This window comes from Pyrus communis, chromosome 14 (genome assembly GCF_041283825.1).
Source record: "Pyrus communis isolate YQ-2024b chromosome 14, ASM4128382v1, whole genome shotgun sequence".
Classification (NCBI taxonomy): Eukaryota; Viridiplantae; Streptophyta; class Magnoliopsida; order Rosales; family Rosaceae; genus Pyrus; species Pyrus communis.
In genome coordinates, this window is record NC_142578.1 from 19,788,930 (window position 1) to 19,861,018 (window position 72,089).

Genomic DNA, 72,089 nt, shown 5'->3' on the forward strand with positions numbered 1-72,089 from the left:
AATTTTTTTATTTTGTTTACAATTTATTATAAAATACAAACATACCAAATTTATTTACAAAGTAATTCACATATAAAATGGGAATCATTCATACCATTTTTTCCATCACTCTATATAATGCATTAACCATTTCATGTGTTTTACAAAAAAAAGTTACAAATATATTGCCTTAATCTTCATCCGAACTATAATAACTTTCACTTTCATCGTTATCATCATTTTTAGTGTCCCATTCCTCACCATCGATAGGTACGTCACCATCGTTGTTTGGGCGCACTGGACCATCGTATCATGGAATATTACCGAGGTCAATTATGATCGACTAAATCGATATTTCGATTAAAGATACTTCTTCTATCTGAAATGGTTCTTGGATAAGATTAGTATCTCGAAGTGTTTCCATACCACTTTCCATCAAAGATTTAAGACGTTGGTCAACAACATTGTCAATGTCGTCATCAGTATGGTCTTGTTCTGGTGTAGCATACACGTTCCTATGATCTATCTTCTGAACAACTTTCCAACCCCTCCCGGCTTTAGGATCATCTAGATACACAATTTGTTTTGCCATGGTTGCTAAGATGTAAGGGTCGTCATCGTACCAAGTTTTGGTAGTGTTCGCTGATAGTAATCCATGATCTCTTTTCACACTTCCATGCCTATTTGGGTTTGTATCAAACCATCGACACTTCAATAGGATCACTTGGCATCGGTCTTTGTAAAGTAATTGCACAACACTTGTTAGTTTACCATAGAATTCAATGTCTATACTTTCGCCTCCCCTGGGGACATGAACACCGCTATTTTGCATACACAACTTGTCATCTCGTGCACTTGCTAAGAACTTGACACCCTTGACATGGCAACCCGAGTACAATTCAACGTGAATTGGTCCGAACGCCAAGTTATATAACTCTTCAGTGTACGCGGGGGAATTCGATGCTTTCAGTTGATTCACCTAATATTATACAAACATTTAAATTTGTTAGTTTAAGCAACTTAATTGGTACAATGTATATGTCCAATACAAAACAGTTCAAACTTACATATTCAACAAACCACTGCGGAAACAATTTACGGTGTTTCTTGGCATACAAATGTGAAGGATGTGCATGTTTCATCTTATTTTTAGTCTCGTCTAGGTATGACAGTGTCTCGTTACAATTTTTGAGTACGAACCAATGTGCTACCTCCATGTCCTTCTTGGAATACGACTCACCACAAATCGGATCTCCGAATGGTAGAGCAATTTGGGCAAAAAACTGCAAGTTTCTCCTTTCTCATACCCCCATCATTATTGCGAGGAGGACAATTGATAGTTGTCTCAACATCCTTTAAATACATTCCACAAAATGTAAGCGCTTCATATGCCACCCAAGCTTGTATAATAGATCCTTCAGGCTTTGCTTTGTTTCCAACACTTTTCTTCAAGTCTTCAAGAAGCCTGCCAAAAGAAAATGATACAATACACATATTACCAATCGTAATATATTTAATATTGATTAATAAAAAAGATGAGGAATATATACCTTTCTATTGGATACATCCATCGAAAGTTAACTGGTCCAGCAAGCAATGCCTCTTTTGGTAAGTGAACCATCACGTGTATCATGCTTATGAAGAAAGCTGGAGGAAATATCATCTCAAACTTGCATAGAACTTCCACAATGTCATGGCGCACCTGATTAACGTTCGTTTTTCGCAACGTTCTTGACGTCAATTGCGAAAAAAAAACTGGACAACAACATGATTGGTTTCACTACATCGACTGGCAAGAGATGTCGAATATCCACAGGAAGTAGGCGTTGCAAAACCACATGGCAGTCATGATTCTTTAGGCCAACAAATTTACCCCCATCAATGTTCACGCAATGCACGATATTTAAAGCATACCCATCGGGAAACTTTAAAAATTCTTTCTTGTCATTCGGTTTCATTGAAAAAAATGCAAGATCCCTTATGGCTTTATCATTGTCCCTATTCATTAATCCCGTCGTATTCTCATTTGTTCCAAATCAAGACGAGCTTTGATCGTGTCTTTCGTCCTGCCCTAAATATCTAGAATTGTGCCGACCAATGTGTCAAATACATTTTTCTCAACATGCATAACATCGAGGTTGTGTTTCAATTTTAGTTTGGACCAATACAGGAGCTCAAAAAGCATAGACTTGTGCGTCCAGTTTATATGTGTAAAAGGTCTTGTCCTACTGACATTGGTCCCAAAAGAAGCAAAATCCAAATGGTTAAGATGTTCCAAAATCTGCGCACCAGACCATTCTCTGGGTCTGAGGCGATGCTCTTTCTCCCCGTCAAACTCTTTATCATTCTCTCGCCACTCGTGGTCCCAAGGCAACCATCTTTGATGACCAAGGTAACAAACTTTTTCGGCGTACCAACTAGATGTTACGTCTTCCTTACATACAGGGCATGCCATATAACCCCTAGTGCTCCACCCATAAACCATTGCATATGCAGGGAAATCGTTCATAGTCCACATCACTGCAGCCCGCAAAGTGAACATCATGCCAATACATTTATCGAATGTGCGCACAACGTGTGTCCATAAATCTTTTAGCTCATCCACCAACGACCATAAGTATACATCGATTGACTTACCAGGATCCTCAATTATCAATAGAGTCATCATCATGTATTTTTTTTTTCATACATTTCCATGGCGGCAAATTATACGGAAATACGAAAATCGGCCAAGTACTGTGGTGTTGGTTTAAAACCCCAAATGGATTAAATCTGTCAGTGGCAAGTCCCAATCTAACGTTAAGAGAATCAGCAACAAACTCGGGGAACGTTCGATCGAACTCTTTCCATGCCTCCCTATCTGCAGGATGCCGCATCACATCGTCGTTTACCTGTTTTTTCTTATGTCATCTCATGTCTGTGGCAGTATGCGTCGACATATACAATCGCTGCAACCTAAGTTTCAGGGGCAGATAACGCATAACTTTCTGTGGGATCTTAGTCGTTCTATTCTGAAATGTCATTTTGAACCTCGACTCATTGCATACAGGACATTTATCCAATGCTTTATTCTCTTTGTAGAATGAAATACAATTGTTTTTGCAAGTGTGAATTTTTTTATAACCCAATCCAAGACCATTCAACACCTTTTGCGCGTGTCTATGGTCTTTCGGCAAACAATTGTCCTTCAGAATCATTCTCTTGAAAACCCCCAAAAATTAATTGAAACACTAGTTCGACATACAATACTTTATTTTTCCATGCATTAGTTCCACAATGGTCATGAGAACGGAAAAGCTCTCGCGCTCTTGGTTGGCATTTTTTAATAGTTTTTCATATTGTTCAAACTCTGCACTGTCCATTGGTGTAGGCACGTCATCTTCCCCTTCCTGATTGGTATTTGTCGATGCAAATGGAAAAGCATCATTTATAATATCCATGACTTGTTCATTAGGATCCACAAGGTTCAACATTATCCACTCTTGTGGCGTTTGAAGACGAAGCATTGTCTAATTGTTCCCTATGATCGTTCCAAGTATTATCTGTCTCAATCATTCCATTCCTTACTAAATGAAATCGAACATTTTCAATTGCCTCCCTTAACGTGTTGTTACACCTCCTACAAGGACATCTGATTGTAGTTGCACCTGTGTTGTGTGTACGTGCAAAGTCAATAAAATCCTCGATTCCATCCAAGTATTCGTTTGCGCATTTATTCAGATTCTGTATCCACATCCTATCCATAATTCCTGGAACCACAATAACAATACAACAATCACAACAACTTCATACAAAATGATAATGTCACCTTATGCCTCCGGTAAGGGCCCTATCCCATTTGGGAATGCATAATCATGTCACGTAATTTACAGCTACATCAGATTAGATTTCGACGTGGATGAATTTCAACAGCATCTTGATACAGTTCTTCAGGTGTACAACCCGAAGAACATACAGAGATGACACCGAAATCTCCACAATTGAAACCTAATCCTTCAACCATAAACCACGCATCATAACTGTGCGTTCACAAACTGTCCAAATAATGGGACAATTCAAGAATTAATTGGACTGCAGTCATGCTTTCGTATTCATGCGCGAAATCCAACTAATCCTCGAACGGGAAACTAAGTTTTACTAAAAATAAAAAACAAGTACGAAGTTAATTTCAATTAACTCCGTACATCACAACACAATATAAATACAATTTCACAACACAATATAAACAATACAAACTAAGTTCAACATAATTTAATTAGTTTTATATGTTTAAAAAATAAAACGAAGAAAATACCTTCTCAATCGTTCTTCACCATTCACTAATCACACACAACATCCCTATAGACAACGAAATTAATGGTGTTATTATGAATTTACATTAATACTTTTATCGTAACGACAAAAAACACTTACCAAACACACCAAGATAGCTCGATCAACCAAAAGAAGAAAATGGAGAGAGTATTAGATGATGAAATTGAGAGAAAATGAAAATGATGAATTAAGCAAAATCGAAGGGATGAGTGTACAAACACAATCTACAATTTTTTTTCGTAGTTTGCCTCTGCACATGGCTGAATCTAGATTAAAAAGTTCACTTTTGGACGAACAATTTTGCGCGACGAAACAGGTATTCATCGCGCAAACACCATTGTGCGACGAAGATAGTCTTCGTCGCGCAAATGTCATTTGTGCGACAAAAAAAGAAGTATTCGTCACACAAGTTTACCATTTATTTATTTTATGTCCTTTACTTTACAATTTATTTTTTTCAACACATTGAGCGACGAATGAATGTATCGTCGTGCAATGCATATTTTTTAATTTTTTTTTCTATTTTGTCTTATTTCTATATATTGTAAAATTTTATTTTATCATAAATCAAAAACTCAAACCTAATCAAACATTAAATTAATTAACAAAACTAGTTTACTATCCCAAATAGAAATTATAATTAATGCAAATATTAATACTCATCCACATAACATATATTTATTCATTAAATTAAATATAAAGTCCACAAAATCCTATTAAAAAGAAGAAGAAAAAAAAAGTAACCCTCATCAACTTTAATCCTCCCCCCGCAACACATCAAACTTCCACTGCCGAAAACTCTGCTTGAAAAGCTCATCCACATAAATCTGTTGCTTCTCATCGGTTTCAACAACATCCCAATGAACCTACATTAATGCCAGTAACAACAAATTAGTAATTTAAAAAATATTATGTTTTAACAAAAATAATTGTTCATTATTTACCAAAACTACTGATAACTCTTCCAGCATGGACTTCTTCAACTCCTCTGGGATTTTTTTCTAAGACTCCAACTCGGCAGAACAATCCCTCCGCACCAAATTCCCAATGTCATACTTAAATTCGACGTACGCCTCATCCAAATTTTTTCCTTCAAAGTACGGCACTTGCTTCCGTCGATACCTCTCTATTTGCACTACAAGTTTTTTTTTTTTGCCAGAACCTTCTCCAGAATCGGCCATTATTTTTGAAACAAAATGTTTTTGAAAACTAGGGCTCTGAAACTATGTTTATATAGCACTAGGACACCTTTATGTGACGAAAATATTCGTCGCGCAAATTACAAGTTCGTCGAGCAAAATGTGCCATTAATGCGCAATTAATTGGAAGGTTTGAACGCATACTGACCGTGCTTTGCGTGACAAATACATGTGTTCGTCACGCAAAGATTCCTTACGTGACGAAGTTTTTGTCACTCAGAATATTGCGCGACGAATAAAATATTAATTATTTATAGAATAAATATTTTAGGTATTATATTTAATACCTTAAATATTTATTCTAAAAATAATTCATAATTTAAATATTTATTCTATAAATAATTAATACCTGAAATATTATTCTATAAATAATTAATGCCTTAAATATTTAGTCTATATGTAATTAATTACTTAATCCATGCAATTATTTTCAGCATAAATACGATATTCATTGAAGATTGTAAACACATATAAACCGAGAATAGGGTGCTTACATTAGGTTTCAATAAAAAAAACCAACGTGAATTGAAACCTAATTAAGTCCAAATACATAATTGAAACATGATTAAGTCCGAATACATAACATAAAAAAACACCTTGAATTTAAATATTGTCATATAAAATATAAATTTAAAACAACTATTTGGATGATCCCGGTCCATTCCGCAAGACTTCATAACGCCATCAGTTGTAAACTCCCTCCAACGCATTATCCATCAACTTCATCAACTGCTCGTTCGTATCATCATCAAGAGTATACTTACACTGTTTCACATATATGCAAATAATTAATTTCAACATATAACTAAAAATTTCACAAGCTTAATTATTAATCCATCAAAAATAATATACTCACTAATACTTCATCCATCACAGCCTTCTTCACATTCCTAGGTACATCTTCCCAAGAATGTCACTCAGCAGTAGGACAATTATTCCCCATGGCTACAGTGATCGCATGCGCAAACTCAAAATGATCCCTTAAATCATGCGGGTTGGCATCACGTACAGTCTCGCCCTTGTTCTTATCCGCCATCCTAGCACGAACATAATCTTGAAGAATAAGGATAATAGAATTGTGAAGAATTAGGACAGCAGAAACAGATATTTATAGGTGGGTTAGGACCTTTGCGCAACGAATTCTTTTTCGTGCAAACACCTATATTAAATTCGATATTAATTCCTCAGATTCACCTGCAGTAAATGGTCAAAACTAAGAGGAACTTGCGCGACGAATTATTGGTCGCGCAAATTATCCATTTCGTCGAGCAAGTTTTTCGCGCCACCCCGCGTTTTCTTGCTCACTTTACGCGACACCAATGATTATTCGTCGCGTGAAGTGCTCTTGAACGACGAAACTCTTCATTGAGCAATTTTTTGAGATTATTCGTCGCGCGAAGTGTTCTTGGGGGACGAAATTTATTTTTCGTCGCTCAAGTACGTCTTGCACGACGAAATATTGTTCGTTGCACAAGCTAGTTTTTCTACTATTGTGTCATCTTCCAAAAGTCCTCTCGTATTTGATTTGAATTTTCCGAATAAAAACTATCCTTTATCTTTAAAAAAATTCAAGTTTATCTAAAAAGAAGTTTATTTATGTTATCCAAACTCAAACTCAAAGTAAAAGGTACTTCTTGGTATAAATTGACGGATAAGGATTGTCTGCCCTCCCACTTCCAGTGCCCTCCCGTGCCCTCCTGTTTTGTGTGGTCACGGTTAAGCCACGTCAATATTTTATATTGTTTTTTTTTAATTTTTGATACAGATAATAAGACAAAAATGAATAGTAATATAAAATGTTGACGTGACTTAACCGTGATCACACAAACAAAAAGGTACGAGAGGGCATCCAAAGTGGGAGGGCAAACAATCCTTGTCCTAAATTGACAACTATATTTGTCGTTGAATGTCACAAACCAGTCTGCTGTCATGCATGTGTCTTAGGGTACGTCTGATTGTCGGGAGCATCTAGAGCCACCAATCGCATATGGCTAGCCTCTAATTATATACCATTTTCATATCCACCTTCGCTTTAAATTGGTATGGTACAAATACAAAGAAAGCAACCATGCAAACTTTGGCTTTCCCATTCTCTAACACTCTTAACAGCTATACACAACCATGCGGAAAGAATTTGGTGGCTACCATTAAGTAATATATTTAGTCTGCCAGTTTCTAGTGTGCTCATTTCCCCTTATCTAATGACATTATTAATATTTGTTAGTCTTTTCCATGCGTTAAGTGAAGGGTGAAAGCATTATCATCCATTCATCTCAAATCGTATTTTAACGTAGGCTTTTAAATTCGTGTTCAAAGCTTGTAGTTACAGTTGGGTTTAGTCTGTATCAATTTAGATCTATTTCTGTATCAATATGAATGCAGTTTTCTCTATGGACCTCAGGTTTAGAGTACAAAATACAAGTAAATTAGTTTATGAAAAAAATTGTATATATGTAAACTATTTTATCAAGAAAAATTATATATAGGTCAATTAAATTTACATATATGTGCCACTTAGTACTTCGGTTTAATGATATTCCTCTTTACTTATAAAGGAGAGATTTTAGGTTCAATTGTCGCCAGAAGCGAATTTGAACCACATTATTGTTAGGACATTGTGAGGTTATGAATGTAGTTTTCTCTATGGACCTCAGGTTTAGTCTACAAAATACAAGTAAATTAGTTTATGAAAAAAATTGTATACATGTAAACTAGTTTATCAAGAAAAATTATATATAGGTCAATTAAATTTACATATATGTGCCACTTAGTACTTCGGTTTAATGGTATTCCTCTTCACTTATAAGGGAGAGATTTTAGGTTCAATTGTCGCCAGAGGCGAATTTGAACTACATTATTGTTAGGACATTGTGAGGTTAAGTCAACCTCCCCCCCACCCACGTCCCCTCCTTAATGTTGATAATATATTTTGTTCAAAAAAAAAAAATGTTTACGTATATGTAAATTAGTGTATTGTAAACACTTACATGTAGGGTAAATTAGTACACCTTTGAAAGTTATAATTAATATTTTTTGGGGCTTTGAGCTGCAAATTCAGTGTATGATCTTCTTTTTGGTCAAGAAATATATGATTTTTAGATAAGTATACTAAACATTGAGGAACACCTTGAGTGAATATGTTTGTCATAATAAGCCATTAAATTTCATAATTAGGGTTGGTAATTACATTTATTTGACTTAATTAGGATCTTGTGACATAAGTTGTTAATATTTGATAATAACAAGTGATACAGTGAGCAATACGCAAGTGGGTTGATTAATAAGTGCGGATACCTAGAGTTGGAGGAAATTTTTACTTGACTCCATGAGAATTCAAGTATTGGGGTTTGACTCTTTGAAGGATTTATTGAAAATTGATCATTTCTTCTCTACAATTGTTGAAGATGTTGAGTAAGGAAATAGAACAGATTATGGGTTGCATGATGAGTTTCTCTTTAAAGGGAATCAACTTTGTATACCAGAGTCTAGTTTGAGACTGAAGATCATACAAGAGTTACATAATGAAGGCCACGTTGGAAGGGAAAAGACCTTTACGCTTGTTTCTTTTTCTTATTTTTGGCCTAACATATACAAAGATATATATAGTTTTGTGGAACGGTGCCAAATCCGTCAAGTTTCCAAAGGCAAGCTGGAAATTTCGTTTATAATATCAAGCAGGCCCACAACATGACTCACAAACACCTTCAAGAAACAAGTTAGAAATACAAAGCTCATACAGAGTCCAAGAGGCGAATGGTGGAGTTTGATGTGGGACATTTTGTTTGGGCAGTTTTGACGAATGATCTTTTTTTTCAGCTAGAGATTACAACAAATTGTCTGCCAGTAGGATTTTGCCATACGAAATTATTGAAAAGATTATCGTCTGGAGTTACCAAGCCGTATTCGTACTTCTAATGTGTTCAATGTAAAACACCTCATTCCATTTAGAGGGGACTCTACACTATTGGAAATGCAAATCCGATGGCGAATTTTCTTCAACCCGGAGAGGATGATGTCGATAAGTTGGCCAATGCAATTAAGGATCGTTGGGATAAAATATTATGAATAACCAAACCAATCCGAATCACTTAATAAAAACAATTAGTTGCATTAATAACAACAATTAGTTGCACTTAATAATAGTCGGAGCGTTTTTGACTGATCAATTTATTTATTTTATATAATTTTCAATTTTCAGTGATTTAACGTTTATTGTCTATTTAATTTCTAAATGTATGTTACAAAATGAATATAAAATCCACTTATTATTGGAAGGTGGGAAGATGGGGGCAATTTTTTCAAGAAAAATAGAAAGAAAAAAAAAAAAAAAAAAAAGGACCCATTTTGTTAATCTTGGGACCAAAATAAGACAAACTAGCCATGCACATCATATACAAAAGCGAAATGACGAAAATACCCACATATAAATTGTAAAAACTCACTGGTAATGACGTCATTTTTCTAATTTCGAAGAGAAAGCTGTGAGCTCTGGATTTTTGGGTTGGCTCAAATCTGTGAGCATATTGTGTGCATGTCATGTGCATAGCATGTATATGTCACTCGAAAGAGATGATTTTTAATAGGATTTTCATAATCTAGCTTCAGGTCAAGGATTTGTAAACTAAAGATCTTTAAAAGATTTCCAGAATTTAGACCCCCACATATTTTCCAACACTATTAATTACACGAAGCACGTAAAAAAAACTAACGTCGTTGCAAGTATCATCCATAGCTTCATTTTTAACTTTTCCCAAAACAGAGGTAAAATACTCAGCACCTTCCTCGAAGATTTGCTCCAAAACTCACCAAAATACTCACCAGATTGCTCCAAAAATGTGCAGAAAAAAAAAAAATGAAAGGTGGGAAAAAGATTGAAACTTAACTGAAAACCCAAGGCCTTGGAGAGTCCCATCCAGATCTCTGAAGCATTGATGGCTGAAAAAATGGATGGGAATGTGAAAAGCATTTGAAAAATGCAAAAGGGGTTCTTCTCATCCTTCAAAAAATGGTTGCCTTTTTTTTGGAAAAGGATTCTTTGCAGATCCATTCTATCAAATTCACCTAATCATTTAATTTAAATCATTAAAAATTGATTCAACGGTTAAAGTTATTACAATTTTTAAAGGTATCCCTTATTTGTAGCCGTTGGAACGAATTTTAGGAACCCAAATTGATTAATTTGGTGAATTTGATAAAAGAAATCCAAAGAAGATCTCTTTCCGCTTTTTTTCGCTAGAGAACAAAAATGGCTGCTTTCTTAACCCCAAAAAATGATTGTTCTTCTTGTCTCTAGTGTAGGTGTGGCGGTGCATTGGAGAGATTTTTCAATGTGACCGGTACACGAGGTGGTACACCATATGTAACTATACAAATTATGGGATATGTGTGCTAAAAAGTTAATAACTTAAAAAAATAAAATTTCTCACCACTCCTATTAAAACACGTAGTATATCACTTGTATTCTTGTCACAACTAAAAATTTCTCGATGCATTGGCTTTGGGAGAAGGAGGGTCCAATAAACTCTCAGCACCTCTTAGGAGTCAGTGGGTGAGGAGAGAGAAAGACCTAGGGATTGGGCAAGATAGATTTTTAGAAAAAACGTGCAATGACATTTGGACGAGAAGAAATAAAGAAAACTAATGAAAATAGTTTGAAAATTTTGAGTTTTAACGATAAGGACAAAATAAAGTGTAAAGTGAATAGTACCAGGATTGACTTTTTAGTGTAAAAATATGGTTTTTCGTTAAAGTAAACAGTATCGAGAGCTTTTCGTTAAAATTCTCAAGAAATAACCCATTTATAGACGAGAGTAATTTAGTCATTTTAAGTTTTTAAAAAAAAAATATTATTGTCCTATTATTGTGGATATTATGTGTATGATCTATCCATATTTGAAAAATCCTATTTTGATCATAAGATTAAAAAAATTGATCATTTTTATCTACTTTCCTTTTTTTAATGAAGAAAATATTCCGAGTGTTTTCTCAAAGTTCTTGTGCTTTTCTCTAGTGAGGTTGTTCAACTTTTGTTTCTTGTCTCTGCAGTTGTAGAGTGGTACTAGAATGGCCTCTTTCAAAGTTTTCAAGTCTCTCCTTACACTTGGAGATAATGGACAATAAATTTTAGCGCCCATTTCATTTTATTTCGTTTCTTTTTGTTGCGCTCTGTATCAATAGGTCACCTTTTTATCTACATAGCATTGGCATCTTATTTGAATTTTAGGTTTTATTTGGATGATTTAAAATATATGGGGTTATGTCAAAGAAAATAGGAGTGGTAATTAAGAAATCTATCTCTAAAGCACCCACAAATTTAAGAGAAGATGTTGCTAACGTGTATCATGAATATTAGTGAAACGAAAGTGACCCCAGAAACTAAAAACTTTATATCGAGTTAGCAATCAAAAGGTAAGATAAGAATTTGCGTAATCCTTCAAACACTACCGGGATTACACAAATTTTTATCGTACTTTTGCTAAAAAATTTGCATAATCTTTCATACTTTCCGATAGTGTTTTCCTTCTAGTTTCTTTGTCATTTTCTTCTTTACTAATAAATCATCCGCTATTAAAAAATAATACTTTAGTTGGAAAACTGTTGGATCCAATGAATTTATAAATATAAAATTAAAATATAAATACACATTATGGTGGGATAGCTCTCTAATTCAGAAAGGAATTTTGACTTTAACTTTCCACATGAATGAGTTTTGGGTTAAAACTCATATTTAACCTAAGGATTGGAACGAGTTGGAGTAGGTTTAAAACTTAAAATTCAAATTTCACTCCAAGGATTGAAGTAGGTCTTAAGAAATGAAAGTTTAGATTTGTTTTGGTAGGTTTGCGTATAGTCATCGCTGTGTTATCCTTATCCCTACGTGCATCAACAAGTTGTACGCCAGTCAAATTCAGATTGCTAGGGCAACATATTATCACTAAATCACGCCTCTATCATTGGATAAAGGCAATTATTTTGATACAATTATGTAATGTTGGCACCAATCTTTATCCTAAAGGAAAAAGAGTCTAAGTAAGGCAAACACAGCATTATGATATGACGAATTGTGCTCAAAAGAGACTTGTTTAGAATATGGGCATTAATAAATAGTTAGGTGCTTTATTGACTGAACACTTGCGTTAGATTAAAGTTTTGATTTATGCTATAGATTTTTTATTTTATTTTTTATTTTAGCTACTTTGATTGGGTACAGTTACATAAAACAGTACCTATGTGTAATGTACCTAAGACTGAACCAGATAATCTGGGGTTTAATAGAAAAGAGTAATCTTATTCAAAGTACTGCTGGAAAGTACACCATCCACATCATCGGTCGAAGTGAATTGCGAGTGAGTTGAGTCACTCAAGAGAACACAATGATTAGGTCAAGGCCGACTGTCTCTAGCGCTTAAGATAATAAATGGGTCTTTGCATAAAGTTTTTTAGAATGCACGAGTAGAAACTTAATATCTTATCTATTAAGATTTTAGATTACGCGCATTATATATAGTTCAATTCAACAAAAATTATAAAGTAAAATAAATAGCTAAAAACACAATATTTTAGAGTAAAGTCGGTAGAACCAAACTAATGATGTCTTATGTATATGGAGGTCATATAAAGAACTTAGAAAATTTCTCAAAGATGAAGGTTTTTTACGACAAACCAAAATGGTATGTATGTATTGATATCATCTTATAGGGGCCTTTAAGATCGAAGACACCGTTCGAAGAACCTATTGCACATGCCCAACACCGTCTTTGGACTAGGTCTGAAGTCTAAATCACCGATAAAATAGTGTGAATAACTCATCGAAGGCACCTTGTGAATAACTCTTTTCTTGGCAGACGGTGTGAAACTCCATAAGCACAACACTTCTATACGTAAGAAACTTTAATGTGAGTTTATCAAACATATAACAAGTGTAAAATTATAAGCTGAGTGAGTTATATATATTAAATAAAGCCTAACTGATGTATTAACATTGTTTCCGAACTTAAAAGTATTGGAGGGAAACTAATGAGATTTGAACTCACTTTGAATTAGACAGTGAAATTGTAACTGATGGTAACTTCTTCCTTGATGGTAGGAAGAGATTATCACATGCATATATAAACTGATATGGTCCCTTCTCTCGTGTGATTTTGATTACCGTTTGGTTTTGATATACGCTTGTCCCATTAAGAGTTTGGTAATCCTTTTTGAAAGCACAAGAGTGAAGAAGATCATATTGCAGCAGTTATCACAATGGCTTCCAATGCAGGTTAGTGTTAATAACCTAATCTATAGTCTGTCACTTTGTCTCTCTCTTTTATTTTTTTAATTTTAAACCAAAATATTCGTTTTCCATGAACACGATTAAAACGGCAGGTGGCTTGTCGGCAACACGGTGGGGCAAACTCAATAATATCGATTTGGCAGTGGACTCGTACGTGTCGAGGTCACCCATCTGGAAGTGGATGTTTTGAAAGACACGTGCTACAGGGATAAACAAGCAAAAATCCGAGTTAGTGCCGTCTTATCAAGCTTTGATTTCCCAACTTTCCAATTGGCTACGTACAAATTTAGACATCAGTCATCTCACAAAAAATCGTCAAGGCTTGCCTTGGCTTTCCCTCACCATATGGAACCGGAGGTAGATTGTCTGCTTTTGTGTTCGGGCATCCTTTTCATCCCTTCTTATTTTGTGCGGTTACAGTTAAATTATGTCAATATTTTATATTGATTTTTTTATAAAGATAATATGATAAAAAATAATATAAATATAAATATTGACATGACTTAACCATGACCGTACAAGTAAAAATAGATGGAAAGAACATTCAAACAGAGGGCAGACAATCTGCCTCCTATGCAACCATCATCACTCAGATTTATGGACAGGAAATAAAAATGGAGAATTGACAAAAATAATCACTATTTGTTAACCTCAATCAAATATACTCTATACTTTTGAATCCTTATGTAAGGAATTACAAAAGAAATTATTTCAACAAAGATGTAAATTAGGAAGGGTTGGTCGACGTAAAACGATATTATCAACCCCCCACCCTCACCCCCACCCCCCACAATCTGATATTATGATGCCAGTATAAACGGAAATTCCGTTATGGTTCAATTCGGACCAGTAATAGATACTAGGACATTGCAATATTTGATTGATTATAATTTTGTATATTCCATTTACTATAGAAGTTCCCAGGGAATTCATTAGAGGAATATTTCCAATAAAAATTGTTTGTTCTTGCATATCCCACTGTTTTTCCAAATTAATCCCTCGGATACATATAATTTCGAAGAATATGTGAGTGATTCATATATAGCGTCTCTTTCTTTTATCAAGGGTTCTACCAATTAATTGATATGTGGAAATTCATTTATCATGTTTACATATACATAAGAGCTTATGCCTGAAGGAAGCCGCATATTATACTATATTTTACCAAATAGATATCCGTGTTATGATCCAAGTAAGTCTTTTATATATATATATATATATATATATGATAATTGGAATGAAAACCGTCCATTGTCTAATGGATGGGACATGAAAATTGGAATGAAAACCGTCCATTGTCTAATGGATGGGACATAGGTATTCTAAACCTTTGGTATAGGTTCAAATCCTATTGGACGCAAATTATTTCTATATGCATAGATTTTTTATTTATTTATTTATTTATTTTTTTTTTTTGATTTCTATGTCAAGAAAGATATTTTGAATGACTTGAATAAGAGACACTCTTGTTACATGTTACGTAGTTATATAATAAATAATTAATATGTATAAAATATGAAATAATAAATATCTATATATAACAAATATATTTTATATTCTAATATATTATATCTATTATATAATAAATATATTTTATATTCTAAAGATTTTAGTTTATATAAGGATAGTATAAATTAATAAGTTATTATATTATTAATTAATAAGTTATTTAATATATATAAATTGTAATTATTTTATAATAAAAAATTTTAAATTCCATTAAATTTTAATATAAACTATAATATTCAAGTGATATTACTACAATATCAAGTCAAGTTAGAGTACTAAAGTAGAGTATTTTATTTTACCAATTGAAATTAACAAATAATGAGTGTTTTAGCCAATGATAACAAAAGAGAGTATTTTATCCAATTTCCCAATAAAAATAGACTATTGTAGTTGTAGTTATTGATACAACATTATGTAGGGCTCGTGACACATTCTGACTGGAGTCGAGATATGCTGGCCAACACTCGAAGATGACATAATCAAAAAGGAAAGTGAAGTATGAAAATATGGATAAATTTAAACCAAAACTAACATTTATTTAATCTAAAGTAGCGAGTGCGTAGTAGTGGGAAAAACCCATAAAACACAAGTGTTCAAAGCATAGATGACATAAAAGTGTGCAGTCGAAACTAGTTAAAGTGCTTAATACACAACCGGGAAAAGCCCCCTACACTTATTTATGGATATGTCAGAACCGTCGGATATTCCTCGAATGCCACAGAGTAATCAACTAACTAGGACCTGGAGGGGCGAAAAACAGAAGGGTGAGTGGGCAAAAACAAAGGTTTATAAAACACATTTATTTTCTAAACATACTAACCCCTCATCATAAAACCTGTATAGTTTCCAGAAAATCATACTACGTGTAAGTATGAAATCAAATGTAAATTAACAATAAATCCAAGAATACGCCAAATCACAAATATCTCAACAATATCATAAGTAAAATCAGGTGCCCAATCTATGCTAACACACGAGTTCATACAGATAAGTTTTACCGTAAATAGGACTGGTTGTAATCATAATATATGCTTTAGTACTACAACCACGTGAAGACTGGCGCTAGGCGCATCACATATGAGTCGGAGTTGCCTAATGCAACTTGTATGACAGGAATAGCACTTACAATGGATCCAAGGTGAACGTGTGGTGCGATGTGAACAAACATGTGAAGCCTGGCCCTGGCCCGGGCGAGTACTACACCGGTGCAAGCATGCATGATAAGCGAGTATAATATATATGAACATGCCATGACAATATATAAATCTCGACAATATAATGGCATTTTTAAAATAAAATAAAACGTGGCTTGATAGGCGTAAAATAAATTAAACAATTGTGGAAACTATAAAACTTTATATATTATATATAAAAACAAATGTCCACTCACTGATACGTCGATGGATCGTAGCCTCTTAGCCTTGTTTGTCTCTGTACCTCCTCAGGGTAAGTCTCACCTATATGTGAAATAACTTCACTAATTAATTAATTAGGACATACACTAAAAGGCTAGGAAAATCCCCCATAGTTTGCTTAAACGGAGGGTTTAAATATATAAAAACATTCTATTCGACATCACGGACCCGTACACGTCAAGCACGCGTTGCTCTAAGGTTGGATGGGCCCTCATGCACCGCCAAGTCACGGCCACATGCACGCCTACGCGTCTGACACACTGATAGATGACAGAGGAATATTCCGTTAAATATTAACGGCGTTACCTAACGGCATCCGAATATTTTGTTAACTTTAACGGAATATTCTCCTTCTTCTCCGAATGTCCTCTGCCATCTGGTTCGTCGATTTCTGGAAAAATTCACCGTATTTCTAGAAAATTTGTAAAACTTCATATCTTCTTCATTTCTCAACCATTTTTTATGTACTTTATATGGAAATGAAGTTTATGAAAAGTAGACCAAATTATACCTCTTTAAAGTCTAAAAGATGGACTGAAATTGACTGAAATTGACTCGAAACTCTCGGCCCTAATTTCGTCGTCTCCAACCCGTGTGTTCTCACATTGGCTCCACTTTAAACCTAGGCTAGTGGCCACGGGGAGTTGCCTAGACATCTCCAAACCTTCCAAGACCGTGCAACTCGAACGGAGCTCCGAGTTGCTATAAGTTAAACCCTCAAAACTCGATTATTTTAGGATTGGTTGGTACGGACGGGTTTGTGAACATGAAAGGAGCATGATGGTAGTGATTTTAGGTTCGATCTGTGAGGTTTAATGATGAGTCTTGGTTGTTGTAGAGAAGAGAGAGCTACAGTGCGAGGGAGAAGAAGAAGAGAGAAAGAGATACGTGTTTTTTGATTGGCTGAAAAGAAGAGAGAGGGAAGCTGTCTGATTGGGTGAGGGAAGTGAGGATAGTGACTGATTGGTGGTGAAGTGTAGTCATGAGACACACTTTTAAAAAAGGAAAAAGTGATAAGATTTGTACAATTTGAAATCAGACAAAATCTAACGTACCCTATCAAAAACAGTAGTTTCTAGTACTAAATAATTAACGCACACGTGTACAATTCTACTCGTTGTTTACATACTTTAACTAAACGTAACTTTTTCGATACAAATCTGATTCGGGTCTAACTCGCGCTCACGCATTTGTAACAATGAATATTAATTAGTTACGATAACGAGAAAAATAAATTAAAAGCCAAATAATTATGTCCACTTTAGGTTCCACTTTTGCCAAACAGGGCATAAACATCAATTTACACACTCGAGGAGAAAATTACATGGAAAATTAGGGACGGGTCGTCACAACCTAGCATCCTTAAGAAAATTTCATCCCCGAAATTTCAACACCACTAAAGATCGTAGTTAAAAAACAGACATGGATAAAGATCTCGCTTATGCTCCTCTGTCTCCCAAGTAGCTTCCTCAACAGAGTGGTTTCTCCATAAGACTTTCACCATACAAACGATTTTGTTCCTGAGAACTTTGTCATTCCAATCAAGAATCGTCATTGGAACCTCAACATCAGTCAAATCTGGATTAATTTCTAACGGTTGAGGAGGAATCACATGTGACGGATCAGAGAGGTATCTCCGTAGCATGGACACGTGGAGCACATTATGCACTCTTGAAAATTCTGGAGGTAGATCAAGTCGGTAAGCAACTTCACCAACTCGCTTAATAATCTGATATGGTCCGATGTAATGAGGACTTAGCTTTCCTTTCTTCCCGAAATGTACAATGCATTTCCAGGGTGACAACTTTAAGAATACCCAATCTCCAACCTTATATACTCTGTCTGTCAAATGTATGTCTGCTATACTCTTTAGTAGATCTTGTATTACTTTCAAATTACACTTTATCACTTAGATATTCTATGTCGTCTCATCCACAATTTTAGGGCCCACCAAAATTCTTTCATCAACCTCGGACCAACATAATGGTGTACGACAGGCTTTCCTATACAACGCCTCAAATGATGAAATGCTAATGCTGGAGTGAAAGTTATTGTTGTAGGCGAATTCTATCAAAGGTAATCGCTTGTGCCATGCGTCTCCGAACTGCAGGACTGAAGATCTAAACATGTCTTCCAACGTTTAAATAGTTTTCTCTGATTGCCTATCGGTCTGAGGATGATAAGCGCTGCTATAGAGTAATTTCAAACCTGTAGCTTCTTGAAAAGTTACCCAAAATTTTGAAGTAAATCTAGGGTCTCAATCAGAAATAATACTAACTGGAACACCATGATACTTGACAATTTCAGAAACAAAAAGTTCAGCCAACCAACTTAACGGGTAGTTCTCATAAACAGGTAGGAAATGCGCTGACTTGGTAAGCCGATCTACAATCACCCAGATATTGTCATAGCCATTATGTGTACAAGGCAGCTTGTACACGAAATCCAATGTGATATCTTCCCATTTCCATTGAGGTATGGGAAGCGGTTGTAGCAACCTGAATGGTTTCTTTCTTTCCGCTTTGACTTGCTGACAGACCGACAACAACTCACGTACTCTGCAATTTCTCTTTTCATTCCTGGCCAGTAGTAGAAAGTTCAGATAATATGATACATTTCAGTACTCCCGGGATGCATCGCATAAGTTGAAATATGCGCCTCATTGAGTATTTCTTTCTTCAGTTCTTCCACATTTGGTACATACATTCGGTCGCCTTGCATGAGCATACCGTCAGGCCTTTGAATCTTTAGATCTCCCCTATTTCCATTTAACACCACTTGGTTTAACTCCTGGGATTCTAAGTCATTCATCTGAGCCTCAAGAACACGATCCAATAAAACTGGTCTGACTTGAAAGTTGGCAAGTAGGGCTCCCTGGTAATCCACTCCTAAAGTGGCTCCAATAGATCTTAGGTTAGTCAGAAAAGGAACACGACATGCATAAAGAGCATTAAGTCGAGTGTGAGATTTCCTGCTGACTATCATCTCTTATTCTTTTTCTTTTTTTTTTGAAAAAATCTCTGCAGTGTGAGGGAGTTTTATTGATATGGAAAAAAAAAATTAGTTACACCTAATCAGAGGGGACATAAACCTTATCCCTCATAAAATAAGAAAACTAGAGTACAAGAAAATAAGGGGAACATAAACCTTACTCTTCTTGAAAAAAAAAAAAATACAAGAAAAGAGGGGGATATAAACTTTATCCTTCTTGGAAAAGAAAAATACAAGTAATAGAGGGGGACATAGAGTCAATCCCCTCTAAAATAAAGCCTAAAATGTTACATGAAAGATAAGTTGCAAACAAAAAGGAAAACCCAAAAGGATTAGGTAAAAAAGAAAATCACACATCAAGAATAGGAGATAAATCTATAAGCCGGCATGCTTAAGAAGTCTGAATGCAGAAAAGGAAGAATCTCTATAGGAGGAGTTGCATTCCAAGCAAGAGAAGATGAGAGAAGCCCTAAATTGGCTAATTTGTCAGCAATGACATTCCCTTCTCGAAATATATGGGAATAACGGAAACTCATGCGTTGCAACTAGTAAATACATTTTTTTCCAATGAGTCCAGAGTGGCCGAGGAGGAAAAAAAGATCCAGGAGAAAAGCAAGATTTCACACTAGAAGAGTCACTTTCAAGCCACAAATTTTGCTAGCCTCGCACGAGAGCCAACTTCACAGCAAGGATGACAGCATGAAGCTCTGTGTATAAAGAAGTATGATGCCTTAAACTCAGGGAGAAACCACCAACAAAATAATCTGCATAATCTCGAAAACCCCATCACAAGCCACAGGACTTGGGTTACCTTTAACAAGGCCAACCGTACTCGCTTTGACCCAAGGAAATGGAAGGGGATGCCAAAGAACAGGAACTATAGAATGAGCTTTACAAGACTCAACCAAGATTCCAAGAGATACTAAAAGTTGTTTATCCAAAATACCACGTACATGACTAGGAGTGAAAACTTCAATCTGCCTAATCCAGGCCAAAGTAGAGCGACAAATGCGTGGAAAGGAAGAAGACACCCTTTCAAACTTCACCTTATTACGCATCTTCCAAATAGCCATTAATAAGAAAAATCCTAATGATAGCCAGACATTACGAAGTTGTGGAGAACATCATTTTGACACAAAATAAAGCCATAAATCTGAGAATAAGCCTGTAAGCGGAAGAATGGTTCCAAATTGAGTAGCAAGCCAAAACCAAGCACATTGTGCAAATTCACAACCAAAAAATAAATGCTCAATAAATTCAGAATTATTGTAACATAGTTGGCATATTGGAACCAGAGGAATGCCTCATCTCTAAAGTTGATCCTCATTTGGGTAGCTTATTGAAAAGTATCCTCCAATAAACTAAAATGGGGTAACGCGGTGGAATGAAAGAACGCCAGATAATGGAAGCCCAACTTTTAACATGAAATCGATGACCAACAATTTCATAGCCATCAGAAAACGAAAATACCCCAAATGCAGAAGCTTCCCAAACTAACATATCATTTTCCTCATCAATTGGAAGAGGCATCTCTAAAATATCTTTAGCCAACTTTGGAAAAATATCAAAAAAAAGAAAAAGGAAGGAATAACCCATTTTCCTCCACAAATGATGTTTGAGACCTTAGTGTGAGATAAAGAAGGAGCAATCTCAATAACACCAACGACCTCTACAATATGTGTATCCAACAACATATCAACCCAAAGAGAAGTACTAGAACCATTCCCAATCGCCCAACGACAATTTTGAAACAAGATAGGGATAATAGATTTTATACTGGGCCATATAGAAGATCGTTTGTGACAAGTAGAGTATAAACGACCATGTAGCAAAAATCGTCCTAAAAAATAAAAACTTCATTGAGAATCAGAAGTAATAACATGTGGTGTGGTTTGAAGAACCCCCAATGCAATCACTAATCTTTTTTTAGGATAGTAATATTTTATAATTGATGTGAGACGTTCTTTTTCCCTTCAACCAGGTTGAAATTCCCGGAAAGATTTTTATGAAGACCTACTTAATTACACCAATCCTTTAATTTGTACATATTCACTAAATCATATCAATGAATATCATACTTTTCTCGTAAGAAACACAGAAAGAATTTGGAAAAGCACATTTAACTAATAAAAACCATATTTTATTAGTATGTTTGGATTTTGATGACGTGTGACTATTCTTTAACGATCTCTTGTAACTCTATTCTTAAAAATAAGTGCTACACTGACTTTGGTAAAGGTGGGCTTTCCCAAGGTGTCAAATAAAGTCCAGAAATGTCTTTATTCATATGCATGTGTATGCAGCTTTTCATATCGACGGGATAAAGAGATTCAAAACAAACAGGTACAAAACAAGGAAAAGGATCCTCCGCGGATCATTTTCATGAGGTTCTGTAATCGTAATCGTTCATCGTATATCATGAAGTTAAAAATTATTTTAATATTAAATATAAATAATATTTAACAAAAACTGACCACAAAATATACGATAAACGGTCACAATCATAAAATTCTCGAGATTCTCAAAAAAAGGATTCGGCAAGGATCGTTTTCCACAAAACAAAGTTTCTAGTTGGCACTTTCTATTTGCTTTCCCCGTGTCTTTTCAAATGAAATTTCCCATATATAAATTTACATATATATATATATCAAAGGTCTCTTCATAATGATGTGGAGAAACATGACCTAATATAAATAAAAATGAAATTCCCATCCCTTCTCTGTTCACCCAGAAAAAAATAAAAAAATAAAAAACAACGAAATTCCCATCACCTTAGCTAATTCATGGCTTCCCTTATTATATATTTCTTAGGTTGTATGTAATTATATGCTTGCATATATATACCGGTAATGTTGTTTGGGCTAGATCCGTTCCTTGCACAGCTCCCCAGAGTCTTGTCTATCAGGCAAGGTTTGCTGTAATATGAGTTTGTTATTAGTTTGAATGGTGTCTTTGTGGGGTTTTTGTTAGGCCTTGAGACGCACAATTAAAACTAATATAGATCTGAGCGTGCCACCGTTATCTTTGGATAACAAATTGTTCTTTTTGGTATTTTAACTGGGTTGATTACTTGCGCCACAAGGACTTTTACTCATGATATTGTATTTCCAGGCAAAGGGAGTTCAAGGCCCTTTCAACTATTTCTTTGATTACAGTTAACATTAAAGAAGCAAGGTTAATTAGTTTAGCCCGATTAATCATCAAATTAAAACTTTGAATGAAAAGCAGTTGAAAATGATTTAAAACATGAGGGAAGATGCATTAAACAACATATCTACTTTACTTAAGTACAAACAAAAGAGAATCGGGCAAGATTATAACCTTGTCAGGCAAGGTTCATCCTCTTGAAGTCACTTCTATTTGTGTTTTACAAGGGTTGTAATCTTCGGAGAATGAAGGGTAAAACAGGTTTTACTAAGGGGATTCGATACTACAACGCTGGGGAAAAGTAGCAAAGCTTCTAAATCTTGACAAAAGATGGCTTTCTATGGTGAATCTATGACGAAAAGAACAGAGTCTGGACAAACTAAAGCTTTCTGGTTTCTTGATTGTCTGAGAGCAAAGTAGGATGTCATTTGGTTGATTGGTTGAGTGTCCTTGTCTCTTGGGTCCCGTGCTGCTTTTATAAACATTTTAGCCCAACTGTCCAAGCTTTGCCTTTTGGTGATGTCCTCCGGAATGTGGTGAGTCACCACTTATTTACCCATCCATACCCTCGAAAAGTATTTTTTTGCTGGGGTGAGCTACCATTCTGAGTGTCACTTCTCTCATAGGCCTATTGTCTATTCCTTGTCAAAAATGACTTTTTGATTCTTCTTGGGCTGTTGCCTTGTCCGAGCCCAATCCTCCCTTTGCTTTTTGTGTTCTTGGACCTCCACTCTCACTAAGCCCAACATTAAATATCCACTCAAACAAATGCTAGAGATTACCTATTTATATTATATTTTGTAAACTATATTACATATTTGTTGGTGATTGAATATTAGTTAAGTATTACTTAACGTACTTATTTTCTATTGGTAACACATAACATGGTTAGCAGATGGGGAAAAAAGTTGGTCTACTTAACATTACTCTCTATATGTATGTGGAAAAATAGATAATATAGGAAAAATATCTATGTTGTTGTGTCTATTTGCTAAGGGAGAGAAATGGTGTTGGCAGCATCAGAGAGAGAGAGAGAGAGAGAGAGAGAGAGAGAGAGAGAGAGAGAGAGAGAGAGAGAGAGAGAGAGAGTAGGGCTTAAAGAAATTGTAGATGCGTTTTCCTTGTGTCGTGGCCTTTATTTATAGTAAACTATAAAAAGAGAGATATTTGCTCTTCAAGTAATACAAAACGATAGGATAGAATCACTAGATTACATAGGAATGCTAAACCAAACCAAAGACTTATACAATCACACAATATTCACTATTTAAATTACAACACTTCTCTTGAGTGCATAAATACAAAATAGATATTGCATGAGATCTTCATATGATGTAGAAGCATTTGATAAAATCGTCTCATTTAGTCGGCATAATGAACGAATGAAAGTCTCAAAATAAACGAAAGAATGCATAAGAAGTATCACAAAACCTAACTATAGTAAAATCTAAAGTACGATAAAACTTATAATTTAAGGAGAAAAGTGAGAAAATGCATTAAAATGCCCCCTTCCAAAGTGTATTTAAGTCCAGAAATATCTTGTGCATATGCATTTGTAGGTAGCTTTTTATCTCGACGGGATAGAGATCACAACAAATAGGTACAAAACAAAATTTCTAGTTGGTACTTTCTGTATATTATTGTGTTGCTTTCCCAAGTCTTTTCAAATGAAATTTCCATACACATCAAAGGCTTCTTCCAGAATAATATGGAGAAACATGACCTAATATAAAACGAAATTCCCATATCCCTCCTCTGTTCACCCAAAAAAAAAAAAAAAATGGAAGTTCCCATCATCTTAGCTTATCCATGGCTTCCCTTATTGTATATTTCTTAGGTTGTATGTAATCATGTGCTTGCATATATATATATGAGTGAACTAACGATTTACTCTCTAAATTATTATCTAAGTAAAAATTAGGTCATTAAATTATTTTTTCAGAAGAATCAGTCCTCGAACTAATAAAATTTATCAATTACATTCATAATATTAGATTTGAAGCTATTAAGTTCAACTTTTCGTCAATTTAAGTCACGTGACTTGCATGTGATACACTTTAGGGAGTAGATTGGTAGTTTTTCACTGTTTAAGGACTTATTTTCTTTTAAAAAAGGTGTATAGAGTTAACTTTGAAGGGTAAAGTAAACGCTAAATTCACAACTTATATGTAACATGAAGGGCTTGTAGGCAAGAAAATAGTGGCAATATCCTCTAAAATGCGTTATGTGACTTGAGTTGACGAAAAATTGGATAAAATAACTATAATTTTAGGGATGAAATTAGCAGTTTTTCATGAAATTAGGGACATATTTTACCCAAAAATAATTCAGGAACCTAATTTTCATTGAGGTAATAATTCAGAGACCAAATCTCACCATATATATATATATATATATATATATATATATATATGTATGTATGCACTAACGCTTAATACAGAAAAATGTGTATGAGAGATTAATCAATTATATATGTGGTTGTCTAGTGGTCCCCATAAATATTTTTCTAGTTTTATGGGATTTACGTAAAGTTTCAAGTCCTTATTGGTGTGTCTACCATTGCGTTTACTTTTTGTCAAGATTCTAAAAAAACGCTAGGCGCTAGTTGGGCAGAGAGTTAAGGTCTAGCGTCTAGGCGGCTAGGCGAGGTCTAGGCTGTCGCCTAGGCGGATTTAAGTAATTTTATTATACGTCATATAAATTAATTCAATTTACTACATAATATGTGAATAAACATTAAATAATATGTTATTTTTTAAAAAGAAAAATATACGTGTAAGAAAATATGTAAAATTTTAGACCTTTTGTATCATTTTCTAAGCCTACAAATTGTTTTGGGCCTTTTTCATTAATAAAATGCAAGGTTGGGCCTTGTATTCCTTGTTTCACCTTTGAATACAATTGTCCAGTCCATTATAGATGGGCACAATGGACCCTAACCAAAAACCCAAAACCATATGATCCATTTATTATCCTATATTTCCTATTAGAATAAAAGAATACACCAAATACTTGTACAGCCTCCCGATTCCCAATCTCGACTCACCTTTTTCATAATAAAACCCTAAGCTGCTCACTGAAGAAACCATGGCCATTGTCAGCCATATCACCACATCTGCAATTACAGATCCATACTTTCTCTCTCGTCTTGTAAACCATCATCACACCAAGAGGGGGACGGCGAGACTTGGGGAGAGAAGACGACGAGGTGCAGAGCACCCAAATTGGCCTGCGTCCGCCTGCTTCTGGGTAGACCAGTCGTATTTTCCCAGGCGCCCAAACCGTCCAGCTTCCTTCTAACCCGCCCAGCGTCCGTTTAGGCCGTCCAGGCGTCTGCCTTACGCCGCCTAATAGCTTTCCTGATTTAGTAAACGATTTTGGGTTAATCGGGGTGGAGCACCGCCGTCTAGCGCCTAGGCGGCCGCCTAGAGCGTTTTTTAAAACACTGCTTTTTGTAGCATATTTTGTGTTTCACATGGTTAAACCTTATAAACATGGGACATGCCTTAAGTTCTATCTACCGCTTGACGCCCATCTGTTTTAGCGGCGACAAAGTTTGTTTCTCTAAAAACACTACACGATGAAATGTTGAAGGAATAAACTTCCAGTTAACTTTCAAATCTTCCATTATTAGTGATATAAGTAAGTACCAGGGCCAGTCCTAGCAGGAAGAGGCGGACGCCTAAAGCTCCCGATTTTGGGGGACCCCAAAAAAAAATTTATGACTTAATAGATATAGGTAGATATATGTTACAAATAATTTTGTATCAGGAGTATGGATGTATTCATGGCATCTCAAATTCGATAATGTCAATTTTCCACTATTTCAAAAGCTTACACAGTTAGGATATCTTGCTATAGTACAAGGAGAAAAAGGTGAATTTTGCATACCAATTTCTTGGTTATTTCTCATATTTGGTTCAACAAATCAAAAGAGAATTAAAGGACAAAAATGAATTGATGTGCAAAAATCATTTCTTAGTTTAAGCATTTGATGTAGTATGATACATTAATAGTGCCATGATACAATGATATGAGTCATGACAATGCTTTCAGTAACTACGGCAATAGTGGTGATAGTTACGATAGTGTTTCTCAAGCAACAAGCACCATCCAAATCAGTATCTCCTCCTTGGACTTCGGGAACGGTTCGGCGACCTACAAAGAAGACGAAAGGAGCAATCCATCAATGCATGTATAGTTAAAACACGTACGCTTGACAATTGCATGCTTGGAGATAGTAGGTGCAGAAAAACAAAAATATTCTGATAGATAATGTTTATAAATTATGCATCTGACCAACAACTTTTATTTCTATCAGCAGAGAAGGTGGATTCAAATTCGGGATCTTTTCACAATATTGGGAAGAGAAAATTCATTAGACCCAGAATTGATTGGTCATCTGACTAGAATTGCTAAGAACGCCACAAGCTTCCATTACATGTGATAAGATAGAAGTTATTCCGTTCACAGAATATGGGAAGAACAGATAAATTAAACTATGAAACTAATGAACCATGTTATATTGCTTTACAATTTTATTTTTTTTAATTGGTAAGAAAGCCTTTCTTCGGACAAACATGAAAAATTAATCCATTTATAAACAACCAATCCAAATTATCGGATATAAAAGCACTAAAATCAAGGCCGTTAGTGACATAACACAAAATACTAAAAAGAAAAAACACCTTAAATTGCTTCCAAGGGGACCAGTACTGAAGCCCAATCACCAGGTATGGTCTGACCAATAAGTTTAGCACCGTTCATTCCCAATATTGCTGCCTTAGCTTCCTCAGACTTCTCATATTCTATCAGCGCATAACCCTGAAATCGTTTTATAAAAGTCACCTTTTGGAGTAAGAAAGATCCAAACAAAACACGGTCAGAATTCGTTTTTTATTTTTCTTTTGATAGAGATATAAATTTTATTAACCGCCGAACTGAAAAAAACTACAATACACATGATAACAATGAACAACAAACCAGATTCCAAATAAACTATAACACTGCTGCCTTCCAGTTTGGATATATCACAGAATAATAACTGTCTTTCAATTTCCATTGAAATCAATTCCCAAAGAGTAAGCAAAAATCTGACACTCCCTATCGATACTCCCCTCCATCCCACTGCAAACCTCAAATATTCTCACTGACATTAATTTATTGGCCCAAATATATAAAGTGAATGAGTGAGCAGCATCCAGGCTGAGACAACACGAAGGAAGTATACAATTCATTCAAAAATTTACGTTCAGATATGAGGAAATTTAATCCCTAAAGGAAGACTAAAATACAATGACCAATGGACATAAAACATGATAAAACATCAACAAATCAATTATCAGTAATCACACAATGTTCGAAAAATCAAATATAAAATTGCAGATCATATATTTGAAAACATCGCAAGTATAAAGGGATATAAAGAGTACCTAAACATCGTAACCAAACAAAGGTCTAATGACTTAAGTGATATAATGTTGATAACTTACCTAGCGGACTGAAGGTAGCAGTTTATTGTTTTAGATGACCAATTTATCCAACAAGATCCACAAAAGCAATAACGTTTTTCTATAGGGACACACGTCAAATTTGCCTTTAACTATTCCTATCCCAACCCATGTTCCAGCAAGCACAAGGTGAATAGGGCAAAGACAACCACTCTACCTCCGAATATAGACCAGTTTCAGATCGCAAGCTTATATTACTGCTGTAGCTATAGAATCTATACATATAATATATATGTATATGTATGTAATTTGAAGAATCACGTAGCAAATTGTTAAATCCAACAGTAATCAAGACCAAAAGAGTGCTTTGTTATTCGTAAGAGAATAAGTTAGTCACGATGTAATCTTATTAATTTTTGTAACCGTTTCAGCATTCTCGTTTGTTTAATAATATTCGTCTTACTTTGTAAAAGTTTGTAGTCTTGTTCTACTTTGTAATAGTTTGTAGTCTTGTTCGTCATGTACCGTCATGTACTCTGATATTCAGCTTGGTATCAGAGTAAGTTTGATCCTTCCGGATTTAATCTGCTTCTGTTCAGTATGATCAGTTTGTCTGTCTCCTTGAATGTTTGTTTTTTTTTTTCCAGTTTCCATCCGTAGATTTTTTACGTTTTCTGGTTTGGTTTTCAGTTTGTCCTTGGTAGACTTCAACGAAAAAAAAAAAGGTTCTGTATTTTGAAAAAAGAATTTGGTGAATTTGTCTCACACCCAAACTTGAAAATGCTCCACCGCACCAAGATTTCTGCATCCCTCCAGCCCCACCGCTGCATCACCGCATCCAGGCCCGCCTGGATCACTCCTACATCAGTACAAGATCCGCTGCATCTACACCATTCGACTCGCCCCACCTCGCCTGCATGATTCACCGCCGCTGCACCCAGAACCTGTCTCTAGCCTGATCCTTCCCCACCATTGCGATTCGCAACGATCCCGCCGCACTGCTGCCGGCAACCCCAACTCGACCAGCCGATCTGACCGATCCACCACACCACTGCTACACCTCTGTCTCGCACCACTGCCACCCGCAATCTGAAGAATCCGGATTTGAGGATCCGCCGCCCCGAGCTTGCTTGCTGTCTTCCCATTTCTTCTGTCTTTCTCTTTCTCTCGTTTCTGCCACCATACACAGATAAGAAAAAGAAGAAAAGAAAAATAGTAAATGAAGTTGCTTCTGTTTGGGTCACTGTTTTTAGAAGTGGTTATGAGGCCCACATGTTGCTGTTGTTGGCCTGTTTATGGAATATGATGTTGCCCGCCACAATGATTGTTTGAGTGTTTGGACTGGTGACTGTTCGAGCGACGTTGTGTATGTGAAGATAAATTGGAACATCAGCTTGTTTGTTGCTGTAGTCGGGATATAGGATACTCGTCTGTTTAGGGACGGAGTCCATACTCTCAACATCTTTTTGTTGGAATCTAAATACATCTGCCTGAATCTATCTATCATCAGCCATCTAAATCTATATCCATCTTCCATCTGTCTGTCCACATTGCGAATCTTGTCTGTCTATTTGTCCGCGTTGCAGAGCCTGCTTGTATGTTCGACTAATGGAGCCTGCAACCACATCTACTTGTCGGCAAACTCATGTTGTTTGTCGTTATGAGTTTGATGGGGTGTTGGAAAATAATACATTTAGGATTTGGGCTTAGCCCGTTAGAATTAGGTTTTGTTAGAGATTAGGGTTAGTTTATTATAAATAGAGTGTTTTGTTTCATTAAAGAATAAGTTAGTCACGATGTAGTCTCTTAAACTAACGGAAAAGTGAAAGTTTTAACACGGGATGCAATAGGTGGAAGAGAAAGACCCTATCCTTTAAAACAGTCCACCATTTGCAAGTCAACCCACTTAGTGCACACACACTAACTCTTTCCAAAGAAAATGCAGCATAAACATATAAATAGATAGAGCCTTGTCCCTGTAGCCCTAAACAGAAAACATTATTAAGGAAAAAAATTGCCAAATATCATCTCTAGCTGTAATTTTCCAAACTTTTTTCACTACTAAATTATAAATTTCAGTCATCGAGCACTTTCTGAACAACCAAACAGATCATCAAGCATTTAAAAAAAAAAAAAAAGCATTATACAAAATTACATAAATAAATGCGAGAGAGGAACTGACAGCGATGAGGAGCGTAAGCCAGAGAATGAGGGGAATTGCAATGGGGAAAGAGGGAGTTGTTTAGCTGGTCTAGGGTTTTGGATAGGGCTTTGAAACCTCCGCTGCCTTTGACTCTCCTAGGCATCGCCTCAACAATTTCGTCCTCCATTAGATCGTCGTTGCAGTGACCTTCCATCCCTCTCTCTCTATCACAAGTCACTCCCGAGCAGAATGCTTTGCTCGAGTTTTGCTCGAGTTAGGGCTAGGCGTGGGTTGGTTTGCTACGATTTTAGGTCAAAACCAAAACCAAACCAACCTAGTCAGTTGGACCAAAATTGCAAACCGAAACTGACCAGGCCAGGTTTAAAACCGATCATATCGGTTAACCGACAATAGCGGGTTAGTTTGGGTCGGTTCTAGGTTTGTGTAAATACTAGTTATATTCCAAGTTCAAACATTCAGATATTCTTAAAGTTCCAAAAATAAAATTCATCAGAGCTCTAATATTTCTAATAATTTTCTTAAAGTTCCAAAAATGAAATTTATCCACGCTCCAATATTTCAAAATGACTAGAATCCAAAAGTTCCATACGTAAGTTCAAAAGTCCCAAAGTTTACTAGAGAAGGCATTACATATAGCTGATTAAAAATTGAAGTCCCAAAAGTTTCAAAAGTTCCAAAAATTCCAGAAGATCCAAAAATTTCAGAACTTCATTCTTCACTTTTCTCGATCTCACGTATTTCTCTAGTCTTGGATCCGTCTCCCCACAACTTGTCTCCCCCACACTATCCGAATTAAACTCATTACTTGTTTGGGTATCTTGTGGGTTCTCCTTTTTATACTCATCATCCAAGCACATGAGAAGATTCTTCACGTTATATGTCATTTCTGGAGCTATGTAATTCACTCAACCCATCCTGAACAATCAAATTGGTGATATAAGCACAACACCTCATGTGTAAAAAATCTCCATTCAACAAAATAGTATTCCAATGCCCTAATGCCCTCTTCATATATCGAATAGCACCATATTAGAGTAGCATTGTTGACGGTGATTGTGAAGACTTTTTCAATGCCCCACTCTGCTAAACACTTCTCTACAAGCCTCCAAATGGCATCACCTTTATACTTTGTAATTTAAAAAAAAAAAATTGAGAATTCTTTTGTGCAAGTTCTACCCATCATCAATAAAATGGGTTGTGAGAGCCATATAATTAACGTTTTGGATAGAAGTCCAAGTGTTAGTTATAAGAGATATCCTTTGTGCATTGCCAGACAAGGTACTCTTTTTTTGGCCCTATGATCTTGAAATTCCACACATCTCTAGCAGTGTAGGTTGAGTCCCTCTCATAAACCGCATAAAACCCAACTCTTCGTCATGCTTCTTATCCAGTATGGTCATCTCCACACAAACAATCCTACTTATTTCCTCACTATATGTTCATCCAACTAAGTTACCACTCTTCGCAAATTTAAGCGTTTTCTGATTTTTAACCACTTTCAATGGAGAATTCGGACAACCCGTTAATCTCAGATGATTCAGCATATTGGATGTCCAATTTCTTCGCTCATGACATGCGTAATCCTTTTTACAGACATTGCATTGAGCCCTTGCATCTAGCCCTTGCATCTAGCTCATTTCCAGCTTCAACTGGCAATTTAGTAAAATGTAACCAAATAATGGAACTCTGTATAGGACTTGGACTGGAAGGGGTGGAAGGTGTACCACTTGAAGAAGTTTGTGAACTACCATCCATCATAAATAAACCTACAAACATAGATTAAACTACTTGCAGGTTACCATCTTTTGGAACAAAAAAAAAATGAGAGAGAGATACTTTTCAGTAGCAGTTGCAGACTGTCAAGGCAATAAATAGAACATCAACAAGAAGGCCACGTAACTTGTCTAGTTTCTTGTATTCCACCATGTAAAGTCCACAATTAGAAATGCTCAAATGATGATGGTTAGTGTTTACAGGTAACATTAAGATAATTATAGGCATAAAACAAAGTGAGAAATAGATATACAAGGAAAAAAAATCAACACATGAAGTTCTGATTGAAAACATTTTTGAACTATTACGCATTAAATGGTAATTTGGAAAACAAAACTGCCCGTATTACTACCAGTCAAAGACTAGGCAAATTTATTTAAAACTGAAGTAGGATCAATAACAAGAAACTTAATTTTAAGAGATTTTCTTGATCACAATCTCATTCTAGCCAGAAATTCGAAAATGATGCCAAAACAAACATCATAAGCCAAAGTCCCAACATTCCATAAACAAAGACTATGAAATCAAGCCATTAATATTTATGTTAGAAAGAACCACCAAATATCAGTAACCTGAAATCATGGCCCCACTCTGATATGCAGTGTCTTCATCAACAACAAACAAACAGAGTCCAACACTAAGCAAATTGAAACTATATAAACTGCAAAGAAGTCAGGACACCAATTTCTGTAAGACAAATAAATAAACTAGAACATAATATGGACATCATAATATCCACTAATACAAGTACAAACAAACCGATCAAATACACATTAAACACTATCAACTAATCAAACAAATGGGTTAAAAACAAACACAAAAGCACATGAAATCAAACCCAAAAGACTCGTGCACACAAAAACAAAAGTTTTGCTTGGCAAAAACCAATTGAGCCATCCCAATTCAAAAAATCCCAACCAAAAGCTCTAATTTCAGTTACATATTAGATTATTACCCATAAGATTATCATAAACTAATATTAGGGTTTTGACTATTACTTGTTAAACAAAAAAGAACATCGATCAAATGAAGAGATGGTGAGGAGTGAAGACGACGCTAGGGTTTTAAGTATGACGATGGGTGCGAGTTTTTGGGTCTGAGAGTTGAGTGCAAGTGAATGAAAGGAAAATGCTCTTAAACTAACCAGGTTTTGTTTTTCTATGGTGGGTACATGATAACTTGTAGATAACTGACCATTCATATATGACTACACATATTAATTCTGATTAAAAATAAATAAAAGTAAATATATGTGGTCGATTCGGTTAATCGTGGCCTAAGAATTTTGGAAATCACTTGCCAAACTAACTAAGATCAGTTGTCACATCCCAGCCTTCCCTCTCGAAGATATTGTCCGCTTTGGCATTCTCCCTCTGGACTATGTCGCAGCAGAGAGTTACCGCACGGTTTTGTCTTTGCAAGCCGCAGCTCCAAAAGGCCTCTTCGAAAGGTACATGCTGGCAATGGATATATAAGGCCCAAAGACCACGCCCTCACGGGCGATGTGGGATCTTACAATCCACCCCCCCTTAGGGAGCCCGACGTCCTCGTCGGCACACCACGACCGTGAGTCTGGCTCTGATACCAAATTGTCACATCCCAGCCTTCCCTCTCGAAGATATTGTCCGCTTTGGCATTCTCCCTCTGGACTATGTCGCAGCAGAGAGCTACCGCACGGTTTTGTCTTTGCAAGCCGCAGCTCCAAAAGGCCTCTTCGAAAGGTACATGCTGGCAATGGATATATAAGGCCCAAAGACCACGCCCTCACGAGCGATGTGGGATCTTACAATAATTGTCACATCCCAGCCTTCCCTCTCGAAGATATTGTCCGCTTTGGCATTCTCCCTCTGGACTATGTCGCAGCAGAGAGCTACCGCACGGTTTTGTCTTTGCAAGCCGCAGCTCCAAAAGGCCTCTTCGAAAGGTACATGCTGGCAATGGATATATAAGGCCCAAAGACCACGCCCTCACGGGCGATGTGGGATCTTACAATCCACCCCCCTTAGGGAGCCCGACGTCCTCGTCGGCACACCACGACCGTGAGTCTGGCTCTGATACCAAATTGTCACATCCCAGCCTTCCCTCTCGAAGATATTGTCCGCTTTGGCATTCTCCCTCTGGACTATGTCGCAGCAGAGAGCTACCGCACGGTTTTGTCTTTGCAAGCCGCAGCTCCAAAAGGCCTCTTCGAAAGGTACATGCTGGCAATGGATATATAAGGCCCAAAGACCACGCCCTCACGGGCGATGTGGGATCTTACATCAGTGCAGTCTGGTTTAACCATCGAAAATTATAATAAAAAAATAAAAAATAAAAAACCAAACCAAACTAAGTTGCCATTTAGGGGTGAGCATGGTTTGGTTCGGTACGGTTTTGAGTGAAACTGAAACTGAAATCGAAACTTTTTGTGGTTCGGTTCGGTGCAGTTTTGAAGCCAAAACCAAAATGAAACCAAACTGTTTGGTTCGGTTTGGTGCAGCTTCAAACAGTTTTGGTTCGATTTTTAAGAAAAAATATACAATTTAAAATACGAAATGCTCGTTATCTCAAGCTTTACATGAATGCAATCAATAAAGAACTTTTTTTAAGAAAACTTATCTAGAAGAAAAGTAGTGTCTAGTAAGATCATAAATCAGAACTTGAAATGAAAGATTAGAACATATTATTAAGCAATTCTCAATCTTAGAGAATGCTCCTCAAGGGTACAAATTAAACTTAAGCAATAGCTAATCGAACTGCTACAAAATGTCATAAATCCGTATATAAATGAAACTAATCCCTCATTAAAGACCAATAAAAAGTCCTCACAGAGCAACCTCATTAGCTAGCTAGGTACCAATTGCCATGCAAAAATTTAAGGCTTGGGAAGAAGAAATCAATGAACGGTTGGCAACTTTACATGCATACTATGTGCAGTAGATAACATGTATCAATGATCCAATGTCATGAACTCATGACAAATATATATTATAATTGCCCAGCAAACAGACTTGCATGGTTGCACCCTCAAATCTATGAGGAAGCTATGCATTATTTCCCTTGCAATTTAGATTTCTCAACATCCTTTGTGTGGAACATTTACCCATTGATCACTTATCCATTGTAGGACAATGCATTCAAGTGCCCACCCCTATTGATGAGTGATGATATTATGTAGAATAGAAAGAAAGTGATGAATGATGATATTCTAGTGTGGTTGAGTTCATACTAAATGTATGGACTCTAACAAACAACCAATCAAAACATGATATCTCATATGGACATTTAATTAAATACTTATTAATATTTACGGTGCGGTTCAGTTTTGGTACGATTTTCAAAAGCCAAAACTAAAACCAAACCATTTCCTATTTTGCGGTTCGGTTTCAAAACCGCAAAACCGAACTGTTCGGTGCGGTTTGATTTGGTTCGTGTTTCAGTTTTAAGTGCCCACCCGTACTACCATTTCAGTTCGGCTGGTTTAGTCGATTTTTTTTTTAAATGCCCTGCCCTAGCTCAAGTGTAATTGTGGCAACTTTTTTGGCGTAATTGTTCAATTAAGTATTATAGAGTGCTGACATTGTTTCTTTTTTATTTTGGTTTTTACTTACTAATCCCTCAGGTTTGCCATGTTTTTATTTAACCCCTCAATTTTTGAAAATTACACAAACACCCTTAGGGTGCCATTCGTTGTATTGGACTATCGTAGACTAGACTAACTTTAGGGACTAAGTTGGACTGACTTAGTGAAGCATTTCCTGTTGAACTAAAAAAGCAAGATAATGACAATAGTATTGTCACCAGTTTGGTGACTTAGTGAAGCATTTGCTATTGGACTAAAAAAGCAAGATAATGACAATAGTATTGTCACCAGTTTGGTGTTTGCTCAGACTAGGACTAAATTATTGTTCTATTTTAATTTCTTTTCTATTAAAGATTTATCAAAATTAATAGCATGTGATGAGAGTGAGACTCAATAAAAAATACAAACCAAATTTCTTGTCAACGAAAGAAATATACAAGATTCAAAAGTAGCATTGTTCCAAACATCAATACAACAAACGTGTTCTCCTAACAACTAAAAATCAAATTGTAGGGTCAAGAGCAAAGAAGATATCTACTAGAAGGAATTACACCATCCTCAAATCCAAAAATTAAAAGAAAATGAAAAGCAAAATAAGAAACTGCCAGCTTGCGAAGCAATGGAAACCCTACTTCTAATAACAGACTGGAATTTTCATCACATATCCACCTATTAGTGAAGTATACATCACATACTATGATCCCCAAGTATTAGTAAGCCAAAGTTATCTAAGTTTCACAGTTTCATTTCTCAAAAGATATAAAGATCATATCATTTCATTTGACATACTTGCAAAGGACTAAGAGGAGGAGCACACAACTTAGTGTTTTCCATTTTGTGTAGTTGAAATGAAGGCCAAAAATCATCCAATAAGTTATCTAGATCCAAGAACAACATTTTTTTAAATCTTTTTATTAGTAATAGAGGGATGGTTTGAAACTATTATAATAATTTAAGGGAGGGGAAATTTCGAAGCCGGATGAAAATCCAACATCCTATCGACTAGGATATTGAATCATATGCCAAGAAAAATATTTGCCACAAAAGATAAAACCAAAAAAATATAGTTCCAAAACTATAAATACATTTCCACTGTATAAACTAGAGAATAAAATTCACATAGTATAAACAAATTTCAAATGCAGCATCTTTCACAATCTGACAAACAACCCAATACTAGATTCTATCCAAACTTCCATTAAAGCCAACAACTTTCCACCCAATTGAAAACCAAATAATATACTTACTATAACTACAATATACGCTAGTTACAATAATTTGCAACATACTTGTAATAGTTAGCTGCAATTTTATCATTCAAAAGTAGATCTCCATGATTCATAAAATGTTAATTAACATTAGCCAAAATATTTCATAGTGCAAGGCTAAGTTGGAAACCACAACCTAAGCTTGTACGATTAACAAAATGCAATCCATGTCAAAAGGCACCACATATATAATCATCTGCTTGCTTTATCGCTTAGAAACTTTTGAACGAACACTTTTGAGTTCGGCATCTATTAACCTGAACACTCCCACATTTTATAGTTTTTCCAAAGTAAGAATTAATCCATCAATTTGATCATAGGATGAAGACCCATGGCTTTAAGTTTGTTAGTTATGTCACTATGATATGCAGTACCTCGAACTATAGCTTTAGTTACCGTTTGCATCATTTTCCCACTTTCAACATAAAATTCTTTCTATCCATTGATAATTACCTCAGTTCCATCATTGAACTTCCCATAGCCATATTCCTCTTTCTTTGACTACTTGCAGATTGGTCGCTTTGTTGGCCTTGCTGGTTCACTAGAGAAACTTTTTTTTTTTCCTTTTTTTTAATCAATTTTTTATTGCTTTGTTAGCCTTGCTGGTTCACTAGAGAAACATTATTTTCAGCTCCAATGTCACTTGCATCAACCTCATTATGACTTTGTTCCTCCATCATTTCTGCAAGAGTTTTGGCTACATTACCCTAGCATGATTCTTTTCAAATATATATGTAAATCTATCTTACAATGGAAAAGGTTTGCTTCTCCATCCTCTTAGCATCTTTATTTTTTTAAGATTATATTATCATAGCAATACTAAAAGTTAGCATGTGTCAAAAATATAGCTACTATGTAACGAATCAGTAAATAAAATAGGATATGAACTTGCACATAAGTTTGCTATGCTTCTGCACTGTCAACTTCAATGCACTTTTTGACATTATTTCATGCAAATCCACTTGCGTTCATCATGTCAAGAACTAAACTATATATTTTTTTTCATCTCTTCAACTTTGACTCAATATGTGGACTGGTCTTTATATTCACACAAGCATTTCCGTACGCACGTTTTTCGTCACTAGCTATGCACCCCTAAAGATATGTTATTTTAGTTATATTTATATTTCTTAAGTGATTATTTTATTAATTGTACATAGAAGCACATCATAACAATTTCTTATTATTTTCTTTTTTCAGTCATATCCTTATGATATATTTTCTCCACATTTATGTTACAAACTATTATCATGACCATGTTTCTAATTACCACACATATTTGAGGCTTATTTTTCTCTAGTCATAGGTGCTCCACGCCCTAAAGAACTTTTACATATATCAAAACCACATATGTCGGTTGTAGCTGTTACTGTTTTCTTTAATTTTTATTTTTGATCGTTGGTGCCACAAGCGATAAGACTTTTTTTTTTTTTTATCACATGCGCCAAAATGAATAGTATGAAATAATATTTCTCTAACTAATAACAAAGATAACATGCACAAATTTGGTACGGCCTAAAAAAACAACAATAATAAAAATTCACTTTCCATTTTTTCTATGGTGATTAACATCATAGGGTGGAAAATTGCTTACTAGAGAGTGGAATAACAGTGGGTGTTCTCCCACAAGTTGAAGAGACAATATGAGAGGCCAAACGGAAACGCCGCTTGATCATGTTTTTGCTGTTGTCAAACTGCAAAGAATCCTATCTGATGAGGGAGTTCAAGAGTTGGAAGTAAAACGGAGTTAGGAATCCAACTTTGGCAGTTAATCTTTCTCGTCCCCATCTATAGTCTGTTTTGTTGAATTGTGTTTTACCTTATTGTACTTATTTTTTTAAATTTTTTATTTTTGTGAATTTGTTTGAGCGTGGTTATTACTCTATCCCAACATTCCGCCGGGGTAGGCTACTAACTTGCTCGTTAGAAGTTGTTAACAAATGGAAATAAGGCCATTTGATGCCTACTCCTTGGGTATGCTTTCAAAAGGGCTTTTTTCATACGTGCTGGTGTTTGTGGTATATTGGTTTTTCCTTTTAAAATCATAGTGAAAGAAGGGCATTTTAGGGTTTTAGAAAGCTTCACCTTATTAGGCTTCTCACTTATATACATATATATATATGTATGTATATATACATACATATATATATATATATGTATGTATATACATACATATTTATATATGTGTGTGTGTATGTATATATATATATATATATATATATATTAGAACACTAAACATTGAACTCTTTTGTAACTTCAATCAAAGTACCTTGTTTGAAATCACCTATGTAATACCACTAGCTACGAGTAACAAAATCATCAAGAACGGATAGCAATGCTTCTTCCTCGAATGCCTCCCATTTACACCTCTTTCCTTTCGGCTCTTGAGCAGCATTCAAATTACTGCCATTATCCATACCTAAACAACAAATATTCGAAAGTACTAAAGCACAATAAAATGAATCAATTTACATAATATTTATTAATAAAACGAATTAATTTCAATGACTTTCAATGCAATCATTTTGCATAATTCCCAACATATGCATAATAAAATGAAAAACTAAAACAAAATGCTATCATTAACACATATAGCTAGTTCGGTTGCTAGTTCTTAATTGCTCTCTAATCATTATACATTTTTTGAGTCATGACATTCCTTTTTGTTGTCCATTGGTCAAATGCTCCAACAGTACTAGTATATTCAGCTTTTTCTGTATTTTGTCCATCTTCTATCATTGGAAAATTCTCTATTGATCTATAGACATCTTTTGCCTAATAAGATTTTGTAGTAGACAACAAGCGGTAATTATTTGACCTTGTGACCTTATCAGATAGAAAGATTGACTCCTTAGTATGGCCTCACTTCCTTCTAGCAAGCCAAAACAGCTTTCAATTGCATTCCTCACCTTGGAATGCTTCGTGTTATAATATTCTTTCTTATTGGAAGGTGTTAGTCCCTCGCATTCGAATAAATGATAATGTATTCCTCTATATGTTGCAAGGAATCCTTCCCCATTTGTGTAACCATCATCTACAAGGTAATAATAACTTAATAACCAAAAGAAACAGACCTATTAGTTTTTTGTAATTCACAAACAAAACTAGACCAAACTTACAAATTTAAGACTAACTAATAGTCTTACAGCTAGTACCTTTAAGCTTCGTTTGGCAGCTCGGACTATACTGACTATTTCTGTCAAATAGGATAAATAGCCACCGGATAGTACTGACTAAATTAGTCGGACGTTTGGTGCAGTATCAGACTAATGACTGTATTATTTATACTGTGTTTGGTATTGAATCAAACTTAAAATAAAATTTAAAAAAACAAAAAAAAAAAAGTGAAATCATTTTTTTGTTCCCAGATCTCTTCGCACACCCCCAAACACCCTCCTTCTTTCTCCCTTCTTCTTCTTCCCCGACTGCAGAAGAATCCCAAATAATTGTTCCCCAGCTCTCTCCGCTGCACCCCCCAAACTCCATCCCTTTCTCTCCCATATTCTTCTTCCCCGACTGCAGAAGAATCCCAAATAAATTCAAATAGCCAGTTGCAGGGGAGGACGGCGAATAGGTGATGAGGAAGGCCACAAGGAGGACAACGAGGAAGGCGACAAAGACTAGGAGAGCAGAGATGGCGAGAGAAAGCAGCGCGATAGAAGGCGACAGGGAGGACGGCGATGGCGAGAGAAGGTGACGGGGAGGACAACGATGCCGACAGAAGGCGACGGGGAGAACGACGATGACGAGAGAAGGTGACGGGGAGGACGACGATGCCGAGAGAAGGCGAGAGAGAGAGGGCTGAGTTCGCGAGAGAGGAGAGTGAAACCGACTAAATAATCCGAGTGTTTTGGTTGGTTTTATTAAGCGGGTGTATACCGTGTTAAATGAGCAAACCGATTAAATTAATCCGGCGCTTATTTACTACGAGTGAATGCCAAACACCCTGGTCCGTATAACTAATCCTTTATCCGATCTGCCAAACAGGGCCTTAATCCATTGGGCTTAGTAATTGCTTCATCATGTAGCATTCTGGAGTTTGATATGGAGCCCTCCTACCCCAAAATACATATATGAGCTGCATATCCCCTGAACACACCTCCAACATATTAATTGCAACTCGACCCTTTCTTGTTCGGTATCTTGGTTTGTCAACTTCAGATACATGCACATCAGTATGCGTTTCATCTAATGCTCCCAATCAATTATAAACAAAAAGAAGAAGAAAAAGCTTTTGTTAATTTATACAAAGGGAATCTCTTCTTCGAATTTAGGAAAAATGAAAAAAAAAATTTATCAACATACTTTGAAACATCACCACCTATGATCCGTAGAATCATTTGGCACGTGTTGAGGGGTTTTTAGTAGGATACGTTGGAATCACAAAATTATTTGCAATACACTCTTGAAATATCTACTAATAGTTTCTTCCGACCAATACTACAATTCTTAGTATGATGTGCTAGTATTGGTAAAGTCATAAACACCTGCTCCTCTACAGACACCAAACCATCATTTTTTTACCCTCCCATCTTGACAAAGTAAGTCACATAATATATCAAGTCCTTCTATCGATTCTCAATTTGTTGACAATTCAGTATCACTATTCCCTATTATACTATTTCGATAACAAAACTAATCTCCCGTTTAACAAGTGAACGGTTAGTCAAAGCTTGTCTTTCAGCATGTCTCTGTTTGGCCTTTAACATCATCAACACACGAATCGTACAAATGCAAATTGTTTGTAAATGAGACATCTCTAACAATAAGATCAATAAAAGCTTCACTTGATCCATATTATTCAAATTTACAAAGAAAAAAAAAATGAAGACATAATATATATATAATATCACTGTTATTAAGGGCGCTAGCAAAAGAAAAAAAAATGAAGACATGATATATATAATATCATTGCTATTAAGGGTGTTGGCAAAAGAAGTAATTATGATATCAAATGAACTAGATCAAGAGGATTCATGAACAAAGCAATGGATCAAAAACAGTAAGCTTTACACGAAGACACAAAGATGCAAAATTACTCGGTCTCAATTTCTAGAATGAAAATTTTCCTCATTACAAAGCAATTGTGTGTGATATAATTTGTGTGTGCTTATATGCATGATTGTATGCTCAATTCTAAATTGCAACGATCATCATTATTATTTATCACTGCAAAAACATTTATAAATTGTTTTCAACCAAATTTAGTAAGGTGTATCAATTGTTATAAGTTTATTTGTTGAATGTTTAATTTTCAAAGCTGTTTGACAATTTAAAATAATACTGAGACTTGTAAACAATTCTTACTCCGTCTGAATGTTGAGTGTTGAACTAATATACTTGATTGATGCAAATGCAAGGCATTCAACATTGCACGATTATTTATTGACATCAGAATGATTGATAAGCAACTTATCTAATATGCTAAACTGATGAAAACAGAACCAAACACTTTAATCTTTTAGAAGAAATGCAACCTTATGTAAACTTGTGGAATTAAAAATATCTCAACTCAAGAAATACTTAAATGGAGATAGGAAGTCATTAACTAATTCTGTAGAAAAGCTTTAAAGATTAGCACAAATGAGATGAACATCTTTATCATTTATTAAAAAAAAAAAAGGTGTCTAGGCAAATGGAAAAACTAACGATTATATGTAATCACTAATTTTATACTAGGATTTCATTGCTGCAGATAGAATCAAATACATGTAGATGGAAAATTTTCTATTTGGCATTGAATAAAAAAGCACTAGGCTACCGCCATTGCAGAGTCATTTGAGGGTACTTCCATTGTAGCCCGGTGCACCAGGCTAGTGTCATGGCAATCATTTGAGGATATATTTGTTGTATTTATCTTGATTAACTACAAACAAGTACATATATAGATAGACAATTTCAACGATGCTCATCACCCACCACTCGACTCGTAAGACTTAGCAACTACTAATTTATGACAATTAAGAAAATTGAGAAAATTGAATACATTTTTTCGTAGTTCAGTATGTGATTTCTTAGTTGTTTAAGTCTAACAGAGCTCGATCTCCTACCAATTTTAAAATTGCATTGCCTAATATTACGAGTTGCTAAAGTCCAACTAATTTCATTTTGTATTTTTACACTTCAGATATCATTTTGCTAGCCCATTGTGAGGTTTAGCCCACTCTCCTCACCCTCATAGATAATATTGTTTGTTCAAAAAAAAAAAAATTTATAAATATTTATTTGTTTTAAGCTTCTTCTATTGTTTTTTTAAGTTTTAAGTTCAAGTTCTTAATACTCCTAGATTTAATGGGAAAAAAAGACGGCGTTAGTAAAAATGACCAATGAAGAAGCTTAAAATCACACTACTAGCCCATTATGAGGCTTAGTCTATTCTCCCGACCCTCGTACATAATATTGTTTGTTCAAAATAAAGTTATAGATATTAATTTTTAAATATTTGTTTGTTTTGAGCTTCGTCTGTTGTTTTTTGAAGTTAAGTTCAAGTTCCTAATACAATCCTAGGCTTAACTGAAAAAAAAAAAAGGACATCGTTAGTAAAAATGACTAATGGTGAAACACATTATCAATTTTGAAGACTAAATAAACTAATATGAGAGTTACAAAATAAAATTAAGCAAGAAATAAGCTTCAGAAACTATTGCTACAGTTAAACCTATGTAATAAACCCGAGACATGATTGTTACAGTGTAATACCATATAAGCTTTTTTTTATAGTCAACCAGCTCTGCTTTGTCACATGGTTGATATCATGAGTAAGTAGAAAATTACTGTCATTCAACGGACCACGCGGCTTTCGCATCCAACCCACACTGCGCATAATGATAATCCAAAGTTACGTAACTACCCCGCTTCCCGTCCTAGCCGTTATAATCTTTTCAAACCATAAAACAACTCAAACATCATTAGCCATGAACAAAATCAAACGAAGGGCAAATTCGTATTTTCATCTCTCATCTTCTTCACTGTAGTTTTCCATTGAAACGAACAAGACCAAAAAACTCCAAAGCTACTCATCACTCAGACTCACTCACTCATCTCTCTCTCTCTCTCTCTCTCTCTCTCTCTCTCTCTCTCTCTCTCTCCGGTTTTGGTTTGTGGACTCAATTGGAGTGTTTAATCATATGGCGTCGTCGTCCTCGGATCCTGGTCCGAAGACCGAAAGCGGAAGCGGGGGCGGCAGTGGCGGTGGAGGAGCAGAGGCGTCGGAGGCGGTTATAGCGAGCGATCAGCTAATGGTGTACAGAGGGGTGAAGAAATCGAAGAAAGAGAGAGGATGTACGGCGAAAGAGCGCATCAGCAAAATGCCTCCGTGTGCTGCTGGAAAACGGAGCTCCATTTACCGTGGAGTCACTCGGTATGTAATTAAGCTCCTCTACTCTTTCTCTTTCTCTTTCCCTTTCTGTTTGGTTGCTGAGAAAATAGCCCTGATTTAGCAAATAAGTTATTATAATTGGGAATTGTTTTGATTAATTCATATGTTTATTAAATTTGAAAATTAAAAGTTGAAAAGGATGAACTGTGATTTGGTTGTGTAAATGTAGGCATAGATGGACAGGTCGTTATGAGGCTCATCTTTGGGATAAAAGTACCTGGAATCACAACCAGAATAAGAAGGGAAAGCAAGGTCTCTCTTTACTTCTCTCTCTCTCCTTACTTATCTCTCTCTCTCTCTCTCTCTCTCCCCCCCCCCCTTTTTGTTAGCGTATAAATGTTGTATACATGTATAATTGCTGACTAGCTTTTGATTTCTTGGACTGTGCATGGTAATGTTGGCGCATGATGATTCGATATATATTCCAGTTTACTTGGGTAAGTTGGGGGCTTCAGTTTTTCATAGATTACTTAAGAAATTGCCAATTTCTTGTGTAAGCTATCGGTTTAATTTTTAATCCTTGAGTATCATGTGGAATTTACAGGGGCGTATGACGATGAAGAGGCTGCAGCTAGAGCTTATGATCTTGCTGCCTTGAAATACTGGGGTCCTGGCACTCTCATCAATTTTCCTGTGAGATTATTGTCATTGATTTGCTGATTTCATTGAAATTTCTTCCATTTTCGGTAATTGGGTTAGCATTTGTTCTACTGTTTGCGTATACCATAAGTAAGAAAACACTTGAATTTTTCAAATCAGCATCTCGGTTCTTCATGCCAATATGTAAATATTTTCGAGTTGTCAACTACAGTATTCCCTTTGTTCAAGTTAGATCTTTCTTCAATTGTTGCAGGTTACTGATTACACAAGGGATCTTGAAGAGATGCAGAATGTGTCAAGGGAGGAATACCTTGCTTCTCTTCGAAGGTGTGTATAGATTTTTACACATTTTTTTAAACGAAAATTTGAAAATACGTATTTGAATCCGGAGACTTTGCACATTTTTAATTGTAATCTCCTCCTGCAGAAAGAGCAGTGGTTTCTCAAGAGGAATTTCTAAATTTCGTGGGCTTTCTAGGTATGCTTTACCTTTAAATGTTACTTGTATGCACAATATATGATGTTCGTTTCTCATAGGACTTCTTGGCACATTATGTTATTCCTTAAGGATACTTATTTATATCTTTTGCGATTACACTTTGTTTGTTAGGCCAGTAGAGTCTTTTTATTCTGTTTTTTACGAGTCAACTATCCCAATCTGGGTTGTGGACAGAAGTAAAAAGCTTGTTGTATATAAATATCTTGTCACTAGAATTCTACATGGAAAGTTGTTTATCATTCAAACTCATTGAGTAATACATCGAGAAACTCAATCTACAAGAGTTTTAAATAATATAATGTACTTTTTATTTTCTTTTATATCGTGTTCTTGGTTGTTAAGGTTTACAGTCCCCATTTTGAGCCAAACAAACCATAGAAGACTTAACCAACAATGCATTGTATCACTATGGTATCAATTTCTTGTGTTGTTGATTTGCAGCATGTAGAGGCAAAAAATGTCTCCAAATTCTGTGTAATGCCAGTAATTCATGTTGTGTTTCTTCATTCTGTTCTGAATTTTTATTCTTTGTACACCTAACAGTCGTTGGGAGCCGTCATTGGGTCGTATGGGTGGATCTGAGTACTTCAATAGCACACATTATGGTAAGTCCTCAACAGATGCTGAACTGAAGCAATATTTTGGATAAGAGGGCTCTGAAAAATCCGTCTCCTCGATCTGAAATCCTCTGCAAAACAAAGTTGCAGATGGAGGCTTTTGAATTTATTATATTCGTTTATCTGGATTACTACCTGAATCAGTGCCACTTTCCGTCTTATACAACTTAAACGTACAGGCGTTGATCCAGCAACAGAAAGTGAAATTTTGGGAGCTCTTTGCATTGAAAGAAAGATTGACCTAACGAGTTACATCAAGTGGTGGGGACCCAACAGATCTCGACAAGCTGAAACTAGCATGAAATTTTCAGAAGAAACAAAACACGGTTGTGTTGGAGATATTGGAGTTGAACTTAAAACATTAGAATGGGGAATCCAGCCTACTGAACCATACCAGATGCCCCGTTTGGGCATCTCTCGTGTAAGCAAAAAGCATAAGGGTACCAGAGTCTCTGCCATGAGCATCCTCTCACGGTCAGCTGCCTATAAGAACTTGCAAGAGAAAGCATCACAAAAGGAGGAAAACAATGCAGATAATGATGAGAATGAAAACAAAAATATCATCCACAAGATGGACTATGGAAAGGCAATTGAGAAATCCACAAGTCATGACGAAAGACTTAGTTCTGTATTAGGAATGAGTGGTGGAATGTCTCTCCAATCAGACGTGTTCCCGTTGGCTCCCTTCTTGTCTGCACCACTTCTGACCAACTACAATGCTGTTGATCCCTTGGTAGACCCCATTCTTTGGACGTCTCTTGCTCCTGTTCTTCCTTCTGGAATTTCTCGCACGACTGAGGTTGGTATTTTCATTTGAAGAATCTCTCTCCTTTTGTTTTCCGTGTTCTGAATCTTCTGATTCCATGAGAAATAATAAGCTAATACTTAGCTTGCTTCATATGGTAATGCAGATTACAAAGACAGAGACAAGTTCAACTTTCACTTTATTTCAGCCTGACGAATGATGTTGCATTTCCTTTTGTTCTAAAAGTTGGTGAAGTTCATGCTAACAGTTGCTTGACGACCTCTAGTCAGAAGGTTTTGCCTATGGATTACATGCTACAGACACAGGAAAGACAAGTATGTGAACCTTTGAAGTGGAAAGTGCGTAAACATTTGATGCGGCCTTGGCAACGAAGAGGTTTGTACTGCATGGGGTGTAGAATATATAGAAGGGGAGTGCATTACTTGTTCTGAAGCGTTTTGGAGTGCTGGTCCTTTAGTTTTTCTGTATAAGTTCAAGACATCAGTTCTGGATTTGGATATTTTGTACAGAAAATATGGTTATTTATATAAATGCATACGTTTGAATCACTGTGGTTTCAAATGAATGCCTCTCTTGGTTTGTTTTTTACTAGATATTTACCCTAGTCACTTTTTTTTTGTTTTTTCCCCTCCCATGTCAATGATAGTAATGGTAATTATAACTTTTGTAGTAGGAGAAACTCTGCATGGTTTTGCTTCTAGGTCTGGGTAACGGTAATTGTTTCCTTGTAGTAGGAGAAAATGTTCCTTTCACTTTGTTGTATGAAACCGTTTCATATAAGTTTCCCTCGCATGTATAGTTTCTTTGGCTCTCGGAATCGGTTTGTGAGGATCTCTTAATAAAGTATTTGAGCTCCTTGTGTGCCCCCAGTTTGGTCAGGTTTTGGATTTCTTTGAGCTTGATTATCTCTGTTTGTTGTATACGTTATTTTTGTTGTATACTCTTCTCCATGTATCTTCAAGTTGGACACAATTTTTTCACTTCCCCGTCCAAAGATCCTTAAATATAGTTAGTTATCCGTTACAATCTAATCCTAGTATACTCACCGAGCCCAAAACCAGCTGTGAGAGCTGTGGAATGCTTTCAACAAGAAAACTCTAAGTTAAACTCGACAATGTGTTATGCATTTAGCAACCTAAATATTAAGCTACTAGTCGCACGTTTTAAACCCACAAGTGCACAAGATCAAACACATAGTATAGAAAGCAAGTACGAGATCATTCCCACGAGGATTGCACTAATATGTATCTAGAGTATGATTCCTAACAATTTAAATTAATTAATTCACAAAACTAGCAAATATGCGAGTAAAGGTTTAACAAAATAGTTTGAGATGTCTTAAGTTTAAGTATAAAAGCACAATATAAAGAACGTAGGCAAATAAAAGTAATTGGCAATAAGGGTTTTGAAAACGATGTTTGAACGGTTAGGACTTTGACTTCCATCTCTAACCTTTTTCACCTAAGCAACCGATACACACTATAATACAAAACAAATTTTTGATGCTTTACGTTTGTCAACCTAAAGGCATGATATCTACTATTTAAGCTATTGATTTCCCTAAACAACGAATTAGGCATGGGTGTCTAGACTAACTCTTTTCATTCTCGAAGTATTGAGCATGGTATCTACTAAGTTGCACTCCGAGAAAGCATAATACAATGGAAATCGACGAACACACGAATCCTAGAACGTGGTATCTATTCCGGTTATTTGTGATAATTAATTCCGGGAACCATAACTAGTTCTCTTGTTACTCGGCATAGGTACAAGATTGTATCATCCAAATTTACCCATGTAACAAACTCGATTACAAAGCTATTCTACGGTGATCAATCATAAAATAACTCAATAAGATTGGATTAAAACTGGAATTAATCACTAAAGCATCAACAAATTGTCTTGTAACAAAAGTGTATCGAAAATACTCAAGGAAACATGATTAGGACTTCAACCAAGTCCCAACTATGAAATTTAGTTACTCATAATGTAAATGGGCAGCAAAGACAAATAAAACAGAAACTAAGAGGAGAAGAATAAACTCTTCCATGACAAATTGCAGAACGGTGCTCTAGTCCTTCCTTTTTCTCCCTCCTGCCGGTTGTTCTTTCTCTGTTTTGGTGGCTGCTGCTGCCTATCTTCTTTTTTTTTTCTTTTGTTTTTCTACTTTTTATATCTCACGCCGCCTCTGCTGGTCTGATTAGGGATCCTCCTTCATTCCCCTTCTAGTTGTAACCGACAAGGCAATTAGCCTTCTTTTCCTTATCAAGCTTAATGAGCTTTAAAGTCTCATTATATTATAAAGACTTTTAATTTACTTTCTCTCAGACTTTTTGGCTTTCTTCAACTGGTTAAAACTCCTAATAAATAGGAATTTTAATCTTCATTTAATCTGCCACATTGATACATGTTTGTAGAAAATTTCATATTCGCGTGTACCCCGACCTTCATGTACTAAAACTGCCATAACTCCCTCTAGAAAAATGATATTCACAAACCATAAAATTCTACGGAGAATAGACATCCGTGGATTTCTAAGCATATATGGCACATCTCCTGGTTCTTCCCGAGTCAATACAGTTTAACCCACGGACTCAGCTGATCTGCACAGGCTGTGCTGATCACATAGGATTGTAAAAGCCTTTTTAACTCTTTTTGCACTCTTTGCTTGTTACAACCTACAAAACACAAATATAATGTAAAACCTATATAAAAGAGTAAAACAAAGGTGTAAACAAGGAGAATTATTATATATATAATAGCAAATTTACGAGCATAACACAATGCAAGTATGGAAAATGGCTGCTCCTTTTGTAGATTGACAGAGATCCAACCCTAACCCTAATCTTAATCCATTCAACATATAGATGGCCTCTGTGGTGCACAACCGGTCAGGGGCCAGCACTCCGTTAGTCCGTCCTACGCTGCCACTATGCCAGCACTCCGGTAGTCTGTCCTACACTGCCACTAATCTCCAATACGCGTATTTTGTTGGTAAAAATTTGTATAATTAGACTTAACTGCTTAATTTGATAGATTTAGTAATTCAATCTATGATAATATAAGTTGATTGATACGATCCTTGCCTTGAGGGTCGAGGCATTTAACATTCAGCACTGGCTTGGTTCTTTTCTTGTTTGTTCTTACAAGGTTGAGCTTCAATTACTACCGGTTTATATCAACTATGCGCCACGGAAGAAGGAAGAACGACTGTTCAAGCCATGAAACTTGTATTTCGAAAATCAAATCTCCATACAAAGGCAGGGCTTTGAATTAAAGCTACAATATTCAGATTTTTCATTCCTACTTCCGTGACCAAACAACCGAATACACAACATCCCATCAGTTGGTCAATAGCTAGAGAAACGTCAGTCATAACTACTATAATGTGCGTAGAACAAAAGAATCAAACCGTTCCTAACACGACCATAGAGTTTTGGATCAATGAAAAGCATTCAAATTCTCAATCAACAACAAACCAAGAAACACATCAACTGAGTTCTGCTCAAACAGAAAAAAGCAAAACATCTAGAGATACTATGACTACCATCAATTTGAAGTTGAATTGATGCTCCATTGCATGAGAAACATTTAGGAGATTGAAGGGGAATCGATCCGGTGGAAACTATGGTGTGTTTATCAACTTGAAGGCACAGTCCTCCCAAATCAAAAGGGAATCATCAGCATAGCATTTTGGAGTCTTGCAAGGAGGTGGAGAGTCAAGGTTGTCAGACAGCCAGGGGTTTTGATCCTCAGGTATCTCTTCCAAATCCCAATTCTTGGGACTCTCGGGCTGAAAACAAAGATAAAAAACAGGGGTTGTTACCAAAAATCCATACTGACAAAATAACTGCAGAAAAGAAGTATTCTTCTTGGACATGAAACCCGAAGCCTACCTCAGATTTACTTGGCAGTGAAGGCGCACATGGAGATGTAAGCTTCTTGGAAGAATCTGAGCAAAAAATGAATGATCTGATAAGTTAAAATGCCCATGAAAATCATCAATTTCAAAAAACTCAAATTATTCAAAAAAATATAATACCGGTATCTACTCCAAGTGCCATCAGAAACTGATGAAACTGATGAATCTCATCCATGTCCTGTGCCTTCATGCACTCTTGATGATTGTGCAAAAACCCTTCTTCTGCAATATTATCAGGACAAACAGGCTGCTTTGTCACAACCCTCTGCTTTGTGTTGTTCTTCACCTGTGCATCCCTTGTGTTTGAAATATCACGTAACGCATTCCTGCTGCGGATCTGAACTTTATCTGAGGCTTTAGACAAGCCTTTGTTATTGCTTGCATCACCACAAATGGTTACCTTGGGAGACTGCTTTTTTGATGCCTGAGTAAGGGCAGCAGGCTTCCCTGAATTCGATAGATCACCAAGTGGTTTCCTTCCACCAAACCCCCCTTTCCTTTGCGCTTTGAAGGCATCACCCGCTCCCACAAGAGAAGCTCCTGCCATACATAAAATTACAAGGGTTAGACTAAAACAGCCCAACAAGAACTTTAGACATAAAAAGAAAAGCATAAGTAGATTCGATCATTACCATTACCCTTAGAATGAACACTCAGATTCTGATCTTGATACAAAGTATCAAGCGTTGATGCCATTGCCGCCTTTTTAGTATCCAATTCGGTTTAATCTTCTGCTAACTGTAGAAAGTAAGGATGCGATATGATTCGAAACATGCAACCGAAAAAACAAGATACAAATTACAAAGCAGAAACACCCATTTATCCTCCATAATGAAATTATGATCACTCATTATAACATGGCCAAGATTAGTGCTTGAAAACGAAAGATTACCCGAGATTAATCAACAAGATTTTTATAGAAGACTCAAGAGGAAATTAGACACCCAAGAACTAGGAATCCACAACCCCATGACCCGAAACTAAACTACATTTCTGGGTTATCTTGATCCTAATACTCAATTGACAATCCCCGTTACCAATCACCACCGAATCCGTAAAATCCTCCCCACTCAGGTTTATTCATCCGCCCCAAAGTTGGGGGTTTTGAAAGATTAAACAGAGATAAATAAAGAAAGATTCAACTGAACTCATATGTAAAATGAACCCTAACTAGAACCCAAAATCGATAACAGAAACCCTAAGTTAGTTTTTAATTGGGACCCTAATTCAACCCAAATTAACGAAAGAAATCGGAGATTAAGAGACGAGGAAGTAATTACCTGTGACGGGACGGATTGAAAGAAAAAAATGAGAGCGCAGATTACAAGTTGCTTCGTAGAATAGCGTCAGAGAAAGAAAGATGAGAATTACAGAGGGAAGAAATGTTTTTGAAATTTGGGGATGGTGGGGGCCAGCAAGATCTTCTCGAGCTCCTCTATGTAAGAGCATTTCTAACGAGGAGGCTCTATGGGACTAGAAAAGTGACAAATATAACTCAATTTAGAACTCAGAGGAATATTTGAGACTTCAGAAAAAAATAATCTCTCTCAATAAGGAGCATCTCCAATAAGCACTCTCTTAGTACTGGTTTCGTGATGTGCTTTTATAAAAAATATATATAAAAAAAATTAAATTTAAAAAGATGTTTGGTAAATACTTAAAAATAATTTATTTTCATAGTTTTAAATGAAAATAAATTGAAAACATGAATCAGCAAAAATGAGTTTATTCTCACAGCACAGCAAAAACAGTTTTTTTTCAAACACAGCAATATCAAACCAGCAGTCCGGTAGTCTGTCCTACGCTGCCACTATGCCAGCACTTCGGTAGTCTGTCCTTCGACACCCCCACTAATCTCCAATACGCGTATATTGTTGGTAAAAACTTATATAATTACAAATGTTAATATAAGTTGATTGATGTGATCCTTGCCTCGAGGGTCGAGGCATTCAATATTCAGCACTGGCCTGGTTATTTTCTTGTTTGTTCTTACAAACGGTTAAAAATAAGGGAATTTTAATAAAAATACTTTCAGTATTGTTCATTTTTAACGAAAAATCACATTTTTACCTTTCTCTGTTACTATTCACGACACATTTATTTGTCATTTTTCATTAAAACTAAAGGTTTTTTTTGAACTTTTCGTTAGTTTTCTTTAAAAATAAACCCTTAAAATTCTAAACGGTTGAAAATAAATCCTAAAAATCATGTTTTTAAATTACAAATGAGGCTCACCCATTTCCAAACTTAAAAAAAAAAAAAAAAAAAAAAAAAAAAAAAACCAAGATTGGGCCCTCAATTTGGTGTGGGTCCCCCTACTTTTTTGGGCCAGATGTAGCTTAACTTTTTGTTACTCAAGGATCGAAGTTGGTAGCCCATGTGGTGGATGTAGTTTTATTTTCGGCCTATGAGGGATGAAATTTTTCATTAGAGCTACAAATGTGATAGCCTCAAGGAGGTTAAAGCCTCCATTGGCGATGCTCTGAGGATCCAGGATCTGTGAATTGTTTCAGTTCTTCGTACATCGTCCAATCAGTTTTTGTCAAGTATTGTTTGTGTTTAATTTTAAGTAAAAATAATTAAAATGGTTATAATTGCACGATATATTATGAACAGACACGATTTATGAATCTCCGGGATCCTCACAAAGAGGATATGGCTTTCAAGGGTCGTCTATAGTGATACCCTTCGTTTAATGTGGTTTTACAGTGGTACCCCTCGTTTGGAAATCTATCCACTTAAATGACATAACCATGCTTATCCGTTGGATTTTAGATACTTTGGATCACCACCATCCTTTGCAGTTTCTCTTTGATGTCATCACTACTTCCACTTCGTTCATTCTGAGAGCAATTTCGATGAGTAAAGGCTCCCCGGACAATAGACAATTCAATCACCTCAAGTGAAGAATAACTATGTTTAATGAACAGTAATTGTCTATTGCATCTCCACTCTTAAACTGAATAGCCTAGATAATTCATATTAAAATATTAGTATTTTTATTTTATAAAATAAAAAAAAAATTTATTTCTAATTTCAGATAGGATTAGCTGATCTCGTCACGTCACGTGCCATTATATGAAGGTACAATTTTTGTGGATAGATTTCGATAAGATTTTTATCCAATTTCATCGCGCCACGTGTAATTACATTTTAGAATCATTGAGGATAGATTTCAGATAAGATTTTTAACTAATCCTGTCGCGCTACGTGTCACTATCTGTTTAGAATATTTGAAGATAGATTTCAATAAGATTTTTAATGAATCATGACGTGCCACATGTCATTATCTACAACCTAATCCTTTCTTTTTCTCCATATAATCCATCATCCATCCGAAGAAATCATACACCAGAATCAAAATCTCTCAAAATCTCTATCATTCTTCAATAGTTTATAAATCTTGAGTTCATACAATGTTTTCTTCAAGGATCTTGTGCAAGAGAAACAGTTCTTTAAGCAAGAGGAAGAAATGCTCAATCTCCAGGAGGGAGAAAATGAGATGGAAGAGGATGAGGATGAGGAGCATAAAAGGAAATATGATGAAGCAAGAAGCGAGAGAGCCTCACATTCCCATCGAGTCATCCAAGCTGTGGCTGAGATCTCCAGGGCCATGTGTTCCGCAAACATTAAGAGAAGCACTCCCTTTTTTCTTTGAAGCCTTCTTACCTTAAGGCCTAAGTAAATGATAGGTTGGCCTTGACACTTCTTCAAGGATCGCTCCAGCACTTGTTATGTGTCACCCTCGTGAACATGCAAGTCGTGATCTGGCGTAAAGTGTAGAGGGGTGTTTTTCCTAACAACTTCTAGACCGACATGCACAATTCTTTATTTGGGACAATCTTTGGCAATATTCCAACATTTCCACCGGTTGAATGATTTGTTTTTATTTTTGGCATTGTACCAAACTTGTGCTTGAAGTGTCTACAAAGTGCGGGAGAAAAAAAATTATAATCAAAGTAGTTAATTTACATTTGGGTGTAACACAAACAAATAAATAATATATTGTTACCCGAGCTGCTAAATTTTCGCCACTTCGAATATTAGTACTAGATTGTGCCAAGGCTTCTCTCCAAAAAGTAAACGACTGATTGAGCGTTCTCCAACGACTTGTGAGAGATTGTTACGTTCTTCTGCTGCCAAGCTTCTCGCAAAAAAAGAAATAAACATTCTTCTGCATTTCTCGCAACTGCATCTTATTACCCGTAATCAGATCATGAGTCGCTTGAACCTAGCTACAACACAACGTAACATCTTCAATCATCGACCAATTCGGACCTGCATCATTATCCATTTTTTTGTAAACAAAAGTATATGAAAACTTGGAGAGAAGATTGGAATGTGGTTGAAAGTATTTGAAAATATGGTGTAAAGTGGAAGATAATGGTAAGGTATTTATATAATATATATATATATATATATATAGTTTTTAAAAAAATTGAAATCTTTTTCATAATTTTAATTAATTTTTAATTTTTTTTCATTAACTTAATTAATCTGGACCACTAGATTACAAAAAAATTGAAATCAAACAGTCTAGATTATGACACGTGGCCTAACGGTAACAAATCAGATTTTTTTTTTCTTTTTTTTAAAAAAAAAAATTAAGTATAAAAACGTGGATAGTTGAATTGGAAATCACACGGTCCATATTGTGCCACGTCATCTAGCCATTGAGGGAGGTTTGAATTTTTTTTTTACCGTTGAAAATCCGATGGTCCAGAAAAAAAGAGCCGTTGGAAATCCAATGGCGTAGAAGAAGCCACGTTGCTCCTAGCAACGGTAACTGAGTGGGTTGCCACGTGAACCCCACTGTCTGAAATATTGTCCGAGATGCGCCCCCCACTCGAGGGTGTTGTCCATGCGCATGACGCAAATTTTTTTATAACGTGGCTAATGTTAGCCTCACATCACTTTTCCCTCAGGTGCTTGAGCCTTAGACTTGTGTCTGACTTCTCCCACAGACTCCCCTTGAGCCCAATTGCCCGAATGGGCTGGTGTGACTTTGGAAGGCAATTGGATTGGATTTGTTACCAATCCACAGAGAAATTTCCTACAGTGGAGCTACTCTGATGGGGACATGCCATGGCATGCAAGCACCCACCCACATCATCCTTCTGTCACAATTATGCCTACAAATGTGAGTTCCCAAATGTTTGGGTTTTACTCCTGCCACAGAAAATTCAAGAACATAATTGGGCTGGGTGGAAAATTCTAGGCCTTACATGAAAGCTTCTTTCATTAAACTCCAGAACATACGCGGGGTGATAACATTTGGGAACTCACATTTGTAATAGTTTTATAGTGACATTCCACATTAATAAAATAACAATGTGTAAATTTTGAACAAATGTTCTTATTTTATTGACACCTAACATTACGTAATGGTTGCCTGTTTCATGTAAACCGTTTTTCTTACTTGAGATATGACACAAATGTGCTTTGCCAAATATATTCTCCCTAATAGTTTCTTAATTAAAAAAGTTTACGAAGTTTGTGTGTACTTGTGTAGAAGGACTTTTATGATACTGTATATTGCATTAGTAATGATGTAAGGACAAGTATATTTACATAATGCTACTTAACACGAAATACTTTCATAATTATGTACTTATGTTATGTAAAGTTACTCTCGTATCTATAACAAACAATGAAACCCTACTCTCATGTTCATAAGTAAGCTTATATCTATATAATAGTGTATGGTTAGATCAAAATATCATGACAGCGGTAGCACATTTGGAAGTGTTTTTTCAACGAAAAAACTGACCGAGAACAGGAAAGTATCCTGGCCGCTAATCCAAAGCACTCACAACTCAGCCAAAATACAAATGCTCAATTTTTCCACCAACTCCACGTTAGTTTATTCCCATCCCTCAAAACAAACACTTATTTTTAGTTATTTTATAAAAATTTAAAAAAATTACTTTTAATCTAAAGGAGCTTTATTTATAGAGACAAAAATATATACTATAAATTCAAGGAATTCCACCAATTTTTAAATATTTCACGGAGAGACAAAAACATAAAAATACGCAAAGCCTAGCCCAAAAACATTGAAAAGATTTTTTAAAATACATGCCATATCCCAAATAATTATGTTTGTTAACATAGCCCAGCCACACAACTTTAAAGAAATTAATGTTGGACATTAACTCAACCCGTCCTCGACTATTTTTGCCGGATCACTTTCGTAACTATATGTAGAATTAGTTTGTATCATTTATTACCAGAATTAGTTAAACCCCTCTGTGACATCCCGTCCCGGAAATATCGAAACGTACGTGTGAAATTACAAGTTTGCCCCTAGTGCGTTTTCGTCACGTTATTGGTTGTTTTATGTGGTGTGGCAGATGTTGGACCACACACACACACTCTCAGACACTGTCTCTCTGCCCTTTCCCTGTCTCTCTCTCCCCCGAGCTCCATTCCTTCCTCTTCCTTCTGAAAACGTACGAACACACACATAATTCACACAAAGCATCACAGATCGAAGAAGCTAAGGCCATATTCGAGCTCGTGAAGCTCGTGCGAGTGCAACCATACCATTTTCAGGTGAGAAATCCTTCGTTTTCACGTCGACTCGACAATGGCCGATTTGAGTACTATTCATGCAAACTTAATCTAGCATGTTTTTGGGATTTTTAAGGTCGTAGATAGCTTGGTGGTGTCCCAAGGAGCCTCGGAGTGCTTCGTTGGACGATTTTGGACGTCGGGATCACCGTGGTCGAAGTTGGCCGAGTTTTGAGTTTTGAGACAGGTATGATCGTGTGATTTTTAGCCTTTAAAAGTAGTCTATCGTGATTCTACTAGTCCTAAGCTTCATTTTGGTCCAAGAATCATGAAAATTGGTTGAGAAACGAACGAGAAAACACGATTTGAAATTTTTCCAGTTTTCCGGCGCCGGCGACGTCGCCGGAGGCTCGTTGGAGAAGGTGACGGAATATTCCTGACGCCGTTGACGGAATCTGTCAAAACTGACGGAATATTCCTAACGGCGTCAGTTGACGCCGTCAGTGTGCGCCGCACGTGCCTGCGCGTGGCCGGCGCGTGGGGGCGCGTGCGGCGGAGGAAATTTTTTCTAAAAATATGGTTGTGATCCTGAGGTTGTGTAGAGCACGTTGGTATATTCATTTGTCCATTTTGAGCAATGTATGAGAAGTTATTACGAGAAGTTGGTTATGTGCTTTAAAGTTAACGTTTTTATAGTTATTTCGCATATAGGTGACACGTACCCCGAGGACGAGCGTTCGCACTCGAGGCAGGGGGGCTACGACCCCTCCACATACCAGTGAGTGGGCTTTTGTTTTCCGTATATACCTATATACATTTATATTCCCAGAAATTGTTTAAAAAGGGTTATGTATGTTATGCCATGCACTTTATTATTATCGTTTATGCATCATTGCATGCATTAGTAGTGGCATGCATATACATATGCATATTGGGTGCTGTGGACGCACAGGTAAGTGCCAGGTAAGTGGTATTCATGTTTACATTCAGCAGTAGTTTGAGATGCTTAGAGAGCTCATAACCTGCACCCCCGGTGTTAGTGCTCCCGCCCAGAGTAGGGCACAGTCCTTCACGTGATGTTCACTTCCCACACCATACGCTCAGCTTGGATCCAAGTTAGGTGCACAGTCCTGTCGTACAGACCACTTTAGGTGGTTCCGACTCGTAGGTGACCCGCGATTATTCGCACAGCCTTCACGTGATCGTAGCACTAGAGCGTATATATATGTTACACCCAGGCCTGTCGTACAGACCACTTTAGGTGGTTCCGACTCGTGGGCAGGTTCAGTTATTGATTTGAGATTTGAGCTCTATATGCAGTCGTACAGGTCACATTAGGTGACTCCGGCTGCCAGATGTTGTGCTATTGATGTGATTTATACCTGAGCACTTGCATTTCATTATGAGGTTCTGACATGGCATATCTTGAGCATGATTGATATACCCTTGAGCATGTTTGGCATATCTATACATACGTATATGTTTATTTTCTGGGAAGTATACAGGTTTTACGGCGAGGGGTTAGAATGTATTTGCTAAATGGTTTTCAAAGAGATTTGTTTTTGCCCACTCACGCTTTTGTTTTGCGCCCCTCCAGGTTCTAGTTGATTAGCAGTTTCGGTGGTATTCCCAGAGGATTCTCCCGGCTTTTCTGACAGATACTCACCAGCGTAGGGTCGCCTTCGGGTGTACTTTTATCGCAACTTTTCCTTTGGACTCCTGTAGTCTTGCTCTGAATTTGTATCTCACTTATGCTAGCACTTATCTTAGTACTTTGTATGCTAGTTTTAATTATTCGTACTTTTATTTTACTACTTTATTAGCTTCCGCACGTGCACATGGTTACGTCACCTTCGTGTGATGGCCAGCACGCCCTGATCTCGGTCGGGGTGTGTCACCTCATTGACCATTTTAGCAAAATCAATTTCAAATATATGTAGAATCAAATTTCTATACTTTTTAGTAAAATCAGTTTCTGCAGCTTCAGTATAATCGGTTTTATTTTTTCAACAAAACAATATACATGTCATTAGTCTAACCCATCCTCAACTATTTCTAGAATCAGTTTCAAATACATATAGAATCAGTTTTGTATACTTTTTATTAGAATCAGTTTGTATAGTTTTAGTATAATCGATTTTGTATATTTTCAACAAAACTACATACATGTCATCAATCCAACCCATCATTTTTCGTTAAATTAGTTTAAAATATATGTAGAATCAGTTTATATACTTTCAACAAAACTACATACATGCCATCAATCCACCCGTTTTCAACCATTTTTGCAGAATCAGTTTCAAATATATGTAGAATTAGTTTTGTATATTTTTCAATAGAATTAATTTGTATAGCTTTAGTACAATCGGTTTGTATATTTTCAACAAAAATGCATATATGTCATCAGTCCAACCCCTCTTTGACAATTTTTGCAAAATCACTTTCAAATATATGTAAAATCAGTTTTGTATACTTTTTAGTATAATCAATTTGTATAGTTTTAGTAGAATTAGTTTGTATAATTTCAACAAAACTACTTAAATTCCATTAGTTTAACCCTTTTCGATCATTTTTGTAGAATCAGTTTTAAATATATGTAGAATCAGTTTTGTATACTTTTTAGTATAATCAGTTTGCATAATTTTAGTATAATCAATTTGTTTACTTTCAATAATACTAAGTACATGTCATCAGTACAACCCATCTTTGACCATTTTTGTAGATCATTTAAAAAAAAATGTAGAATAAGTTTTATATACTTTTTAGTATAATTAGTTTGTATATTTTCAACAAATCAACATACATGGCATCAGTCCAACCCGTACTTCGACCAAATTTTTAGATATATGTGGAATCAATTTCAAACATGTGTAAAATTAGTTTTGTATATATTTTAGTATAATCAATTTGTATAGTTTCAGTATATTCAGTTTGTATACTTTCAACCAAACTACATACATTTCATCCATCCAACATGTACTCGACCATCTTTTTCAGAATTAGTTTCCTAGTTTCAAATATATGTAGAATCAATTTTGTATACTTGTTAGTAGAATTTGTGACACACCCCGACCGAGATCAGGGCATGCTGGCCGTCACACGAAGGTGACGTAACCATGTGCACGTGTGGAAGCTAATATAGTAGTAATATAAAAGTACGAATAATTAAAACTAGTATACAAAGTACTAAAACAAGTGCTAGTATAAGTGAGATACAAGTTCAGAGCAAGACTATAGCAGTCCAAAAGAAAAGTTGCGACATAAGTACACCCGAAGGTGACCCTACGCTGGTGAGTATCTGTCAGAAATGCCGGACAAGCCCTTTGAGAAACCACCGAAACTGCTAATCAACTAGAACCTGGAGGGGCGCAAAACAAAAGCGTGAGTGGGCAAAAACAAAGCTCTTTGAAAACCATTTAGCAAAATACATTCTTACCCCTCGCCGTAAAACCTGTATACTTCCCAGAAAATAACATATATACATATGTATAAATATGCCAAACATGCTCAAGGGTATATCAATCATGCTCAAGATATGCCATGTCAGAACCTCATAATGAAATGCAAGTGCTCAGGTATAAATCACATCAATAGCACAACATCTGGCAGCCGGAGTCACCTAACGTGACCTGTACGGCTGCATATAGAGCTCAAATCTCAAACTCAATAACTGAACCTGCCCACGAGTCGGAACCACCTAAAGTGGTCTGTACGACAGGCCTGAGTGTAACATATATATACTCTATAGTGCTACGATCACGTGAAGACTGTGCGAATAATCGCGGGTCACCTACGAGTCGGAACCACCTAATGTGGTATGTACGACAAGACTGCGCACCTAACTTGGATCCAAGCTGAGCATGTGGTGCGAGAGGTGAACATCATGTGAAGGACTGTGCCCTACTCTGGGCGGGAGCACTAACACCGGGGGTGCAGGTTATGAGCTCTCTAATCATCTCAAACCACTACTGAAATGTAAACATGCATACCTCTTACCTGGCACTTACCTGTGCGTCCACGGCACCCAATATGCATATGTATATGTATGCCACTACTAATGCATGCAATGATGCATAAACGATAATAATATAGTGCATGGCATAACATAAATAACCCTTTTTAATCAATTTCTGGGAATATAAATGTATATAGGTATATACGGAAAACAAAAGCCCACTCACTGATAAGTGGAAGGGTCGTAGCCCCCCTGCCTCGAGTGCGAACGCTCGTCCTCAGGGTACGTGTCACCTATATGCGAAATAACTATAAAAACGTTAACTTTAAAGCACATAACCAACTTCTCGTAATAACTTCTCATACATTGCTCAAAATGGACAAATGAATATACCAACGTGCTCTACACAACCTCAGGATCACAACCATATTTTTAGAAAAATTTTCCTCCGCCGCACGCGCCGGCCACGCGCAGGCACGTGCCGGCCACGCGCAGGCACGTGCGGCGCACACTGACGGCGTCAACTGACGCCGTGAGGAATATTCCGTTATTTCTAACGGATTCCGTCAACGGCGTCAGGAATATTCCTTCAGATTTGACGGAATATTCCGTCACCTTCTCCGCGCGAGCCTCCGGCGACGTCGCCGGTGCCGGAAAACTGGAAAAATTTCAAACTTTGTTTTCTCACTCGTTTCTCAACCATTTTTCATGATTCTTGGACCAAAACAAAGCTCTAGACTAGTAGAACAGCGTTAGACCACATTTAAAGCCTAAAAACTACGCGATCATACCTGTCCACACAATCCAAAATCGGCCAACTTCGACCACGGTGATCCTGACGTCCAAATTCGTCAAACGAGCTACTTCGAGGCTCCTTGGGACACCACCAAGCTACCTACGAGCTTAAAATTTCCAAAAACGTGCTAGATTAAGTTTGCATGAATAGTACCCAAAACGGATTACCTCGAATCGACGTGAAAACGGTGAAGTTCTTACCTGAAAATGGTATGGCTGTGCTCCCCTCGACCTCACGAGCTCGAATATGGGTTTAGTTCCCTCGATCTATGATGATTTGGGTGAGTTTGGTGTTTGTCCGTATGTTTATGGTGATGGGAAGGGAGAAGGAGACACGGGAGAGAGAGACAGGGAAGAGACAGAGGGAAAGGGGAGAGTGACAGTGTGTGTGAGTGTGTGTGTGTGTGGTCCAACACATGCCACACCACACAAAACAACCAATAACGTGACAAAAACGAACTAGGGGCAAAGTCGTAATTTCACACGTACTTTAATATGAATTTTGGGACGGGATGTCACAATTTGTTTGTATAATTTTAGTAGAATCAATTCATATACTTTCAAAAAAATCATATACTTGTTATTAGTCAAACTGCTCCTCAACCATTTTTGCAGAATCAATTTCAAGTATATGTAAAATCAGTTTTGTATACATTTTAATAGAATAAGTTTTTTATAGTTTTTAATATAATCAATTTTGTATATTTAAGCCTCTCTTCGTCACATTGTCTTCTTTATGATGAATGACAATGTTTACAAAATAGTAAAATTAACGAAAAGTCCAATATTTTTTTAGTTTTAATGAAAAATGACAAATAAAGGTGTAGTGGATAATACCAGGGAAAAGTAATACTGTGGCTTTTCATTAAAAGTGAATAGTACCGGGAGTGTTTCGTTAAAACTCCCTTACAAAATTTACTAGTTTATCTATTGGTTTATCTATCTCTACTAATTAATAAAACACTCATTGTCAAACAAAATCCTATGAAATTACCAGTTTAACCCTCTAATTAAAATAGAACATGAATAAGAAATATATGGCAGAAATGTAATTTCAAACAACCAAATTTTGCTGCTTTTTTCAAAGCCTCACCTACATGTAATCCTAACATATCTCTCATTAAAAAAAAAAAAAAAAAAAAAAAAAAACCTTCCACTCCCACATTCTTTATCACTTTCTTCCTCTCTCCTTCTATTTCAAAAAACAAAAATAAAAAATTTTCTCACACACTTTGTGTGTGCCCATATGCTTACTATTATTAAGAAAACCCTCTTTGTCAACCTTTTTACCCTATTTTTCTTATTTTACCCTCACTTTTGATACACAATATTTACATAAGGAAGACAAAATAATAATTATGTACCTTTTGAGAAAATGGCAATTATATCCCTATTTTTCTTATTTTACTCTCATTTTTATACATAATATTTACATTAAAAGGAGAACAAAACAGTAATTATGTAATACTAAGAAAAAAATATGTCCTCATTAAGAGAAAATTTTTCCCATCATCATTGTCCCATATTTTTCTTTTAGATTTTAAAAATTAATCACACTCCTTAATCAAAAACAGAAAATAAAATTATTCACACACATAGAGTGTGTGCTCATTTGCTAGTCTATCGATACATATAAAGCAAGAGCAAAATGATGAAACATTCGAAAACTCCTAAAATACCCTCACTTAAAAAAAAACCACAAGACGTATCTTAATATAATAGGGCTAAAATCGTAGTACACAAAATATAATATTCAGAGATGTTTTTACAACCGTTGGATGAAAGACATCCCCCCTTCAAATGAATTGTGACCCTTCAGATGAAAGACATTCTACAGGTAGTTGCTACAATGGAAACTGCAACCGAGGTAGTTGCAACAATGGAAACTGCAACCAACCGCACCTTCAAGGGGCCACAACGGCTTACTCACTCCCCACTATTCATAGGAAAAAGAGAAACGAACTCATCTGCACATACCTGTTTCTCACATCGTCTGTTTTATGCTTCTCCTTCATCCACTTTCATCGTCTTAAATTTCCTATTCATTTTGCTCAGTTTTTGTTCAATTTTGGTAGACTGTTATAGCTCACAGCCGATTTGAAGATTTTGAAAGTGGTGGATGCTGGGCAAAAAACGCATGGAGAGGTAATTCAATTTCAATGCCAAGACCATTCGTTTCTTTTAGGTAATTTTGATCTTCTGCTGATTTCCACTGAATTCTAAAAATATATTTAATTTTCTTAGTTTGATTTCTAATTGTTCAATTCTGATGAAGATTTGTGAATGTGCATGAATTACTACAGGTTTAAACTAATGATCTGTTTAGCAACATGAAATTGCTTTGTGTTTTAAGTTCTTCATCCGAAGAAAGTTTCGTTATTTTGTATGGTAATGGACATCGGTTTGCATTTTGAAACTGATGTGCAGATTTGGAAGTTAGTGTACGCTGGGCCAAAAAGGTTTGGACAAGTAATTCAATTTCAATGGCAAGACCGTTCTTTTATATATATATATATATTTTTTTTTTTTTTGCATAATTTTGGTCTTCAGCTAATTTTGACTGAAACAATTTAGAAGTGTGCTATCACACATCCCATTTTACTTCATGCATATCTTTTGTTAATTTTTATCCGTTGATTTTCTTCAATTCATCCGATCCGACGGCTGAAAATTAGAAGAGTATGTGAAAAGTGAAATACTGTGAATATCACATCCCAAAATTTAATAGGAAACTTCATTTTAATCATTGGCAAAGATGACTTTTAAACTAAAACCATGAATAAGGTCAAAATCTAATTTTAGTCCCTTGATACATTAATCACGTCATTTATTAATTATATTTTTGATGTTTTAATTATTTCTCTTTTTCTTCCTAATTTTAATGTATTAATTTTATTTCATTATAATTATAATTTTCATTTCATTTATCATAATATATTTTATTGTAAACATTTAGATAAACTAATTTTTATTTTACAACATATTTTGATATAAAGGTCTTCTTCATTTAGGTACATTCAATTCATTATAATACATTTCGGTGCATACATATAGGTACACACATTTCAGTACATACATTTTGATACAAATATTTAGTTACATTAATTCAATATAATATATTTCGGTACACACACTTAGGTACATTAGTTTAATATAATACATTTCGGTACTAACATTTATATACATTAATTTAATATAATACATTTCGGTACTAACATTTATGTACATGCATTTCTGATACACCCTGACTGAAATCAAAACATTCTGGCTGTCACGTGACAGTGACGTAACCATGTGCACAGTGCGGAAGTGATAAAGATAAAAGAATTACGAGTGAATAAAAACCAAACTACTAACAGTACTAGCCAAGATAGGTGCTAGTGTGAGATTAAGTGTGAAATACACAATCAGAGCATAAGTAGCCTAAGTGCAGTCAAGCAGATGAGTACTAATTAAACAGCGCCCAAAGATAATCCTACATTGGTAGTCTGTCAGAACTGCCCTGAAGCCATCGCAAGCTAGCAACGAGAATTCCTACCTAGAACCTGGAGGGGCGCAAAACAGAAAGTGTGAGTGGACAAAAACAAAACTTTTCAAAATCATTTCATTTCTCAAAGGTTCTAACCTCTCGCTGTAAAACCTGTAACCTTTTCCCAGAAAATAGAATATATTCATAACTCAAAACCATGCTCAACAAGCTTTAATCATAAATATGCCATGCCAAATATCTCAATATGAAATATGTAAACCAAGTGATATAAATCAATGCAAATGATATGTCAGCCGGAGTCACTTAATGTGACCTGCACGGCTGAATCTACAGCTCATCCATCTAGCCGGAGTCATCTAACGTGACTTGTACGGCTTAAATCCACATGTCAACAAATATATATATATATATATATATATATATATCTCATAAAAAATATGCCTGCACACGAGTCGGAACCACCTAAGGTGGTCTGTACGACAAGCTGGGTGTAAATAAATACGCTCTTGTGCTACAATCACGTGAAGGCTGTGCGAAGTGTCGCAAGTCACCTACAAGTTGGAACCACCTAAAGTGGTTTGTACGACAAGCTGACACCTGCCTTGGATCCAAGGTAAGAGTGTGCGGTGCGATAGGTGAACAATCACGTGAAGGCTAGGCCCTCAACTCTGGCGGAGCACTAACACCGGGGTGCAGGTTAATGAGCTCTCCAAACATCTCACAAAATCCTCAATTTACATAAACATTCAATAATTCACCTGGTACTTACCTGAGTATCCACAGCGTAAACCATAAATATATGCAACTACTAATGCATGTATAAAATATATGAATACTTGGCATGGTACTTCAAAACATACTTTCATTTAAAATATTTTCTGGGAAAAATCAAGTATATAGATATATATTGAAAACCAAAAGCCCACTCACTGGTATGTGGAAGGGTCGTAGCCCCCGAGCCTCGATTGATTATGCTTGTCCTCAGGATAGGTCTCACCTATATGCGAAATAACTATATAAACGTCAATTTAAAGCACATAAACAAAACTAGGTAATAATTTCTCATACAATGCTTTAATGGGGTGTTTGAATATACTACCATGATCTACACAACCTCAAGAACATCCTCATATTTTTAGAAAAATTTTCCGATCACCCACGCGCCGGCCAAGGCATGGCTAGACGCGCCCCCACGCGTAGCCAAACCCAAACTGAGCCTAACGACCGTTAGGAATATTCCGTTAAAACCTTAATAGAAGTTAACAGCATTACCTGACGCCGTTAGAATATTCCATCAGACTTGACAGAATATTCCCCTTCGTCTTCCTTAGTTCGCCGGAGACTGTCGCTAACGCCGCTGCGATCGCCTGTTTCGGGAAAATATTCAAACATTCATTTTTCACTCATTTTTGCACCAAAATCCATGAAATTTGTCTCAAAATGAAGCTTAAAGTGAGTAGAACACATTCTTACCACTTTCAAGCCTTGAAATCCAAGGGATCTTGCCGGAGGAACCTCAATAATCCGGCCAAAATTTCAAACTCGCCAACTCGACTTCCCAACGTCCAAAACATCTCATTTTTATTCTCCGAGCTTAGAATCTCCCAAAAACTTCACATTTACGTGTGCATGAACAATACCTCAAATCGGAGGTTATGGTTCTCGGGTTTTTCGACGGCTTCACATCCTAAAAATGGTATAGATGAGATCGTATGGTTACAAGGCATACGAATATGACATTAAAAACCTCGATTCGTGATGTTGAAAGGTTTTTGAGGGTTGTCTGTACAGGTTGTACGGAAATGGCAAGAAAATCCAAGAGAGGGAGGAGAGAGAGATGGTCAACAGGAAAAAGGGATTTGTGTGTGTGTGTGTGTGTGTGTTGTGTGGTCCAGCTGAGTCACCAACCAAAAAAAAACAAAACACCCATGACACCAACTAATGTCCAAGGGCAAAATCGTCATTTCACGCCATCGATACAAATATTCCGGGACGGGCTGTCACAACCTACCCCCTTCAGAAAATTTCGTCCCGAAATTTCATACAATAAAATACAACCACTAATAATCATAAAACAGGCGTGGATACAAATCTCTCATTTGGTCCTCTATCTCCCAAGTAGCCTCCTCAACTGAGTGATTTCTCTGCAAAACTTTCACTAACTGCATGGTCTTGTTCCTCATAACATTTTCTTTCCAATCCAAAATTGTTACTGGCTCCTCGTCATAAGTCAAATCCGGATTTATTTTCAATGGTTGAGGAGGTATCACTTGTGACGGATCTGAAATATAGTGACGAAGCATGGACACATGAAAAACATTATGCACTTTAGACAGCTCTGAAGGCAACTCAAGCCTGTATGCAACTTCACCAACTCGCTCGGTGATTTGATATAGTCCGATATACCTAGGACTTAGCTTGCCTTTCTTTCCGAACAGCACTACACCTCTCCATGGTGATAACTTTAAAAACACCCAATCACCAACTTTATACACCTTGTCAGTGGCATGTTTATCTGCTAAGCTCTTCTGTCGATCCTGGACCGCTTTCAGGTTAGACTTAATTACCTGAATATTTTGAGTAGTCTCCTCTACTATCTCAAGGCCCACCAAAACTCTTTCACCAACCTCTAACTAACATAAAGGTGTATGACAAGATTTGCCATAAAGTGCCGCAAATGGTGCCGTACCAATACTTGAATGATAGCTGTTGTTGTAGGCAAATTCCATTAAATCTAACCTCTGATGCCAAACGTCACCAAACTGTGACACCGAAGATCTTAGCATATCCTCAAGCGTCTGAATCGTCCTCTCAGTTGTCCGTCTGTCTGAGGATGATATGCCATACTATAAAGTAATCGCGAACCAAGAGCCTTCTGGAATGCTACCCAGAACTTAGAAGTAAATCTAGGATCACGATCCGAGACAATACTAATTGGAACTCTATGGTACTTCACAATCTTCGATATGAATAATTTAGCTAACCGGTTTAGAGAATACTTCTCCCTCACATGAATAAAATGCGCTGATTTAGTAAGCCGATCATCTATCACCCAAATTCCATCATAACCATTTTGTGTACGAGGAAGTTTGTACACAAAATCCATAGTAATAACTTCCCATTTCCACTGTGGAACAGGAAGTGGCTGCATCAACCCAAAAGGCTTTTTCCTTTCAGCTTTAACTTGCTGACAAATGGCACACCTGCTCACATACTTAGCAATCTCTCTCTTCATACCCGACCAATAATAAAATGGTCGAATGGTATGATACATTTTAGTACCTCTAGGATGCATTGCATATGCTGAAATATGCGCTTCATCCAAAATTTCTTTCTTTAATTCCATATTATTCGGCACATACATTCTCCCTTCTTACATAAGCATGCCATCAGACTCTCGAATCCTGAAGTCTTTCTTCTTCCCCCGATTCCTTGCTTGGATTATTTCTTGGGTCTCTTCATCATCCATCCGAGCTTTTAGCACTCGATCAATTAATATTGGTCTAACTTGGAAACTAGCAAGTAAAGCTTCTTCTCTTGCCTCTACCCCTAACTTCACTCTAGTGGACCTCAAATCAGCAAGAAGAGGAACATGGCAAGCATAAATGGCATTAAGTCTAACTGGAGTCTTCCTACTAAGTGCATAAGCCACCACATTTGCACGATTAGGGTGATACTCAATCGTGCAGTCATAATCACTTAGCACCTCAATCCACCTTCGTTGTCGAAGATTAATATCCCTATGAGTAAAAAGATACTAGACACTTTTATGATTCGTAAAAATCTTATATTTCTCACAATAAAGATAATGTCTCCAAATCTTCAAAGCAAATATGATAGCTGTCAACTCCAAATCATGAGTAGGGTAATTCATCTTATGAGGCTTCAATTGTCGTGAAACATAAGCAATCACCCTACCATGCTGCATCAACACACAACCCAGGCCATTCAAGGAAGCATCACTGTAGACCTCAAATTACCATTATTATCTGGGAGTGCTAAAACAGGTGCATGAATGAGATAATACTTCAAATGCTGGAAACTCTGCTCACAATTATCATCATACTCAAATTTAACATCCTTCCTAGTTAGCCTCGTTAGTGGTAAAGCAATGACAAAAAAATCTTTAACAAACCGTCTGTAATAACCTGCTAGACCAAGGAAACTCCGTACCTCAGTGACGGTTCGAGGTTGCTCTCAATTCTCCACATTTGCTACCTTTTGAGGATCCACCTGAATACCTTGAGCAGATATGACGTGTCCCAAAAATGCCACTATTCAACCAAAATTGGCACTTGCTAAACTTAGCATACAATCGATGTTCCCTCAATCTTTTCAACACCAAAGTAAGATGTCGAACATGCTCTGATTTAGACTTAGAATATACTAGAATGTCATCAATAAAAACAATGACAAACCTGTCTAGATATGGTTGGAACGCTCGATTCATCAAGTCCATAAAAGCTGCTGGTGCATTTGTTAATCCAAATGGCATCACCAAAAATTCATAATGACCATAGCGAGTCCTGAAAGCTGTCTTAGGGACATCATCACTGCTAATCTTCAACTAGTAATAACCAAACCTCAAATCAATCTTAGAAAACACACAAGCAGCTCGAAGTTGATCAAACAAATCATCGATAGGTGGCAACGAATAACGGTTCTTAATTGTTACCCGATTCAATTGCTTGTAATCAATACATAGCCTTGAAGTCCCGTCTTTCTTCCTTACAAATAACATTGGAGCTCCCCAGGGTGAAGTACTAGGTTGAATAAAACCCTTATCAACCAATTCCCTCAACTCAGCAGGAGCCATTCGATAAGGAGTCAAAGATATAGGATTTGTACCTGGAAGCAAATCAATAGTGAACCCCACATCTCAGTCTAGCGGCAATCCAGGTAAATCATTAGGGAAAACATCAAGAAAATTCCTGACCACCTTTACATCTTCCATACTACTAGAAGCAACATTATTCAACACCACATAAGCTAAATATCCCTAGCAACCTTTCGATAAAAACCTTTTTACTCTCATAGCGAAAATACCGCCATGCCTCACCCCACTCTGCTCGCCCACAAAAGTAACCTCAGGCAATCCAAGACGATGGAAAGTAACTGTTTTTCCGTAGCAATCTATATTGGCACGATTATAATGCAACCAATCTGTGCCCAAAATCACATCAAAATCAACAATATCTAACTGGATAAGATTAGCTGGCATAACTACATCATCTACCATCACTGGACATCCTCGATATATACAATCAACATAACATCTTTCTCCTCTAAGCATTGCAAACTCTAAATCATACCCTAGAGGTGTAGGATGAGGTTGCGTCACTTAAGCAAATGTATGAGAAATAACTGAATGCGTAGCGCCATAATCAATCAATACTCTAGAAAAATGACCAAGGATATTTAACGTATCCATGATCAAGTCAGGATTATTCTAAATATCCTGCAGCGTGATGTTGTGGATACGCCCTTGGGTCTGCTATCGTCCATCACGACATCTGCTAGTCTGACCACCTTGACCCTCTATAGCATGCCCCTGACTTGTCTGACCAAGTTGCCTCGAAGATCTTACATTATTGGAAGCGATCTCTGCTTGATGGGGCTATCCTCCCTGGTACCATTGAGATCCGCCAGCCAAATACTACTGATATGGCATATAATATCCCGAAAACTGGGGATACCCACTCTGCTGATATGGGTCTTAAGGATATGAATACTGCCTTGCCGAATAGGGAGCAGCATCACCCTGATAATGATATACACCTCCACGACCCATTTGAGCATAACTACCAGGTCCTGGCGCTTGCTAAATCGGCGCAGGTGGTGGTAAGGAATGTTGATGGGGTCTTTGCTGATTCTAAGGACAATTCATAACTCTATGCCCCCCTTGACCGCAAGTAAAGCATCCTCTACTACCTTGCCTGCATTCCCCAAAATGCCGACCATTACATCTATGGCACAAAGGAGCACTTCCTCTACCAGAATCCCCATGTCTCTGGAATCTAGGACCTCCAGAAAATCTACCACCTCTTCTCGGACCAGTGGAACTAAATCCCCCGCTGGACGAACTAGAACTAGCTCCACTTCTCTTAAAACTTTGGGTCTTTCCAGGTCCCTGAGATGAATAACCTTTACCTTTATCATCTTTTTTCTGATTGCCTTCCTTTTCTTCCTCCTCACTCTCACCAGGCATATTCTCTGAATCCTCAATCCTTAACAAAATCTCATAGAACTCCTGGTAAGTAGCACAATGAGTAGTGGTTGCCATAGAACGCCATTTCTTTTTAGTACCCAGACTAAAGCGACGAAGCATCTCAACTGGATTAACAGCAACCTCCAAATGATAATGAGACAAGTCGGTAAATTTCCTGTAATACTTATTTGCCGTCATCTTCCCTGTCTTAAATAAGTAAACTTTTGCTTCTTACTGTTAATATAAGCTGGAGGAATAAACATTTTCTGAAATAACTGTTTAAATACCTCCCAGTCAGCT

At 36.3% G+C, this 72,089-nt stretch overlaps 5 protein-coding genes across 6 annotated transcripts; 1 reads left to right on the forward strand and 4 right to left on the reverse strand.

Moving 5' to 3' along the window:
* Positions 1 to 322: 322 nt before the first annotated feature.
* On the reverse strand, positions 323 to 2,644 carry LOC148691355 (uncharacterized). The gene is made up of 4 exons (XM_088683995.1): positions 2,213 to 2,644; positions 1,530 to 1,681; positions 1,264 to 1,444; positions 323 to 958 (listed from the first exon to the last, which is right to left on the reverse strand). The coding sequence occupies exons 1-4, from the start codon at positions 2,642 to 2,644 to the stop codon at positions 323 to 325; spliced, it is 1,401 nt and encodes a 466-aa protein (XP_088540121.1).
* A 16,304-nt stretch (positions 2,645 to 18,948) lies between these two features.
* Positions 18,949 to 19,676, reverse strand: LOC148691356 (uncharacterized). The gene is made up of 3 exons (XM_088683996.1): positions 19,421 to 19,676; positions 19,190 to 19,270; positions 18,949 to 19,076 (listed from the first exon to the last, which is right to left on the reverse strand). Exons 1-3 carry the CDS (start codon positions 19,674 to 19,676, stop codon positions 18,949 to 18,951), a joined length of 465 nt encoding a protein of 154 aa, XP_088540122.1.
* Positions 19,677 to 44,056: 24,380 nt separating this feature from the next.
* Positions 44,057 to 47,454, forward strand: LOC137713794 (AP2-like ethylene-responsive transcription factor At2g41710). Its single transcript, XM_068453148.2, has 9 exons — positions 44,057 to 44,406; positions 44,594 to 44,676; positions 44,853 to 44,861; positions 44,969 to 45,057; positions 45,278 to 45,351; positions 45,452 to 45,502; positions 46,067 to 46,128; positions 46,320 to 46,939; positions 47,052 to 47,454. The coding sequence occupies exons 1-9, from the start codon at positions 44,174 to 44,176 to the stop codon at positions 47,103 to 47,105; spliced, it is 1,275 nt and encodes a 424-aa protein (XP_068309249.2). The 5' UTR covers positions 44,057 to 44,173; the 3' UTR covers positions 47,106 to 47,454.
* Positions 47,455 to 50,278: 2,824 nt separating this feature from the next.
* On the reverse strand, positions 50,279 to 52,288 carry LOC137712150 (uncharacterized). Of its 2 annotated transcripts, none has more exons than XM_088684677.1 (5): positions 52,109 to 52,288; positions 51,467 to 51,566; positions 50,949 to 51,368; positions 50,803 to 50,858; positions 50,279 to 50,699 (listed from the first exon to the last, which is right to left on the reverse strand). In XM_088684677.1, the coding sequence occupies exons 2-5, from the start codon at positions 51,522 to 51,524 to the stop codon at positions 50,532 to 50,534; spliced, it is 702 nt and encodes a 233-aa protein (XP_088540803.1). In that variant the 5' UTR covers positions 51,525 to 51,566; positions 52,109 to 52,288; the 3' UTR covers positions 50,279 to 50,531. The 2 variants fall into 2 exon arrangements, with proteins under 2 accessions (XP_088540803.1, XP_088540802.1); XM_088684676.1 differs by having other exon boundaries at positions 51,461 to 51,566.
* Positions 52,289 to 67,641: 15,353 nt separating this feature from the next.
* Positions 67,642 to 68,816, reverse strand: LOC148691357 (uncharacterized). The gene is made up of 2 exons (XM_088683997.1): positions 68,469 to 68,816; positions 67,642 to 68,118 (listed from the first exon to the last, which is right to left on the reverse strand). Exons 1-2 carry the CDS (start codon positions 68,814 to 68,816, stop codon positions 67,642 to 67,644), a joined length of 825 nt encoding a protein of 274 aa, XP_088540123.1.
* Positions 68,817 to 72,089: the final 3,273 nt, after the last annotated feature.

Bases quoted from the DNA above. Each gene is read 5' to 3' on its own strand.
- LOC148691355 (XM_088683995.1), bottom strand. From the start codon at position 2,644: ATGACTCTATTGATAATTGAGGATCCTGGTAAGTCAATCGATGTATAC. The intron at 1,445-1,529 runs GTATATATTCCT...TTCTTTTGGCAG, and splicing joins TGGATGTATCCAATAGAAAG to GCTTCTTGAAGACTTGAAGA. The intron at 959-1,263 runs GTTTTTTGCCCA...GTATAATATTAG, and splicing joins TGAGAAAGGAGAAACTTGCA to GTGAATCAACTGAAAGCATC.
- LOC148691356 (XM_088683996.1), bottom strand. From the start codon at position 19,676: ATGATAGTCAGCAGGAAATCTCACACTCGACTTAATGCTCTTTATGCA. The intron at 19,271-19,420 runs GTATGCTCATGC...ACTACTGGCCAG, and splicing joins AAAGATTCAAAGGCCTGACG to GAATGAAAAGAGAAATTGCA. The intron at 19,077-19,189 runs GTTGCTACAACC...GGGTGATTGTAG, and splicing joins GAAAGAAAGAAACCATTCAG to ATCGGCTTACCAAGTCAGCG.
- LOC137713794 (XM_068453148.2), top strand. From the start codon at position 44,174: ATGGCGTCGTCGTCCTCGGATCCTGGTCCGAAGACCGAAAGCGGAAGC. The intron at 45,352-45,451 runs GTGTGTATAGAT...CTCCTCCTGCAG, and splicing joins TACCTTGCTTCTCTTCGAAG to AAAGAGCAGTGGTTTCTCAA. The intron at 45,503-46,066 runs GTATGCTTTACC...TACACCTAACAG, and splicing joins AAATTTCGTGGGCTTTCTAG to TCGTTGGGAGCCGTCATTGG.
- LOC137712150 (XM_088684676.1), bottom strand. From the start codon at position 51,524: ATGGCATCAACGCTTGATACTTTGTATCAAGATCAGAATCTGAGTGTT. The intron at 50,859-50,948 runs GTATTATATTTT...TTTTTTGCTCAG, and splicing joins GGCACTTGGAGTAGATACCG to ATTCTTCCAAGAAGCTTACA. The intron at 50,700-50,802 runs GTAGGCTTCGGG...CTTTGTTTTCAG, and splicing joins CACTGCCAAGTAAATCTGAG to CCCGAGAGTCCCAAGAATTG.
- LOC148691357 (XM_088683997.1), bottom strand. From the start codon at position 68,816: ATGAAGAGAGAGATTGCTAAGTATGTGAGCAGGTGTGCCATTTGTCAG. The intron at 68,119-68,468 runs GTAGCATTCCAG...AAAGCGGTCCAG, and splicing joins GATTTACTTCTAAGTTCTGG to GATCGACAGAAGAGCTTAGC.